The sequence below is a fragment of the Sciurus carolinensis genome, chromosome 15 (assembly GCF_902686445.1).
Source record: "Sciurus carolinensis chromosome 15, mSciCar1.2, whole genome shotgun sequence".
In the NCBI taxonomy this organism is placed as follows: Eukaryota; Metazoa; Chordata; class Mammalia; order Rodentia; family Sciuridae; genus Sciurus; species Sciurus carolinensis.
In genome coordinates this window covers 1,283,351-1,354,133 of record NC_062227.1, presented here as the reverse complement: position 1 = coordinate 1,354,133, position 70,783 = coordinate 1,283,351, and the positions used below count along the sequence as shown (strand labels likewise).

The 70,783-nt window shown below is 52.5% G+C and overlaps 1 protein-coding gene across 1 annotated transcript; it reads right to left on the bottom strand.

Moving 5' to 3' along the window:
• Positions 1-17,699: 17,699 nt before the first annotated feature.
• On the bottom strand, positions 17,700-48,569 carry Apcdd1 (APC down-regulated 1). Its single transcript, XM_047526771.1, has 5 exons — positions 48,223-48,569; positions 36,106-36,289; positions 32,312-32,843; positions 20,341-20,662; positions 17,700-18,764 (listed from the first exon to the last, which is right to left on the bottom strand). Exons 1-5 carry the CDS (start codon positions 48,278-48,280, stop codon positions 18,319-18,321), a joined length of 1,542 nt encoding a protein of 513 aa, XP_047382727.1. The 5' UTR covers positions 48,281-48,569; the 3' UTR covers positions 17,700-18,318.
• Positions 48,570-70,783: the final 22,214 nt, after the last annotated feature.

Genomic DNA, 70,783 nt, shown 5'->3' with positions numbered 1-70,783 from the left:
GGAAGAAATGAGGAGCCTCGCAGAGGCAGCCACACAGGTGGTACGAAACCCAGCATCACACTCTCCACTTGGGAGGTGTCTCTGCCCTGTGTGACTTAAATGTAGATATATAAGGCAGCATTATAAATCTATGTTGCTAGACACCCAGCGTTTAAAGATGTAAAACAACATAAAGCGGGAAGCACATGTAGAATAGAAGCAGAGTTTTGGACGTTGTGTTGATATTAATTAAAACTAGACTGTTATAAATCCAATATGCTCACTGTAAACCCCAGGATACCTATTAAGAAAACAACTGAAAAACAGATAAAAAGGGAATTTAAAAGGCTTACTAGAAAAAATACAAACAACAATGAAGAAATTGAGTAATAAAAAGATATGGCAACATTTATTGTTGCTTGTGTTTTCAAATCGAGCATTATTACCCTATGTGCATACATGACTACACAACCAGTGTGATTCTACATCATACAACCCGAAGAATGAGAAGTTGTACTCCATTTATATATGATGTGTCAGAGTGCATTCTACTGTCATGTATAACTAATTAGAACAAATTTTTAAAAAGATATGACATAGAAAATAAATGTTTAAATATCTGAAGAAAGGCCTTGTTAGTAATCACTTTAAATGCAAATGAATCAAACTCTCCAATTAAAAATCAGAGGTTGGCATAATGGATGAAGAAACATGCTAATTATCTTATTGTCTACAAAAGACTCCCTTTAGATAAAAAGACACAAATAGGTTCAAAGTAAAAGGAGGGAGAAAGGTGTTCCAAGGAAATTCTAACAAAAGGAAAGATGGGTGTTGGTCTAATACAAGAGAGGAGCAAAGAGGAACATTATACATTGACCAACTCAATCCACCAGAAGATGTTATCCTCTTTAACAGGTACTCATGAAACATCAGAGCTTCAAAATATCGTGCAAAAATTGAGAGAACTGAAGGGAGAAACAGACGGTTCTGCCACAACAAGTGGAAATCTCAATACCCTACTGTCAGTAATGGCAGAACAACCTCACAAAAGATCAGTGAGGAGAGAACTTGAGAAGCACTTTAACCCAGCTGGACCTACAAGGCAGGCACACGTGGAGACCCCACAAGAACAGCAGGATATACGTTCTTCTCAAGGGTACTGCCAGTCTTCAGGACCATCATGTTAGGACACCAACAAGTCTCAATACCTTTAAAAAGACTGAAATCAGCCCGTGCCAAGTCTTTTCTTTGACCACGATGAACAAGACTGGAATCAATAACAGAATGAAAACTGAAATTCACAAATACGTGGAAATCAGACAACATGTGCTTAAACAGTGTAGCAAAGAAGAAATTTCAAAGGGAAACAAGAAAATTCACTGAGACAAATGAACACAACACAACATGTGCAGCAAAAGCAGTGCTCAGAGGGAAATTCATAGCTGTTCATAGCTGCATTCAAAAAGGATGGTCTCCAATCAGCAGCCTTACCAGAAACATCTGGAAGCTAGAAAACAAAGGGTAAGCTACCTTCAAAGATAGTAGTAGGAACAGAAATAAATGAACAAAAAAGATAAGTAGAGGGATAGATGAACGAGAGAATAGGAGGACAAATACAGTGACCCAGAAGCACAGTTGGTTCTTCAAAAACCAATCAACAGAATTGAGAGAGAAGATCCAAATTGCTAATATCAGAAATGAAAGCTCCGACCTCAGAGAGATATAATGTATAAGACATTACTAACCAACAAATCAGATAAATAGGTAAAATGGGCAAATTCCTGAAAGTAAAAATAAAGAACCACCATGACTGATTCAAGAGTAAACAGAATCTCAACTGATCTACAGAAAGTAAAGAGGTTGTGTCATTAACCAAAACCAGCCGCATAAGCCCAGACCCTACCACTTCATCAGTAAGTTCTACCAACACTAGAGAGGAGTTCAGAGAGTTCAGACCTTCTCAAACTCTTTACAAACCACAAGAGGAGGGAATGCTTCACTTCTTCTACCCTGGAGCCAAAGTCAGACAATGATGTTACAGGAAAAGAAAACTGCATACCAGCATTCCTTAAAATACAGGTGCAACAACCCTCCAGAAAAAACGTACTAGCAGACGGACTCTTACAGCCTATGAAGGAGATTATACACCATGTCCACGTGGGAATTATAGGGTGGCCACTATAACACAATTCAACAACGAAAAGAAACAACCAAATGACCAACTAATAAGAAAACATTGAACAAAATTCAATACCCTTTCCTGATTAGAGAGGGGAAAAAATTCACTGAATCAGTTCCTCCAATGATAAACAGCAATTATGAAGAACCCTACAGTAATCTTCACACCCAAGAGTGAGGCATGGCAAGCTTTCTCCCTAACAAGATGAAGGTTTCCTATTCCTGAACTTCAAGAGGACTGACAACTGACTGGATGTTCCATTAGGGCATTTAACTGAGCAAACGAAGAAGAGGCATTCGGATTACACAGGAACAAATAAAACCTGTGTGTGTTCCCAGGTGGCAAGATCTCAGACATAGAAAACACTAACGAATCCTCATAAAAACTATTGGTTCACAAATGAACTCAGTGAGATGCAGGACCAGGGACACACAAATCAGTGTGCCCAGCAGTGCACAGCCTGTAAGGGAATTAAAGAAAACAGTTGCACTTACAATAGCTTTTGAAAGAACAAAGTAGCTTAGGATCAGCTTCATCAGGAAGGTGCAAGACTGGCACAGGAAAGCGATACCATATTGTTAAAGAAATTAAAGAAGATGTAAATAAATGAAAGGCATCTTGTACTCAGACTGAAAGACTTAATGCTGTTGAGATGGCAATGATCCCAAAGTCACCTACAGAGTCAGTGCAATCACTGTCAAAAGTTCCAATAGCCTTTTTTCTTTTTTTCCTTTTGGCAGAAATGGAAAAGCCAATCATGAAGCTCACATGAGTGGCAGGGAACCCAAATACCCATCATAGCACTTTAAGAAGACAAAGTTGGACAACTCAAAATGACAAATTCCAAAGCTTAACTAGAGGGCTGCAGTACTGACAGCAATGTGGCACTGAGGAAGTGCCACAGAGAAGGGTACAGGTGAGATCACGTTTGCGTAGAGCGTGGAATGTAATTAAGACTGTGGAAATAAATCACACATTATCATCAAGCCAAGATCATTCAGTGGGAAGAGAATGGTGTCTTCAACAAAGAGTCTGCCTATCAAAGAAGGATGTTGGGCCTCAGTCTCACACCATATTAAATATTAACTTAAAATACATCAAAGACATAAACAGAAGAGTGAAACCTAGAACAATGTTAGCTAGGATGATAGGGGTAAATCTTCATGAGCTTGGGTCTGGTGATGGTTCCTCACCCACATTAACAAAACTACCAGCAACCCAAGAAAATCTAACTTCCCCCAAATTAAAAACTTCTCTGCAGTAAAGGACACAGTCCAGTTAGGTGCGGAGGTGCACATCTGTGATCCCAGGTACACAGGAGGCTGAGGCATAAGGATCACATATTCAAGGCCAGCGTGGGCAACACAAAAGGGTTGGGGCATTGAAATCTGCACTTACTGTTGTAGAACTGCCTATTTCTCCCTTTAGTTCTCTCAATATTTGCATGATAGACATTTTGTTTCTTTTTCTTTTCTTTTTCTTTTCTTCTTCTTCTTCTTCTTTTTTTTTTTTGTACCAGGGATTGAACCCAGGGGCACTAAACCACTGAAACGCATCCCCACCCTTTTTTGTGTTTTATTTGGAGACAGGGTTTCCTGAGTTGCTTAGGGCTTCACTAAGTTGCTGAGACTGACTTTGAACTTGTGATCCTCCTGCCTCAGCCCCCTGAGCATGCATGACCACACCTGGCTGCATATCTTGAGACTGTTTTTGCACGAGCACATGTCAAAGGTGACGTCTTCTGCGCAGATGGAGCTTTGTCAGTATATAGTGTTCCTCTTTGTCTCTTGTTTTGTATTAGTATGGACGCCCGGGTCTTTTTTTGCTAACACCCTTCCAGGTGCCGCAACACTCCAGGACCAGGGTCTGCCTTGAGGGGGAACCCCATCAGAGCTTCTAGGAGCTTCAGCCAGTGCATTTCCTCAGGGAAAGGGGGAGCCCATTAATCCAGGCAGCCGGTGGGTGCCAGTGCATTGGGAAGGTTTCTGTCCATCTTGGTGCTGATTCTCATTCTGAGGGAGGACGCTGAGCGGAGCTGAGCTAAGGGCTTGCACGGAGGGGCCAGGTGGGCAGTGGACGGCAGGAGTTCTCACAAGCCTGTGCCCCCAAGCTCGCGCTCTTTCTCCAAGTGCAGAGAGCATCAAACTGGGCACCTAGGGAAAGGTGGAGGAAATGGCAACTCTGCCCAACCTGCTCAGAGGAAGGAGCAGGAGGAGAGGCAGCTGCTAGGGCAACCTGTGCCGCTTGGGCTTTCTCAGACAGCAGCAGGAGTTCGGCTGAAGGCTCTCCTCTTAAATCGCAGCATAGGGCTTCCAGACTTCCCATTTAGTTTCTCATCATTTTTGTCACTACCATGTTCTCTAACTACCTGGTGTTTTTCAAGTGAATTGAAACGGAAAAGCTAACTTATCAGCTCTCCGTAGTCTGGAAAAATGACCAGAGACAACATGGAAGTGAAACTATGCACAGCGCGGTGCCGCGGGGTCGCCAGCATTCCCATGAGGAGAGCCACTCTGGAAATGCAAGCCCTCACTGTGCTTTAGGGCTGAGCCTTGGACTTCATAGTCATCGCTGTATTATGCCGAAAAAATGTACGTGGCTTCTTTGGATCTTGCGCTCAATAATCACTTTGATGTTTTATTTATTGATGCAAAAAGTTCTTGCCTTTCAAGTTTGTTATCTCTCATTTCAATGGACTTTTTCAAAGTATTAAGGAACCGGCTCGGCAGTCCCGTCTACCCTGCCTGAAATTGGCAGGAGATGCTGACGTGTTACTGGGGCCCCTGGGGGTTTCCTGCCTGCTGATTTTGAGCTCAGAAGGAAGCAGAGCCAGCGAGCGGTGGCCCTGAATGTGCAGCGTGCTGGAGGCCTCATGGGGCCTCTGCGGAGCTGGCTAGGTCCCTCCCGGGACTTCGACTCCAGGCGGTAGGGGTGGTTTGTATTTGGAAATCAGTGCGATTTCTCATCTTTGACCAAACGTCTCATGAAGTCTAATCTCAAAATGGTCACACATTCCATCTGTGACATCACTGAGCGGTTTCCGTGGTAAATGACAGCCGTCAAGGCAGAGGCAACATGGAACACCGGGCTTCTGGGGAAGGCTTGCCCAGTGTTTAAAGCAGGGTCCCTACGGACCCCTCTGCAGGGCCGCCTCCCGTGCTGGCCTGTCGCGGCCTGTGGCTCCTCGATGTGCTGCTGTCCGTCAGTTTCCGTGGTTGTCGCCTGTGCTTCTGGGGTGACTTCCCTGACGTAGCTGCACAGACTCGTCAGGGAGCGTTCCGGTCCTCCTAGGAATCTCCGCTTCAGGCCTTACGTCTGGTCTCCCACCATCCCCAGCGCCCTTTGCGGGGGTGGAGGGCTGCACGTGGACAGTCACCGTTGGTGCGACTGTCCTTTCCCGGGTGTGTTGGGCGCCCTTCAGAAGACTGGTTCACTGCACGGGCCGGGGTCTATGCCTGGGTCCCCCCGCCCCACAGGTCTCTGTCTCAGCACCTGGCCGCGGTGGCTTTGTGACGTGTCTCAAAATCAGGCGGAGCGATGCCTCAGACTTGTTCTTGTTGGCTTTTCGGGCCTTTCGTGGTTTAATATTAGTTCTGGGTCTGTTTTCTCTATTCCTGTGAAGCTGGCCGTTGGGACTTTGGTTAGGTGTGTGTCATCCACACGCTTAGTCCGATTTATTCCCAGGTGGAAAGGAAACCCACCCAGGGGAGAGGTAGTCACCAACCACACCTGACAGAGGTCAATATGAAAGTGCATAGGAGGCTGCTGGCCTGGACTCTGCAGGTCTTTAGCCTGGGCGCCGCTGCCATGGCCGGAGGCTTTCTCTTGGGGCACCGCTGCCCCGACACCACTGCCCCGGTGCCGAGCACTTCTCTCCAGGTGCTGCTGCTGCTGTTGATGCTGTTGTCGTCACCGACCCCCAGGGTCTGCTGCCCTGGAGCTGCCTCAGAGGGCTGGCTGCCATCCACACTCTGCCACCAGGCTGCTACCACGGCCACCACTGCTGCCAAAGCCACTGCCGCTCCCTGGAGGTCTCCTGGAGATCCTCTGGAGGTCCCCTGGAGGTCCCTGGAGTTCCCCTGGAGGTCCCTGGAGGTCCCTGGAGGTCTCCTGGAGGTCCCTGGAGGTCCCCTGGAGGTCCCTGGAGGTCTCCTGGAGGTCCTCTGGAGGTCCCCTGGAGGTCCCTTGGAGGTCTCCTGGAGGTCCTATGGAGGTCCCCTGGAGGTCCCTGGAGGTCCCTGGAGGTTCCTGGAGGTCCCCTGAAGGTCCCCTGGAGGACCCCTGGAGGTCCTCTGGAGGTCCCCTGGAGTTCCCCTGGAGTTCCCCTGGAGGTCTCCTGGAGGTCCCTTGGAGGTCTCCTGGAGGTCCTATGGAGGTCCCCTGGAGGTCCCTGGAGGTCCCTGGAGGTCCCTGGAGGTCCCCTGAAAGTCCCCTGGAGGACCCCTGGAGGTCCTCTGGAGGTCCCCTGGAGTTCCCCTGGAGTTCCCCTGGAGGTCTCCTGGAGGTCCTCTGGAGGTCCCCTGGAGGTCCCCTGGAAGTCCCTGGAGGTCCCTGGAGGTCCCCTGGAGGTCCCTGGAGGTTCCTGGAGGTCCCCTGAAGGTCTCCTGGAGGTCCCCTGGAGGTCCTCTGGAGGTCCCCTGGAGTTCCCCTGGAGTTCCCCTGGAGGTCTCCTGGAGGTCTCCTGGAGGTCCTCTGGAGGTCCCCTGGAGGTCCCTGGAGGTCCCTGGAGGTCCCCTGGAGGTCCCTGGAGGTTCCTGGGGGTCCCTGGGGGTCTCCTCTCTGGGTGCTGGTGCAGCTTCAGCCACTGCTGCTGCCCCTGCTGCCACAGGCCCCCACCTGCTGCCGACCCCAGGGACGTCTATGCTGCTGCTGAGCCCCTCCTGCTCCACTGTCCCTGCCATTACTGCTTCCACCACTGCCCAGAGGGTCGCTGCCGGGGAGACTCCAGGTCTGGTTGTACGTGGCCACGTCCATTCTGAGAGTCGTTCAGAGCCTGGGGTTTGTTTGGGGTGCTGGTGGGTTTGCTGCCACTGCCATCTTGGGGCTCAGCCACCCCTGTCAGGGGACACTGGCCAGGACCTGGAGGTTCAGTGTTGGGTGCCTGTGGTTTTGGCTGCCCCTGGGGTCTTCCTGGGAGTGGGGTTGCCCCTCTAGTTACCGTCTCTCAGGGTTGCTCCTCCCTGGTGGGCTCTCTCCAAGTCCCAATGGCCTTGAGATCTCGGGATTGCAACGCGGCCAAACCCAGGGCATCTGAGGCCCAGATGGTGAGAGAGTGACAGGGTCTGCAGGGCCTCTCTGGCCACACACTCTTGTGGGAAGTCAGAGTCAGGGCGGAGGGGCTTCCAGACGCTGCCAGAGACAATTGCTCAATTTTCCCCCGAGATTTCTTTTGTTTTTATTTTTTCCTTCTCTGGCATCTCTCTCCACCATATTTGGAGCAGGGTGTTTCTGTGCATCGGTTTGTTGAATATGGTAAGATAGGCAAGGTGTTTTGCATTCTGCTGTATATTCTGCATATTCTTAAATTTTTAATTTTTTCCTTCTCTTTGTATGTATTCTTCCTCTCTCTTATCTGTCTTCCTGGATTCCCTTCCGACCTTTTACCCACCTACCAGTCAATCTCTGTTGATTGTTCTTCCACTCTTCCTGTGCATTTTTGCTCTGGCTTCTCCCTTTCTCCCTCATGAACACCATGTCCTTCACTGTTTCTGTTCTTTCTTTGACTACTATTTGAGATTGTAAATCCATTTAGCAAATTTTCTGTCTTTATAGTGGACAGTGATTGAACTCATCATTGCTGTTTATAGCAAGAGGACAGTGGGCACCTTGCTGGGAGCTATTAAATTTGAGGCTGTATATTGTTTGCACTGGGGACTGATGATGTTGATCTCCCTTCTTAAAGACAGGATAGTGAAAATCTTCACTGACGATATAGGTCTACAGGGTAGAATCCGTGTTGCCTCAGATCCGTATACTAGATGGGAAAACACACAGGCAACATGAAAAAAACAAGGGAACAAGATGCCACAAACAAACCAAGATGTCCCAATAAAAGAATCCACTGACAACACAGTAGAAGAAATATCCAAGAAGAAGTGTAGAATGTACATGGTTAATCTGATCTGTGAAGTAAAGGATGGTATAAAGAGTGAAATCAAAGAGAAAATGCAGGAAGTGAAAGATCACTTTGATAAACAGATTGTGAAAAAAATCAAGCAGAAATCCTCAAAATGAAGGAATCAATAAATCAAATTATAAACTCAATGGAAAGCATCACCAACAGACTAGACCATTTGGAAGACAGAACCTCAGACAATGAAGACAGAAGATTTAATATTGAAAATAAAGTTGACGATGCAGAGAAGATGATAAGAACCCAAGAACAGAACTTCCAAGAATTATGGGATAACATGAAAAGACTAAGAGTTATCTAGATCGACAAAGGAGCAGAAGTACAAACCAAGGGAATGCACAATCTTTTCAATGACATAATATCAGAAAATTTCCCAAACCTAAAGAATGAAATGGAAAATCAAATACAGGACACTTACAGGACCCCAAATGTACAAAACTACCCACACCAAGACACATAATGAAAATGACTGAAATACAGAATAAGGATAAAATCTTAAAGTCTGTGAGAGAAAAAAAAGCAAATTACATATAGGGGAAAACCAATGCAGAGCTCAACTGATTTCTCAACCCAGACCCTCAAAGCTAGGAGGTCATGGAACAACATATTTCAAGACCTCCCATGCTCCTGGATAGGCAGAATTAATATTCTCAAAATGGCAATACTACCAAAGGAGTTATACAGATTCAATGCAGTTCCTATTAAAATCACAATGACGTTCTTCATAGAACTAGAACTAGAAAAAGCAATCAAATTTATTTAGAAAAACAAGAGACCCAGAATAGCCAAGGCAGTCCTTAGCAAGAAAAGTGAAGCTGGAGGCATCACAATACCAGACCTCAAACTATACTACAGAGCTATAGTAATAAAAACAGCATGGTATTGGCACCAAAACAGAATGTAGACCAATGGTACAGAATAGAAGACACAGAGACAAACCCACATAAGTACAGGTATCTCATACTAGACAAAGGTGCCAAAAACATTCACTGGAGAAAAGATAGCTTATTCAACAAATGATGCTGACAAGAGTGGAAATTCACCTGTAACAAAATGAAATTAAACCCTTATCTCTCACCCTGCATGAAAATCAATTCATGTGGATCAAAGGTACTAGAACTGAGACCCTGTGACTTCTAGAAGAAAAAGTAGGCCCAAATCTTCACCATGTCGACCTAGGACCTGACTTCTGTAACAAGATCCCTAAAGCACAAGAAATTAAATCAAGAATCAATAAATTGGGATGGACTCAAATTAAAAAGCTTCTTTTCATCAAAAGAAACAATCAATAATGTGAAGAGAGAGCCCACAGATTGGGAGAAAATCTTTACCACATGCATCTCAGATAAAGCATTAATCTCTAGGATATATAAAGAACTCAAAAAACTTAACACACACACACACACAAAAAAAAAACAAAAACAAAACAAAAACCCGATCAATAAGTTAACAAATGGGCTAAGGAACTGAACAGACAACTTCACAGAAGAAGAAATACAATCAATCAACAAATACATGAAAAAATGTTCAACATCTCTAGCAATTAGAGAAATGTGAATCAAAACTAAGATTTCGTCTCACTCCAATGAGAATGGTAATTATTAAGAATACAAGCAGCAATAAATGTTGGTGAGGATGTGGGGGAAAGGCACACTCATACATTGGTGGGAATGCAAAATGGTGCGACCATTATGGAAAGCAGTATGGAGATTCCTCATAAAATTTGAAATGGAACCACCATTTGACCCAGCTATCCTACTCCTTGGTTTATACCCAAAGTACTTAAAAATCAACATACTACAGTGATACAGTCACATCAATATTTATAGCAGCTCAGTTCACAATAGCTAAACTATGGAACCAGCCTACATGCCCTCTGAAGATAAACAGATAAAGAAAATGTGGTATATATTCAATGGAATATTACTCAGCTTTAAAGAAGAATGCAATTCTGGCATTTGCTAGTAAATGGGAGTTAGAGAATATCATGCTAAGTGAAATAAGCCAAACCCAAAAAACTAAAGACCATATGTTTTCTCTGATACGCGGAAGCTAATTCACAATAAGGGGTAGGGGGGATAGGGAAGAATAGTTACTTTAGATTAGGTAGAGGGGAGGGAAGGGAAGGGAAGGGAAGGGGTATGGGGGAAGGAATGATAGTAGAGTGAAACAGACATTATTACCTCATGTATGTGTATGACTGCATGGCTGATATGATCCTGCTTGACATGTATAATCAGAAAAATGAGAAGTTACACTCCATTTCCGTATGATCTATCAAAATGTATAAATGCACTCTACTGTCATGTACGACTAATTAGAACAAATGAAATAAAAAAAAATTTTTTTAAATACATAAAGAACTCCAAGCCAGAAAAGAACATTACTCAATTAACGAAATGGGTAGACTGAATAGACAGTTTTCCAAAGAAGATGTGCAAAAATGACCAATAAGAACATGAAAAGACACTCCATCTCTGATACTGGGGTGTGCAAGGCAGAACCAGGGTGAGCTATCCCCTCACACTATGGAGCCGGTTGTCATCAAGGAGCCGAGCCGAGTGGGGCCCGTCCGGGAAGAACATAGGAGCTGGAACTCTGCATGGGGTGGAGTGTGATGGTGCAGCGCCCTGCACCGTGGTGTGCGTCCCAGGACGTCGAGGAGAGGAACCGCGTACGGTGGTGTGCGTACCCGGACGTCGAGGACGGGAACCGCGCACGGTGGTGTGCGTCCCCTGACGAGGAGGACGGGAACCGCGCACGGTGGTGTGTGTCCCCGGACATCGAGGAGAGGAACCGCACACGGTGGTGTGCGTCGCCTGACGACGAGGATGGGAACCGCGCACGGTGGTGTGCGTACCCGGATGTCGAGGATGGGAACCGCGCACAGTGGTGTGCGTCCCCTGACGAGGAGGACGGGAACCGCGCACGGTGGTGTGTGTCCCCGGACATCGAGGAGAGGAACCGCACACGGTGGTGTGCGTCCCCTGACGACGAGGAGGGGGACCGCGTACGGTGGTGTGCGTCCCCTGACGACGAGGATGGGAACCGCGCACAGTGGTGTGCGTACCCGGACGTCGAGGAGAGGAACCGCGCACAGTGGTGTGCGTCCCCTGACGACGAGGATGGGAACCGCGCACGGTGGTGTGCGTACCCGGACGTCGAGGATGGGAACCGCGCACAGTGGTTTGCGTCCCCTGACAAGGAGGACGGGAACTGCGCACGGTGGTGTGCATCCCCGGACGTCGAGGATGGGAACCGCGCACAGTGGTGTGCGTCCCCTGACGAGGAGGACGGGAACCGCGCACGGTGGTGTGTGTCCCCGGACATCGAGGAGAGGAACCGCACACGGTGGTGTGCGTACCCGGATGTCGAGGATGGGAACCGTGCACAGTGGTGTGCGTCCCCTGACGACGAGGAGGGGGACCGCGCACGGTGGTGTGTGTCCCTGGACAAGGAGGACGGAACTGTCACGGCCAGCACTCCCAGGCCTGGGATGGCCAGAGGGCTCCACCTTGCTGCACACAGCATTCCATACGATGGTCAGGACACAGAACCAACCTGGGCGTCCCTCCAGGAATGGAGGGTGAGGAAAAGGACATGCACACATGGCCTGGAATACCGCGTGGCAGCCCTGCAGCCTGGCAATAGGGACGGGCCTGCAGGGCTTGCTGCTCGTGAGCAGGCCAGTCCACAAGGGCAGTGTGGTATCACCCCAGCCACTGAGGTAACTAAAAGGCCAATGCTCCAGTGGAGTGTGATCGCCAGGCGTGCGGAGGGGAGATGCGGAGCTGCCCTCCCTGTGTGTAAAGCTCCACTTCAGCAGAGGGCTGAGTTTCTGAGAGCGGCACAGCATCCTGCCTGTGGTGAACAGCCCTGGACGGTACAAGTGGGGACTGCTGAGAGGGCGGGTAGCTCATGCCAGTGTTCTGATCGCAACCTGGTGTGGCCGGCATTTTAACACCTGCGTGTTGGCACTGGGGACTTTTCATGTTGCAGATAAGAGCAGCCCTTGATGGAAGGCCCTGTGGCTGGAAGTGGCCGGCGAGAAGAGAACATGGGGATATGTGGTCAGCACTGGATGGTCACCTCCTCTGGCGGACCGTGGTATTCTCGTGATCTGGAAACTGTTTTTCCCCCTCATGCCCACAGGGATCCTGGGCAGTTCTGCTCCCTGTTTGAGCTCTGCTGTCCTCCCCTGTCCACACCCCGTAGAGTTGGGGGAAGGTGTGAGGTATGTGCCAGAGGATGGTGTCAGCTGCAGGGGTTTCTGCTGCTTATAAAATGAAGAATGTCCTCAAATTTGGCACCCAGTTTGATCGGATGGCCTGGAGGCATGAAGGAGGCATCTGAAAGATGATTCTTGCTCCTCTATGTAATCAGATACCCAATAAGAAAATCAGACTCAAATGTGATCATCAAAATGGGGCTTTTTATGAAGATTACATGCAAAAGATGTTCCATCCAGAGCTCAGGAGGCTCCACCAGAGCTAGGCAGCATCCAGGACCGGGCGGTGGGAGGCCCGCTTCCCCAGGGGAGGCTACCGGGAAGGACTGAGGCCCGGGGCGTGTCTCCAACGCCAACCCACAGAGACCAGCCTCAGACCAGCAGACCAGCTGGTTCCCCAGCCCTACCCCTCCCACCCGCCCTAGATGGTCCAGCTGGAGCAGAGGAGGGCCCGGCCGCTGTCTTTGAGAGGAAGGGGGCCCTGCAGCCCCCTGGGAAGCCTCCCCAGGCCCATTCTCTTCTGCCCAGCAGGCCCTCCCCACCCGAAGACCCCATGCTCAAACTGTGGCAAAGCCTCTGCACCTGCAGTGCCCAGACTGTGGACGGCTCACACAGTCCCTCACTCATGGGCAATGCTGCACATCTGAGAGGTACACCCACCGGGAGAGGGCAGGGGACTGTGAGGGCCAGGAGTGAGGGCAGGTGTGGGCATCTCAGTGACCTGTGACATCCGGCCACCTGGAGATGGCGGGACCTGTGAGGGTCAGGAGTGAGGGCAGGTGTGGGCATCTCAGTGACCTGTGACAGCACGGCCACCTGGAGATGGTGGCGCCTGTGAGGCTAGGAGTGAGGGCAGGTGTGGGCATCTCAGTGACCGTGTGTAAGTGAGGCCTGATCAGAGGGCAGTAAGCCCTGAAGTGCAAGCAGAGGACCAGAGGATCCTCTACAGGACAGTCGGTCCACACGCCAGCAGAGGACCCCTCCACCCCGTGGGTTTCCATGGAGGATCTTTGACCTCGTTGACTCTCTCTCCTGTTTGACCTGAAGTCTCCAGACATTTTTCTCCTGAAAGGAAGCCCCGGAGCAGCAGGCCATCCCGGAGGAGCCTGCAGGCTCTGCCCTGCAGACCGGGGCCCATAAAGATCTGAAGGGTCCTTCTTGGGAAGGCTGAGAACCGGCAGGTCACTCAAGCCCCAGTGAGCGTAGGGGCTGAAATTACCCTCTTGTGGTACAGAGGGCACCCGTGGCTCTGCCTGGGCCATTGCCGAGGGCAGCAGGCCCGCCTGGCTTGCCAGAGTCCGGATGAGGGAGCGTGGGCCCGGGAATCCCACTCTCCAGTCTTCTGCCCCACCAGTTCCTCCTTCCTCCTCCCCTAGTTAGGGACCAGACCCGAGCTTCGTAAGCTTCCCCAGGTCTCCATGTTCTGCAGGGCTCAGCAATGAAGTCTTTAAAATAAAATGAAGAGGTCTGATTGGGCGAGCACACTGCAAACTAACGAGGTATTTTGGTCAGAAGTCCATGTTCGGCGGTTGTGGAGTAGACACAAAGCAGTCTGCACAAGAAACCGTGTGCGAAGTCATGCATGTGGTGTGTTTTCAGAAGTGGTTGTTCTTGCAATGGCTGAGAAAGCTGGGCTCAAATTCTGGAGCAAAGACAGGAAGAGGCGCTAATCAGTCTCTCTGGCCCAGGGAGCTTCGCTTGGAGAGGGCACTGGGAGATGCACATGGCCTCCAGCCAGCTCCAGGGCCGGCCCAAGTGGCCCGGGCATGCACAGCCTTCCTCCCTGGGCCTGTGTGGAGGGGAGCCATCTTGCTGCGGTTTGCACCGCCTGCTCCCGACAGCACGACACCACAAGCTCTGTCCTGCTCAGGAGCTCTAGGGTGGGCAGGCCCCTCCAGGACCGTTACGTAGAGTGCTCTAGGCGCTGTCGGCCAAGCCCCCGGGAGGTAGTCAGTACCTTCTTCCATATACACCCGACTGAGCCTGAGACATAACGTGGCCTTGCTTCCCAAGTGAGTGGAGGATAGAACTTCAGCATGCAGCGGACAGCTCCAGTTTTTGGTTGCTGCCCGTGGGTCCCAGGGCACGTGCGTTACCCCCTGCTCCTCTGTGGGAGCCGAGTGTGGATTCAGGAGGAGGAGGAGATCTGACAGGAGCCCTCTCTGGAGAGACTGTCCTTCACGTGTTTGCTGTTACCTTGATCTTGAAGGCTCTAGACCCAGTGTCCTAGCACGGAGTCTTAGCCACAGGATAAGACTCCGCCTCAGACCAGAGTCCTCAGAGAGCACATTCTCCTCCTAAAGGATCCTCTGCCACTGGCTTCACCTGAGAGGAAGAGACTTGATGAGACGTGAGAAGGCTAATGCCATTCCTTATTGATCACAGTGGCCAGCAGTGCCGACTGCCCTCCTGCAGCTCCCTGCCTCTGGAACTCCATGCCTCTGCAGTCCCGCACGCACCGTGGCTCAAGGTAAAGGGGCAGAACCGTCCCGAGGGGTTGCAGGGGTGGGGTTGAGCCATACATGACGGGGTTCACGGGAACCCCCACCCTGCCTTCCGGTGTGACTGCGCCTTGGAGGACAGGACACACCCCCCTTTGGGTGGCATACCACTTGGTCTCCCTGGGTCTCCGGGACTGGGTGGGACAGGATAAGTGTGTCACTTTGTTCACATCTCAGTCAACAGAGAAGCAGAGGCCATAACTTTTCTGTTTGTTTTGTGTTTAAAGCACGATAGTGTTGCATCTGTCAACTGAAACACCAGGGAAAGGGGAGAGGGGACTCAGACCCAATGGGGGCCTGAGTTTGCAATCGGTGACTGTTTGCCCTGCAAGCCAGGAGACCCTTGATCACCACAGACACATGATTGTATTACAGGTAAGAAAAGCAGGTTGCATTTCCCCACGTCGAGAACCCAGTGGAAAGCACTTGTCCAAACACCTTCGTTCACTCTTACACAAGTGCCTCCAAGTGGAGAGATCTGGGCACAGGGAGCTCAGCCGCCTCAGGACTCTGGTGACACTGTGTGGGTGGCAGGCCTCTGGGCTCCCTCTGTTCCACCCACCCTTCTCATTGCCACCCAGCTCTGGTGCATCTTCCTTGGGGACAGTGTCCTGCATAGCTAGCTGGTGTGCTGTGGTGTCTTGGGTGTTTTACAGGGTTGGGTGACCATCTTAATCCCGGGCACTGTGTGTGCTGGGTGAGTGAAGACGTAAGTGCTGAGGACTTATTTAAAGAGGCGTGGTGTAGAGAATGGCCCTTTGAGTCTTTTCCTTCACCAGAAACCAAGGTCTTACTCTCAAGTCCGTCCAAGGGGGTGTGAGGCCCTATCATGCATGTGCTGGACTGGCCCTGGTCCAGTGGGTCCTTGATATAGGGCACTGGACAAGGGGGATTGCTGCGGTGGCCACGTGGAGGTCACGGAGGCTGGGCAGGACTTGAGAAGCTGCTCTGGAAGGCCCGGGTGAACTTGCCGGAGAAGAGCAGCCCCAGGGTCTGTGCTGGTAACGGGAGTGGCACATGTCTCGTGAGCTGAGGGGCAGTTTGAATTTTAGAGGGTGAAGTCTTAGCTACCTCCAAACCTTACTGTTGCCGGAGAACAACTGTCTGAGCCCAGTCCTCATGGGCTGGGTTAGAGGGCCCTGGGCCGTGGGGTGAGCCCTCAGGCACAGAGTGACACCTTCCTCTTGGAAGGTGGGCATGGACGAGTTGGCATGGGAGTGGCTGTCTCAGGGCCAGCTATGCCTCGGGCCTGGCCTCTCCAACACACAGTGGCTTCCACCTCCCATCATGCACAGGGGCCCTTGCCAGAGAAGTCACCTAACTTTGGGCTTCTGGTCTCCAGAACTGAGTCAAAGCAAACCTTTCTTCTTTGTAAGTTCCTTGGGCTCAGGTGTTCTACTACAGCAATGGACTGAGACACCCTGTTGCAGCGGGCTGGTCAGGTCTGCCAGAGCCTCCCTTTCTTATCCTCACTTTCTCCAAACCTCATAAAGAGAATCCCCGGCCACTGAGCAGGAGAGACTTGTCAGCTCCTGTGCATGATATGTTTCTGGAGTGCCTTGGACTCCTTATAGATGTTCCAGGAGGAGACATCCTCGACCTCAGAGCCCATCTTGGTTTCCAGTCAGCACTGCTGACCCACATCTGAAAGGCCCTATGCCTTCAAGGTGATGGGCAGCCAGACGTGAAGCTCAGCGTGGGGTGTGCAGAGAGCGGAGTGTAAGAGATGCTCCTGGGTGTTGGTGTTCCAGGACCCAGGCAAGACGTCACACGCATGGGATACGTGAAGGCGTCAGCCTGTGGGTCAGCCTTCATGGCAAGTCATGTTCGTCCTTCTGCACTGATTCAGCCTGCTCAGAATGTGACGCGGCCTGGGAATTCCAGGTCATCCTAAGACTCACACGCTCACGTCCCTGGTGTACCTGCTTGTGCCCGTGCATCTGGTGTGGGTGTAGGTATGTGGCAGGCTTTTAAGAAGGACAGCCCGCTAAGGCGGGTGTCGGTGGTGGGTGAGTGGTATGAGTCTGTCACTGGTGGTAAGTGCTGGGTGTTCGGCAGCAGTGAACACGGTTTCACTGCACTTTCATTATATCCTGTAATAACAATATCAGAATTAATTAAAAAAAACCACCGGGTGCAGCAGCACACACCTGCAATCCCAGTGGCTCAGGAGGCCGTGGCAGGAGGATCATGAGTTCAAAGCCAGCCTCAGCAAAAGTGAGGCTCTAAGCAACTCAGTGAGACCCTGTCTCTAAATAAAAAACAGAATAGGGCTGGGGATGTGGCTCAGTGGTCGAGTACCCCTGAGTTCAATCCCTAGTACCAAAAAAAAAAAAGATCCACAGATAAAAAATGTATTTCTCTCTGTGTATCAAACTCGGCAGACGTTGAGTTAGCGTTTTGATTTTGATCAATCCCCTGGCTATGCAGCACGACCTAGAATATGACCTAAGCACCGAGCTCTTTGCCAGTCTGTGCCGTCACTCTCCCGCCAGGAGGAAACCCCACAGCGAACGGGGGCTATCTCTGGCTCGTGGGGTGTTCACCACACTGCACAGACCCTGTGGCGCTGCTTCTGCTCATACCCCGACTGCCCCGCCCACCACAAGGTGAACGAGGAAGCGGCTTGCAACCAGAACCCTAGCACCAGCCTGGAGCAAGTCTCTCCTCTCAGAGTGAAAACCGTGATGCACAAATGGTTTAAATTACGTCAGAACTTTAATACAGATTTTGCCCACTCCACAGCTCCACACACCGTGCTTCTCTTTTTGCACAAGCTCCGCATGAGCGGCGGTTTAGCTGACCCTGGCAGGCTGTCCTACGTGCACATCCACAACGCATCTCTTCTTTATGGACACGAGAAGATGCATCGCAGTCCAAACCAACTCGCCAGCACAGAAACACAGAGGAAATCTGTCCCCAAGGAGGGCGGGAACAGCCATGGCAAAAGGGCAGGAGACCCTGGAGCCCACCAGCTGCTTCCTCCACGCTCGACTCAGAAGAGTAAGGACGGGGAGCTGTCCCTCTGTCCTGCAACACACCAGCCCAGGCCGCGGCTGCCTGCAGACTTGAACTGCAGGCCCGCTGTGCGGCCGCTGAGGCCGGGACCAGGCTGGCCCGAGTTCAAAGCAGAAACATCAAACGAGCGGCTCAGGACTCTGGGCTGCAGGGAGGGCGGGCGGGGGCAACGGCCTCAGCTTTCAAGTGCATCCGAATCAATGTCCTTCCTTTGTTGCAAAGAAGATCTGTAAATGGTAAGAAATCCTGGTTTAGAAAAAATACAACCTTCTAAAGACTTCTATCTGAGGACGTTCCAATGCAGAGTCCAGAGGGCAGCGAGGGCGGCCAGCGGCGGCGGCCAGGCTGCAGTGCCCGGTGCCCGGCCGCGCGGGTGGCTGCGACTGTCTTCGGGCAAGTCCTCTGCTCTGGGTGAGGAGGAGGCACACTGGACCAGCGGCATCTGGTAGGAGGTGGCCCTCTTCTCCGGCCTGTCTGGGCTGGACCCGTCGCTGGGCCTCTGGCCGTTGAAGAGCAGGTAGCGCCCCCGGGCATCCTGCTCCATCTTGAAGATCTCGTACTCCGTGTGAGGTAGCTTGATGCCCAGGGCCACGCAGCCGTTGGTGTGTGTCACGTCCTGCTGGATGCCCACCTGCCAGGAGCCCTCGGCGCCACACTCGTTCCCGTTGAAGACGTTGAGGAGGGAGGCTGTGGCCGCATCCATGGGGGTCACCTTCATGTGATTCACTGCATGGGAGAGAGGAGAGTCCGTGACTCCAGGGGGCAGGCGGGGACACAGACACTCACCCGGCAAACGCTGGGGCGTGCCAGCCCAACAAGGCCACGGCCCTCCTGCCCGGCTGCTGGACAGCGGTCACAGGCTCTCTCAGGTAGGAAGAGTCGCCATGCTCATCTGAGTGGGAGTCACTGCAAATGCAGCCACTCAGCCCTGCGTGGCCCCGTCCTACACCACAGATGGAACCAGCTGCAGGTCAACAAGGCCAGGGGAGCTGGGTCCACACCGAACACCAGCAGACCTGTCCCTGTTCCCCAGACGACACCGTGCAGCCGGCACTCACATGGCAGGGCAAGATGCTGCGTCAGGCAGGACCAGCCTCCGGGGGTGCCGTGGACGTGCCCCAGGACCGCGCGGGTCACACCAAGCACTGCGCAGTTTTACAGGAGGGGCTCGAGCAACTCGGATTTGGGGATCCTTGGGGTCCTGCGGCTAATTCCCTGTGGACACTGAGGCTGGCTGCATGCGGGTGTGGCCAGAAAACACCGCCCTCGGGCGTGAATGCCAAGTCCAGTCTGCAGCTGAGCGTGCTCCTGAGCGCTGCGTCAAGCTGCTGGGGAAACTTCCGAGCTGTCTCTTCAGGAGTAAAAACATTCAATAAAAGCTGGAATTTAGTTTGTATGGAAAGTGTTAACATGTCTAAAGTCTTGCTGTCAAACATCTACATTAGCATAAGCGTTCTCATAAATTAACACAGGCCCACAGACCCAGCACCTACGGTAGGGTCGCTCACAAGTGAGAGAAGCACCAGTGATGAACTGAGCAGAACCCAGCCCCGGCGGAGGCTGCTGGGTCCTCCAGGGCAGCGTGTGCTGTTGGGACAGGTCTGGGGGACCCTGCAGAGGATGCTTTCTCAGCTGCTCTGCCACCTCCTGTCCTCGGGAGCAAACCTTCCTCTCCAGCCGGGCGCCGGGACGTTCAGTGCCGGCCTAGGGGGGCAGGAGTCACACACGGGTCTGGAAGGCCACCTGGAGTGGACCCAGGACGGAGCCACGCCTCTTAACTGGCATGACAGGGCTGATGCTGGCTTTTCAGAGGTTCAAACTTGAATCCTAGGGACAGGGGAGGCCTGCCTGCTTGCCCCTGGGTCAGGTGACAGTGCTTGATCTGACCCTTGTGATGACCTCTCACACGCAGGTCCAGCTCAGCTTGGCGGAGACCACTCCGAGCACCCGAGGGTGGCTATCGGTCACTCCTCACTGCCCACGGAAGAAGGCTGTCTAGGGTAGCCCAGGACGGCCCTGGGGTGTGTGGCAGCCTGAGGTCTTGCTGAGAGTGATGGCCTCGTGGGCCACACCTGACAGCTGCCTGCCTGAGGGCATGCTCAACCACCCTGGGGCCCGCAGGACAAGACTGAGCCCCGGCCCTGCCCAGGGCAGGAGGGACTTGGGGCTCTGAAGATGTCCCCGGAGAAATGACTCCCTGAGTCCCCCAGCACCCCGGGCAGGAGAGGCCCTTCCTCGAAGGCTCCGCCTCAGGGAGGTGCCCAGAGCTGCCCAGCCCCGGGCCGCACAGGCGGCTGCCTACCTTTGAACACGAACTCCGTGCCTCCCAGGACCCTGGAGGACAGGACGCCGCGGCTGTAGCGGCCGCGGGCGTAGATGGTGAAGGTGGGGTGCTTGCACACGGGGTCCGAGTAGTGGTAGTAGTGTCCCTCCCAGGTGTGGTTGTTGTCATGGAAGATGAAGTGGCGGGTGAGGAAGAGGACCTCGGGCCGCACCTCGCAGCGCTGGCTCACCCACTCCCCGTGCAGCCCGATGGTCAGCTCCGCCTTCGGGGGCAGGATGGGAGGGTGGTGCTCGTCCGACCGGTAGATGATCCGACAGGCCATGCAGGCGTGGTCGTGGTTCTGAGGGCAGGAGACAAGTGGTCTTTGAGATCATGAGTCCCCACAGCTGGGTCCCTGTCACTTACAACACGAACTCCCCAGAGGCACCTGGAGCCAGGCTGTGGTGCACAGAGGGAGAGGTGTGTGTGTGTGTGCGCGTGTGTGTGCATGTGTGCGCATGCATGTGTATGAGCATGCATGTGTGTGCGCGTGTGTATGTGCGCATGTGCGTGTGCATATGAGTGTGTGCAGACATGTAGGCGCACGTCATATTCACCTGAGTCAGTCCTGCCTAATACTCCAGCTGTGATAGGGACTCTGTAGAATCCTATGAGGTTTCCAGACCACAAAGGAAGGTGACGATCACAGACCCACGAGGGCTGGCAGGGTGCGGGGACACCTTGAAAGGCTGAGCTGTTCAGAACGGGGTAAGGTAGCACCTGAGGATAAAGCAGCTACCATCTGACCCAGGGACTCCCTTTCCAGGGACGTGGCCAAAAGAACCCAGAGCAGAGCCCTGGACGCCAACCCACATGCCTACGGTCACAGCACCATTTATAGGCACCAAGAGGTAGGAGCAATCAAGTCCCTGTCCAAAAGATGGACAGAAACCAAGTCAGGGTCTACATTCACAGCAGAATGTCATTGGCACCCGCCAGTCCAGGGGACTGAGGACCTCATGCCGAGTGAAGTGAGGTACCTGGAGTCTGGCAATCCAGGGGCAGGAGCAGGCGGTGGCAGGCTGGGGGTGTGGGGTCTCTGGGCAGTTTCCAGCTGGCATGATGGAGAGTGCAGAGGCTGCACGCTGTGGACGCGATGGACGCCACCGACCTGCACCTTCAAACTGGCCACGAGGGTGTGGAGGTCAGGAGCACGGGTCCTGACCAAGGCACAGGACTCCTCCAAGCCAGGGCCTGCCTCGCCCTGGACGTCTCTGCCATTCTGCTCATTCGGGGGTGGTCCCAGGCCCGCAGGGCTCACAGGACACCGGCCTTGGAGTCAGGCTGCCCTCTGATCAGGGCTGTGGCCGGGCCAGGGAGCAGGCAGCTCACGTTCTGGAGGATGCTTGGCTCCCTGCCCTGTGCTCCAACCCAGGCAGGTGACGGCTTGCGCTGTGGCATTTGGCTCCCCAGGTCTGAGACCTCAGTCAGCAGTGTCGCTCATGTGACATGGGGGGACTGCTCTTTGGTGAGACGCTGCCATTCTTGGAGGGGGTGGGCAAGGGCAGAAGCGGCCTCCCAGTGTCCCCTCCACCTTCCCCGCCAGGAGAACTCGGTGCTCAGGGACTCAGGCCTCCGCCCTCCTCAGGTGAGTTGCGCTGCAGGTGGGGAGTGTTTCCCTTCTAACGTGGCTGTGGCCTGTGAAATGTCCCTGCAGCACCCTGAGCCCGGGTGCTGCTCCAGGGTCTCCTAGAGGGCTCTCGGGGCACAGGGGAGGACTCGAGCTGCCCCAGGAAGCCACAGTGAGAAGCAGGGCCATCCCGGTACGCGGCCCATTAGAGCTGTGCAGGCCAGGGCCAGCCACGCGTCACAGCTGGGGGCCTCCGGAGAGCCCTTCGCTCCGTGTCAACCTCCTCCCTGTGCGTGGCGGCCACTTGCATAACCGCCAGAAGAGGGAATGGCGGAGGGTCCCACTCCGGGCACCTGCCTGGGGTGAAGCCCAGACAATGGCCTGCTCCCTCCTTTCTGGGCCACTCTCAGAGGCCCCCGGGGCGAGTAAGGACAACGGAGTTAAAAGAGCAGCTGGAGAGAGTGGCTCCGTGGTGCATTTCCCCAGTCAGTTTCTAATCCTCACCCCGAACAAGGGGTTCTGACGGCTCAAGTCCAGAATGGAAGGTCAACACAACGCCTGTAATGCCCAGCTGGGGTCCTGTACCCATCAGGGCTGGGACGCCACCGTGGTCTGCACCGTCCTCATCAAAACCACCTGCTGCCCCAGCTCCCAGTCCACACTGTCCAGAGAAACCCAGCCCCGAGCTTGCACTCAGCTCGCTGAGACGTCCGAGGACAGTGGGACTCCTGTCCCAGTGCTCTTCAGACAGGCTGTGCAAGGACCGGCGACTGGCCCAGCACCACCTGTGGGGGCCGCCCCACTGGAAAGAGGAGCCGCAGGAGCCAGTCAGTCAGGGCAGGAAAGGTGCAGCCACTGGCTGCGGAGTGTCCACGAGGACCGTGGGCCCTGCCCTCTGGAGCTGGCAGCTGGCAGGCACGCGTGCCAGCCTGTCCCTGAGGTCCTCGGGGGCTGCGAGGGCTTCCCCCACACCACCCCAGCCCACCTGCCTTCCAGCCATGCCCCACACTCGGTCTTCCACCTGGGATTCGGATGTTTAAAAGCATCTACCGTGACTACTTCATTTCTGGCCATTCTAGAAAGTGAGCTTCTCCATCCACAAAAAGATGTGCTTTTCCAACACCAGGATCAATTCAGGAAAAATCAGAAAGCCACCTGGACAGGAAGAAGGGACCTTAGCTCTGGGACCAGTGCTGCTGGGTTAGTCCTGAGGATCGAGTTCCTTTTGGTTCTCTCAGGAGAAGGTTCAGGAGAGTGGTGGTGGGCACAGCAATCATCCAGGCTGTTCCAGAAAAGCACCATGCTGCAGTGCTGGTGCTCGGTGCTTCAGAGGATCTCTCCTTTAAGAATAACAGGCAGGGGGCCTGAGGTTCAGATCAGGACCTGGCTGACCTGTGGTCATCTCACGACGATGCTGGTCATGGATGGGTACTTCTGTTGGTGGCAAAGAAAAGCAGCCAGGCCTGGCTTCTACTTGTTGGGTTTGGGGATTTAGGGTCGTGCACAGGGACCAGGAGAACCTGGCTGGTAGGTGTTGGTCTTACCAAATTCCTATAGTCGCTCCTTTTGTTTTGTTGTGGTAAAAAATGCATAATGCGGAACTGGCCATCCCAACCACTGTTAAGTACACAGTTCAGTGGCAACAAGGACACTCACGCCAAGGGGCAGGCCTGGCCACTCTCCTTCTCCAGAGCTTTGCACCCCCCAGCTGAAGCTCTGTGAAGTGGGCCCCACCCACTTTGTCTCTGAATCTGACTACTCCACGTGTCTCTTACGAATGCAATCACACATATTTTTTGGGGGGGTGGGGACCGGCTGATGTTCCACTGAGAGAGAGAGGGAGTGTGTGAGAGAGAGACGTCTCGTTCATCCACTTATCTGCTGAATGACAGACACTCAGCTGGCTCTGCCTTTGGCTACCGTGGATGAGCAGCCAGGAAGCTGGGCCACTGAACATCCGAGTCTCTGCCTTCTATCTTCTTGTGTTATCCCCCGGAAGAGGCACAGCTGGGTCACATGGTAAGACGACTGTGTTTTGCTAATAGCCACCGTGATGGGCAACCTGTGTCCCAGGCTGGTTCCAATTCCGCTTCCCTAGTGACCCAGAAAGCAGACCAGCTTCTCTTGTGCCTCCTGGTCATTTGTACATCTTCTTTCAAAAAGGTCAAGTAGGGGCTGGGGCTGGGGCTCAGTGGCAGAACGCTTGTCTAGCATGTGTGAGGCACTGGGTTCGATTCTCAGCACCACATAAAAATAAATGAATGAAATAAAGATCTATCAACATCTAAAAATTACTTTTTTAAAGGTCAAGTTGACCACTTGTTTTTAAGGTTTTTAGTTGTGGGGAGGGGTTGCTGACTAGTTAGTTTTTTAAATGACTCCTTGGGTACCATTAGGAGCCAAAGATGGCAGAGATGATGGGGGTCCCTTGGCCTGTTGTGGGTGCTGTGAGCCAGGCCCAGATGTACCCAATCTCTGGCTTGAATTAAAATTAAAGAGACCTGCAGGAACAGTTCCCGGGAAGCAGAAGCAAAGCCAACACCCGGTGTCCGAAGCTTCTCTTCCCGACATGCCTCTCTTGAACAGCAGTCTTTCACGACTAACAGAGACAGACTGCCTATGGAGCATTTAACACCAACACTTCTCCGCACTGTGGAAATATCATCTGCTCCGTGAAATGACTCTTTTGTTTTGATCCACATCATGATACATGATTCTCATTGGGAAGTGTCCTTTCTCGGGCTCACCGAGTTGGCATCGACACGAGTCCACTTCCCTGGGTGTAGGAAGGGCTATTTAAAGTCCGTTTCTACACACAGAATATTTGAAGGTTAAAAGCAGGGGGGCCAGAAGGTGTTCCTGGTGGCTATTCTTTCCACAGCAGGGGCCATGGGTGTGGCCCAGTGGTAGGGCACTTGCCTAGCAAGCTCAAGGCCCTGGGCTGCAACCCCAGTACTACAGAAAAGAAAAGGAAAAAAGGTTTAATTTGAAGGGGGAGGGAGAAGAAAAAAGACCCCCATACAAGAAACCTCTAAAAGGAAACATCAAGTTATTCTAGAAACTAGAACCAGACCTTGGGCCTTCTGAGTGAGCCCTGCTGTCAGGCAGCATGAAATCTGCCCCCTCTGCCTGATCCCTGCACACTCGCTGGTCACGAGTCCCATGACTGCGCCTTGCAGTAGGGACCCTCTCCTTAAGATCCCACCGAGAGAGACCAGGGGAACATCTTCCAGCCAAGGCGACTGAGGCACAGAGGAAATCATGGATCAGGTGAGACAAGAGACTGGGGCTGGCTGAGTCCCACCTCCTCCCCGTGCTGCCTCTCAGGCTGGGGTCCTTCAAAGAACAGATGTCCCCGGCAAGGACTCCGGCCTGGGGCAGCCTCCTGGGCTGAGCAGGGTGGGGACTCTCCAGGCTCTCTCCCGTTTCCGGCCAACGTTTATTTCTGGAGAGCTGCTCGGTCAACAACATCTGCTCCGGGTGTCCACTTGTGTCCATCATCTTCCCAGAATGGAAGAAGTTGCTTGAGAGGGTCCTGTTGTGAACAGACCAACCCCAGAAGGAGGCCGGACACAATGTAAGCCTCCCAGAGCTGTGTCGGAGGAGAAGCAGGAACAGATCCTGGAAACGACCACCCAGGGTTCCGCACACAGGACAAAAAACACATTCCCATTTCTCAGAGAGAAGCCCTGCTGGCCAGCGGCCCGTGTCGAAGCTTTCTTGCAGCTCACGGTGTGCGTCGGGTTGCGTTTCTGCAGTAGATAGCCCGGGGTGTGCATCCTTCGTGGGTCTTCTCCACTGCACTGGAGGTTCTTTGAGCCTGAGGCCAGAGTCCTCTCTGGTATCTCCTGGGACATGGGCAGAATGACGGCCACACAGGCCCTGGAGACATGGGGGCTCCTAGTTGACGGGGTGACCAAGAGAAAGCTGTCGGGCGACATTCAGAGTGAGCGGAGCACCAGCGTTCCTCACAGCAGAGGTGCGTCTGCGCCTTTCCAGACCGGATTCTGGGAGCCTAAGACCTGGGTTACGTGGCTTGCCTGGAGGGACCAGGATGATTCTGCTTCCTGAAGGAAGCAGAGGACGAGCGTGGCTAAGTCTCCCTGCGACTGCGACTTTGGGTTCAGACTGCTGGGGCCAGCTGTCCACCTGCCGAGTTGGAATAAAAGCTCCTGCCCTCGAAATCCAAGTCCTGACCCCCAGGGATGCCCTAGGAATCGGGCCTTGGGAGGGGTTAGGGCACCAGGTGAGGCCGCAGGCACGGGACGGGTGCCCTCATACAGAGCGGGCGAGGAGGCATCTGCACCCGACCACGCTGCCACCCTTCCCTCGGACTCCAGCCTCCCGAGTGTGAGGGGCACGCGCGTGGCCAGGAGCCACCAGCCTGGGGCCCTGCTCTCCGCACCCTGAGCTGGCTCGGACGCCCTGCTCCCGCAGGTGGGCAGCCATGCCACGTGAGCACGGCAGCGCACTGACGCAGCAAAGGAGCACCCAGCAGGAGGCGGGCGTGTGCGCTAGGCATGGGTGACGGGAGAGGGTGGAGGGACACTGCAAGCAGCCCACAGCCTCCTACCAGCATCTGCGAAGGGGTCTGGGCCAGGAGGATGAGGACAGAGGAAGAGGGGCTGACTGATGGCTTTGGACCCTGGTGTTAGATATGTCCCCCCCAAAGTCCACACACTCAAAACGTACCCCCAAACTCAGTTAATGATATTTCAAGGTGGGGCTTCTGGGAGGTAATTAGTGTTAGATGAGGTCATCAGGGGACCTAGGATGAAGACAGGCCCCAGCGGGCACACTTGCTCTGTCATGCCAGGCGATGCCTCTGCCACACCAGGTGCCAGCACCTCGCTCTTGGACTTTCCAGTCTCCAGAACCAGGAGCTAGCCAAACCACTATGTTTATAAGTCCCCCAGTCTCAGGTATTTTGTTACAGTGACAGAAAACAGCTTTAGACACTGTATCTATTTGCCTGCTGAATGCTGAGGGGAGCAAAAGTCGACAGAACACTCTTCTGTGTCCTAGAGTTCAGGAGGGACACTTAGGGGTCCTCAGGAACAACATGATACTTCTAGAAATGGGCCTCCTAAGATGCTTGCCAAGGCTCACTGAGAAGTGAGCTTGCAAGGCCTTTCCTATTTTAGGAAATATGGACAATCCTACAGAAGCTCATCTGGCCTCCACCTTGCTGCTCAGACCCGCTGGACTCAACAGTTAGCAGACAGGGACCCTAAGAAGCTGGATCTTCAGGAGAGCTGACTTTAAGATTGGTCGCAGAAGAAAATTCATGTTCATTTTTACTAGATTATTTCTTCTACTCCTAGGTATTTTAATTCATTTAAATAACTGAAGTCAATTAATATTAAGAGTTAAATGGGCTACAAATCCCGAGGACCCCTGGTGTGGCCCTCCCTCCCCCTCAGTGCCCACGCTGCTCAGCTCGCAGCCCCGGAGCCAGGAGCGGAGACGCGCTGTACAAGTGGCCGATTTCCTGCTTCTTGGGGTTTCGTCCTGTCCTTTCAATGTTCTTGCCTTTTAAGGGATGAAATGTTTACCACTTGCATGGTCCCTGACAACAAATCTTTCCTGGTCGGCTAACTCCTTAAATAAAGCGACCCTGCCTGCCTGCCTGTCTCCAAACACTCTGGAGGAGTCAAGGGATATAAGGATCTGTATCTGCAATACCAAAGCAGCTGGCAGCCCTGCGGGCAGCCGTCACATGACGCTGCACCCCCCGAGCAACCCTGCGGTCCAGGCCCTGCTGACCCAGCTGCCGCTCTCCTCTCACGCAGCAGGCCGCGAGCTGAGCACCGCGTCCAGGGAGCCCAGGGTCCTCCGGGACGCACCTGCACCAGGACCAGCTCCAAGACGATTTCAGGTGGTGGCCCCTTGGCCCTCTGGTGCCCCAGCACCTCCTGTGTCTCCCATCACCTCTGCAGACCCCTTTTTTCCCCACACAGCAGTGGGAGAGGGACCAAGGGTGCTTCCACAAGCACCTGGACACTCCCCTTCCCCACTGACACCCCACCAGGAGCTCAGCGGGCACACACCCAGAGACAGATCCCCTGCCCACTAGCTGGGCTGAAAAGCCACCTCGGCCAAAGTCCCTCTGAGGTTACCAAACCAGGAAGTCAAAGAGTTCACCTGTGTTTTTCATTTACAATCATCCCTCTGGATCTGTGGGTTTTGAATTTGAGGATTCCACTGTAGATCAAAATATCAGGGAAAAAGCTCCTTCTTCTGAACATGGAGACCTTATTCCCTAACCCATACAGTGCAAGAACCATTCGCCCAGCATTTACCCCGTGTGACGCGTCACACGTCATCTGGAGACGATTTAGTAGCGTCTACGCAAATGGGACTCCACTTTATACAGGGGCTGGAGAGCCCGCGGGTTTTGATGTGTGCAGGGTGGTGTCTGGAACGGACCCCAGTGGTCGCAGGATGACTGAACTCCACAACAGGACAGCGGCCTTGCAAACCCGTGCGGACCGCCAGCCACACCAGACAGTTCAGAGAGCACAGAGCCGCTGCTTCTCGGTGGGGCTGGGGATTCCTCCCCCGGCTGCTCGGCCCCACTGCTGCCAGTCTGCTGGGGACAACAGTCAAGATACCCGGATGGGAGAAGCTGTCTGGTTTTCAGACAGCCCCTTTGATTTACAACCCTGTCGTTAGATCAGAGCAGGATTTTGGAGAAAGACCATTTTCATTTGCTTACAAGTCTGATCCTGAGGCTCTGGCATTTCTGTGGCTCCTGGCAATCATTTGCTTTTAATTACTGTTGGATTCTACGGCTGCAGGAATGAACCTGTGCCCACCCGTCCACTGTGCGGCTCTGAAGGCCTGGGCAGGGACAGCGGCTGCCTGGTGCTGCGCTACGTTTAGGCACAGCGTCTCTGGGGTTATTTTAGGCCTTCTTCGTTTTTCTTAAGCAAGAGTGGCCAGTTGCCTCCTGAAAGAACCCTCTGCACACCTGAGTCTCTGCAAACATAATTTATTTGCCAGAGGACTCAGTCTCTCAGTAAAGCTGCATAAGGCTTAGAAAAACAAGCTGGTTTGAAGGTTCTATTTTTACCTGGTGTCCTGTTTCCACAGGGGCTGAGACTAGTGGTTTCAAACTCAATTTAGCATTTAAACTAATTTTCGGCCAGGTCTCTATGGACCAGAAATTAGGGGAGGCAGAAAGCTCAGAGGAGGAAGCTCTGGCCCCTCCTGGCAGGCTCGGGGCTTTGAAGACGCGCCCTGGCTCCTCTGTCCTGGGCCAGGTGGCCGCAGCCGCCCCACAACCTGCTGTAGCAGTGCCCCAGGGCACCTGGCCACTGGGGCTTCCAGCTTGGATAGACACCGACGGCCAAGTCCGTCTACTCCTCCTCAAGGCTGTCCTGGGGAGGATCAGAAAACTTCCTGAGGACTCCGCAGCACGCCGCAGGCCAAGAGGTACAGGGAGGGTCAACAGGAGAAGAAGGGCCCTTTCAGTTCCCGTAGCCAGGCTGACCGACCCCAGCCAGCCTGGCCAAGCGGCTGCACTGCTCCCAGGGCCCGGCCTTGCTGGCTTTGGAAGCCCAGGCCCTCCTCCCGCCAGGCCGCCGACCGCACCCCTGGCCTCCGTGTTCCTCAGAGTCCAAGCTGTGCTTTCTATTTTCTGTAATTTCAACTCTGTGTGGTGAAGGTGTTGGGTAATAAGAGGTCATGGCACAAACTGCAAAGGTGAAACAATAATGTCCCCTCCACTGGCCCCCTTCTCAGGGCTGGGCAGGGCTTCCTGGGCCTGATTCCTGTCCTGCTGCTCTCGTGGGTTCACACAAGTGGATCCATGGCTCATGCTGCTCCACGCCTTCCCTCACTTGCTGTTTTACTTAGCGCATCCTAGATAACATCTGAGTTCCTCAGTTCTTTCCACCCTTCATTTTTCTGGAATCAGGGAATCAGGCCTGGGGCTTCAGAGTCTATTTCTTAAGAATCCGGGTAAAGGTTCCCACAGGGGCCTCAGCAGAGTGAAAGGAGCAGATGGAAGGAAGCGCTTTCCTGCGGCGCCTGGCACCACACTCTGATGTCCCCGCCAACCGCCATCCCCACCCCACACCAGCCACGGGTGCACGCAGGGGAGACGGAGGCCAGACAGCGCCCCACATGCTGACCGCCCCCCCCAGATCTGGTATTCTTACCATCTTGTAGCAAAGAACAAGTCCTGGGAGGACCGAGACGAGGACTGGACTGCAGGACGGCTCTCAGCGCCCAAGTCCACGCTCTTGCCAATTCATCCAGACCATGGTTTAAAAAACCCAAACAAAACCAAAACAAACCAATTCTGGGCGGGGTGGGGGCGCAGCTCCATGGTAGGCGCTTTCCCAACACGCACTAGGGCCCCAGCATCGCAACAGCAAAACAAAGCAAAAACACTCTTCAACTTTGTTTATAAAAATCTACAAAGATCAGCATTCCAACTGCCACCCCAGCTCCAGGCCCCCAGGGCCAAGTGAGTCCTGGCACACTGGCTCCTCTTGGGGGGACACTGACCCCAGGGAAGGTCCTCCCAAGTTGGACCAGGGGAGGCCAGGAGGATCCACTGGAGCTTCTCGGCTCAGCCGTGGGCCAGACCCCCAGGACCTCCCTGAGGAGCCACCCACGCCTACAGCAAGTGGAGACCCCCGAGTTCAGCCAGAGAGGCGGGAGGGTCCCTCCTGCGCCCTTTCAGTTCTACAGAGAGCTCAGGAGACCAAAGAGCCCACGGGGGCACCTGCTGGAGAGGAATCCCACCTGGACCTGGCGAATGCAAGTAGCACCTGAGGTCGGCTACGGGGGACGCCTGCCTCTTGGGTAAGCCAGCCTCTACTCGCGCCGGGCCTCGCCTCTCCCCAAGTTCTGGCTGCCTGGCTGCTCGAGGGACTCTGCTGGAGAGGGCGCGGGCGTGGGGAGGGCTCTGCTTGCACAGTAGGTCTTCAACAGTCGTGGAGGAGGCGGTGGAGGCTGCTGCTGGCTGAGCTGGAGTTTCTGGGTGACCTGGGGGCCACTGTCATTCCTGACAGAGCTGGCTGCCCGGTACTCAGAGGAGCCAGCTGTGGGCACGCGAGTCCCCTTCCCTCGTACGCCACTCACCCAGAGGCCAGGAGAGGCACCGCGTGGCTAGATACTCAGCGGTGACTGGAGAAGGCCATCAGCCGCAAAGTCCGGAATGTCCCGGAAGTCATGAGCTGCGTGGTTTTCCCAAGCGGCCCACCCACACCTGGCCCAGAGCTGCCCTTGTCCAGGCCCGACCCTGGGGCGCAGGTCCTCCTCTCCAGACCCTGGCCGAAGAGTGCATGCTGGGGGGCAGAGCTCTGGGCTCCTCCCTCGGCACATGCCAAGGAACCCCTGGAAGCCCACCACCTGCCACGAGGGGCCCCTTTGTCGCCTGCACCTGTTCAGGGCCTTTGAAACTTACAGTCAGAACAAACAGGCCTGGCTCCTGTATCAGGATGAGCCCCAGGACACTGTGAGCCCTCCTGGTGGGCTGCCAAGCCAGTGGGCAGGGAGTGCTGGGTCTGAGGGCCAGCCCTCTGTGGGCCTCCCACACAGGACACGTCCCTGAGAAGCACCCAGAGGAAGCAGCCTCCACCATGCGGCCTCTGGGGCAGATTTCCACACCTGCAAGAAAGTCTGCTTTCCTTACAGGAGCTCGTGATAACAGACGGAAGAGAAGAGGCAACGGCGGGCACCTGGCTCCGAGGGAGCTCAGGACCTCTAAGGAAAGCAACGGACACAAGTGCACAAACCACCGAAAGTCAGCTGGTGCCCCGCAAGGGCAGCCACTGCTCCGGTGCACCAGCAAAGCCTCGGGACAGCCAGGCACGCCAGGGACGCTCTGCCTGCTCCTCCCATGAGCGGCAGGCACACGGGCAGCTGTTCGCTGACCACCCTCTGAGTCCGTGAATCCCACACGTACTGCAGAATCACTTGAGAAGAGAGCCACGGTCCTGGTTTCCTGCCCTCCCGCTCGGTCCTCCCTTCCGTCACACTGACTTCCCAGTTCACAGGGTGAGGTGGAAAGACCTAGAAGGAGGTTCAGAGTCCAGTTCCTGCCCCAAAACTCACCCCTGGGGATCAATGGGACCTAACTCTGGTCCTTAGCTGCCCCCTGTGCCCAAGAGGGTCCTGATGGCCTCCACCTCCTGAGGCCGCTGTGCACACCCAAAGCAGTACCAGGGACAGGCCTCTGAGACACCTAACACGCTGTGCCAGTCGCATGTCACCGTCCCCTCCTGCGGTCCCACCTTGGTCTGCCCCTCCCCTGAGAATGGAGCCTCCCTGTTTTGGTCCCTTTGCACCTGAGATGGGCCCTCACAAAGGGCCACCGGCCTGACTGAGTGGAGAGGAGGCGCGGGCTTGGCCGCCGGGCGTTACCTTGGCGTTCTGCAGGGGCGGCTGGTAACTGGACGGCCGGTAGAACACCCGCTGGGCAGCGTCGGTGTGGATGTCCCCGAGGAAGAGCTCCTGCACCAGGTGGTCCAGGTTCTGGTGTAGGTACTGCTTCTCCACGCGGATGAGCTGCAGCTCGTGCATGGCAAAGTTCACGGCCCTGGCGCACTCGCAGCCGCTCTCCTCCCGCCACAGGTCATAGGCCACGTCCTGCGCCCACGGGCTGCCGGCGGCCAGGAAGCCTGGGCACGTGCGGTTCACCAGCTGGCTGAGCTGCTCGGCCACTGCCTCCGTGTGGCAGATGACCTGGACGCTGTGCAGCTGGTAGTCGGCCTCGGTGCCTCCGCGGATGATCCAGGAGGCCTGGTGCAGGCGGATCTTGCCCCGGATGACGAGGGTGTAGGTGGGATTCGTGCACCGGTTGCTGCCATAGTAAAACTGGTAAGCCTTGAAGGTGTTGTTATGGTAGAACCTGTAGGACCTGGTGATGAACTCGGGCCCCGACCGTACTTCGCAGCTGGAGGGACAAGGGGAAGGAGAGACTTGGGTGAGCCCAGGGGCACGGAGAGATTCCCGAGAGCAGTGCACACAGAAGGCTTTCCACAGGACCTCTTACCGGTTCCGATCCTTTGGATCCTTACACCCGCCTAGGAGTTACATATGATTATCGATCACCCTCATTTTATCACTGGGGAAACAGAGACACCGGTGAGGGCACACACCGGCACAGTCACACAGTCTGCACCAGCCTGGGCAGCCAGCTCCAGAGACTGCTAACAGCACTGCAGCCTGCGACCACTGGGAACAGGCCGGGGCAGAGGCCAGGTTCCCCGGTCTCCACTGTGGGCCTCATTTACAGGGTCGCGTCCTTCTGGATAAGGAAGAGAAGCGTAGAGCTAGCCTATCAGAGGAATTCCCTTCTCTGGATCAGAAGTGGGTGACTTCACGAACACTATTTTAGGGACCATGTCTAGCACGGGCGGAGGCAAGACGTACACTGTCTTGAAATGGAACCTAGTCCCTAGTGGGAGACAAATTCACCCTCCCACCCACTCAAAAGGAATTTTCCCTCTAGCAGGGGAACAAAATGAGGCAATTCAGTGGAAGCCACGCCAATACAACACGGGGAACAAGGGTCCCTTTGGTTCGTGTAGGCGACAAGGAGGAAATGCCCTTTGCTGGGGGCGTTAGATAAAGGCTAGGGTCCTAACCAGGACACTCAGACTGGCCTCCAGAGCAAAGATGGCGGGCAGTTTCAGCTCTAGGGCCTTTTGAAGGGCTCTAGTTACCAATTCACACATAGGCCGCACGGCCCAGGGCAACAGAGGTGTTCAGAGCTTGGATGCGCGATGTCTTCCAAAGACTGGTGTTTTGAAGGCTGGTCCCTAATGCAGCAGTTGTTCTGGGCTTTTGGTGATTGGCTCAGGAGGGCTCTGACCCAATCAATGGATTAACCCATCTGATGGGTTAATGATTCGAGGGGACTCTCTTGGGAGGGGGTGGAAACTATAGGAGGGACCCGCTTGGAGGCAGTGGGTCACTGGGGTGTGCCCTGGAAGGGTACTTCTTGTCCCTGAGCCCTTTCTATCTTTGCTTCCAAGCTGCCATGAGTGCAGTGCTCTTCCACCATGCCCTTCCACCATGATGTTCTACCTCACTTGGGCCCAAAGCAATGGAGCCAGCTGACCATGAACTGAAACTTCTGAAATCATGAGCCAAAATAAACGTTTGCTCCTTAGAGCTATCTTCTCAAGTTTTGCCACAGTGATGAAAAGCTGACTAACAGAGGGGTTCCTTAAATGGCTGGCCACAGAGTCTGCCATAAGCTTCTATGAGATCCTGGGCTGCTGGTCAGGATTCTCAGCTCATCAGCTTCGGCCTTCTAACCCTGCTCCCACTGAAGACTTGAACAGAGGTTCTGGGCTGAGCTGACAGACCACGGCTACCTCAATTGACAGGACTGACATCCCAAACTAAAGTGCTCTCAAACTTGGTAACATGCTCCTTCTTCAGTTCAGACTGGTGAGAGAGAAAGCCAGGTAGGGGGTGCCTCTGGCCGGGTAAATCTGTCAACCGATGTCACATGACATCCTGTGGATGTAAGACACAGCAGTCCTTCAGGCAGCAGTCACTGGAGCCACAGGAGTGAGGGGACACTCCAGCTTTCTCCTCAAGGAGGGAGGACTCGGTGAGCAGGCCGAGCAGAGCCCCTTGACCTCTTGAAGGTTTGCCCTGTCGGCACTGACGTGATTCCACCTCTGCGTCCTGCACCCCAGGCCCAGCCATTTCCCCCTGCCCGTCACTCTGCTTCCCGAGCCGCCGCCCTCCCCACCCAGAAGTGAGCGAGCCTTTCAGTCACTTCTGCTCCTGTGCATTTGCACACAGCAGCCACAGTGCCCTTCAGTAAAGCCACAGCTGAAAACTTCCCGGTTCTCTTAGGTGACAAGACCCGCAAGCTGGGCACAGAGGGGGGCTCTTCTCACTGCAGCAGAGGGTCGGCTGGAGCCCGGAGGTTGGAAGCCAGCCTGGCCACGGAGTGAGACCCCATGTCACACAAACCAACACACGGAAAGGAGGCCTGGTGTGCACGGTGCCCTGGGAGCCAGCTCTGAGTGCCTCCCGGGTGCTGTCCGGGTCCACTCCACCTCGCTGGCCACAGGGCTGGGATGCTGGCTTCTCCTGCCCACCCAGGCTCTTGCCCACTCTGCTTCCAGTCTGGGCTTTGCCAGTTCCTCCAGATGGAAAGCTCCTCCCGCAGCCTTCGCAGGCAGCCTCGCCTCTCCACTAGACTTTCTGGCCCCCACCCTGAGCCTGAAGTCGGGGGCCCTGGTATTCTGCTTCCCCACCTGCTCTACTCTGGCCCCTTGCCCACAGTACTTCTTTGTGTAGAGATATATTTGGAAAATCCCTGAAGATAGGGGCCAAGTCTGTTTAGTTCACAACTTTCTACACAAAATATACAATAGTGCTTGGTACACCATAGGTACCTAATAAATGACCATTTTAAAGTTATGATCTTGTATGAAGAATTTTATGCAAATAATTTATAATGCCATTACTTTAAGAGACCCAATATTTAGAAAAAAAATCGGAGTCTTCATCATCTTATAACTTTCTTTTCCCACTTCTCCAATATGCATTTGATCCCTCCCCACGGTACCTGGAGGCTGCTTATCCGACTCCAGGAACAGGGCACAGGGGGAAGCGATCATATCCCAGGGTTTGTCTAGTTAATGCTCAACAATTTAGTGGCTAAAAAAAAAAATCACAGATCTGCCTCTCTACTGTTTTTAAAAGCTCTAAGGGAAGATAAGCTGGAGCTCAAACTGGGATAAACCTCGGCCTCGCCGCATGGAGGAGAATCTAAGAGCTGTGCCTGGCCAGGGAGGCAGCTCCTACCTTACTGAGAGCCCTGCAGCCGTGTATTAAGTTACCAGAATATGCTAGAGCAGGGAGGCCGCAGAAGCTTGCAAGTCATGTTTCAGGGTTGGTGAAACACAGACGCTTCATTTCACTTGCTAATGGTTTCTTTTTATATACGAGTGGTCCCGCAGAGTTCAGTAAACAAGGATCTATTCACTCAGGGCTGTGGTCAACAGCAGCACAATACAATCTCTGCTTCAGCATAGGATTTCTCCAGCTCTTAGCTGTTTCTCAGCCAACTCTCGTTTCACAGAGTGGGCTGGTTCTTCACCAGGACACGGGCAGCACTGCAGGTCCTGCAGAGTCCGTGCCTCAGGGAGATGGTCCCCAGTCCCCTGCAACCCGCAGGCTCTCACCCTGTGGAGACCCAGTGGCCCTCGACCGTGGGTGGCATCTGCACAGTGATCCGCGCCCCATTGTGGAGGTGTTTGAGCATGTGGTGGCACTGTGACTCCTTGAAGGCCCTCCAGGCACTTTTCTCTAAGGACCGAGGATGGGATCTGCTGTCCGGGTGAAGGAGGGCAGAACCCTCTCCCAGCCCTGAAAAAGAAAGGTGGAAGGTTAGGCGCAGGGACCTGGAGCCCACGTCATGGGGACAGCTCCTCTGCAGGGGCAGGGGCCGCGAGGGGCAGATGCAGGCTTCCTCTACCCACCTGCCCCCGCACTGGCTCACACAGGACTCACTCCAAAGCGTGTCCCTGGGAGCCACTTCCCAGGTGGCAAAACTGAGGTCCCCAGAGACCAGGCATGGCTTGCTTGAGGTCACCTGGCTAGGTACAGGCGAAACAGGAGTTCAAGTCCACGCATGTCTGAACAGAGACTGAGGCACCCGTGGGAGCACCTGTGAGGTGCGGGCAGGGGAGTGGACTCGGCTGTGAAGACAGCACCGATGCGTCCCAGGGCCACGAGAGGAGGAGACGGGGTTGAAGGGAGAGGCGAGGAAGGGTTCACTGGGAAGGGCGGACATGTGCCAGGCCACCGTGGGTAAAGAGGGGAGAGAGCGAGGATACCAGCCTGGAAGAGGGAGGGACAAGGGCCCAGGCACAGCTCCCAGCTCCCAGCTGGGATCTGTTCCCAGGTGTGGCTCCCAGTCGCTCACACCGGCCGATGCATTTTCTGGCCTGCCCCTCCTCTGGATGGATGTCCCTGATATGGTCTGGGTGTGGTGTGTCCCCAAGGGCTCACGAGTCGGAACCGTGGCCTCCAGCGTGGCGATGCTGAGAGGTGGCGGGAGCTTTAGGAGACGGCCCAGGAGAGGCACTTAGGCCCTGGGTGCTGCCCTGGGAGGAGCCGACTGCAGTGCCGGGGGACCCTGGCTGTGTTCAAGAGGGAGGGCTGTTGTAAAGGAACAAGCCTGGTCACTGCTAGCCTCCCTCACTCCTGGCTTGCCTCTCACCAACGCTCCTGCCAGCACAGCATCTGCCATGATGTGACACAGGGGACCCTAAGGAGAGCCAGTACCGTGCTAACTGGGCTATTAGCCTCCAAAACTGAGTTTTCCAAAAAATCTAGTCTCGGGTATTTTGTCACAGTAACAGAAAATGGACTGATACAGCCCCCTACAGGGGAAGCGTGCACCATACCCTCCCACCATGGCAAAGCAGCTCGACTTCCCCCCTAATCAACTTCCAAAGCCAGGCCCTCACCTCATGAAACCAGAGAAAAACTAAACATTCAGAAAGGCTTTATCATTGAGAATAATTATGAGAAGATTGTATTTATTTACTTCCCAGGAGTAAAGCACTACTAGAATAAGTTCATCTTCAGTAGAAGCATTTTAGGTTGACCACCATTTACCCAGGCAAAACCGCCACCAGCCTAGTGTTCAGAGGAAAGCGATGAAAACAGACGAGCTATCACTCAAAGCCCAGCCTCCTTCGAGAGTCACTCCTGAAGGGATCCACAACTGGCAGGCCTACGTGGAGGACCTGTATGTATGTGGCATTGTGTTAACAAAGAGAGACATGAGTTAGACACACGTAGATGTGCACAAAATAAAATGCACCCATGAGAACACTACTCCCGAGGAGGTAGTTATGTATATTTCAACCAGCACCTAAATAACTTCGTAGAGAACCAGGGCTCATGAGAGACCATCTGAAATCACAAGTGAGACCCAGAGTAAGTGGCTATGGGTGACATGAAGAAACCATCAGGATGCACTCAGACCGGCAGGCAGGTAACATTCCGATATCTCTGCCATCGTGTAGCCGAGGGATCCAGAGAGTGAACCACTCCTGTTTGATGGCCAGTCCCGGCTGCGAGGAGTCCGCCTCCCACGTGGGAACTCGGGGACCTGCAAGTGAATGCTGGTCTAGGGAAGGAGCCCTCTGCAACCGCTCTGGCACACCTCCTGAGCCGGCGGCAAGGAGGCAACGGTACTCCTGGCGCCTCTCAACCACAGGAAAACCCTGATCGCAGATGGCTATGCTGCACTCAGGTTAAAGGCAACCACTGAGGCCCCCTCAGCCAAGTCCACTGCCTCTGGCAGTGGGCAAAAGAGGAACAAAGCCTAATACAGCCTGCTGTCTGGAGGGTCAACGTTGTGATTGATTACATGTGAGGAGCTTAAAATGGACTTTAATTTAACTAAAGTCACCAGGCACTGGGAGTTGGAGAGAGTCTACTTGAAATGTGACCCCAGGCATTCAATGAAGATGCCATAGTCTTACCCTGGGCCGAGCAGTGTTCTAAAACTTGGATTGTAAGCTCTGCACGCAGTAAATGTTTTCCATGAAGCCAGGAGCAGTGGATGTTGTGAAAGCCCCAGAGCTGGGCAGCTCGGGTGGAGACTGGACCTGGCACTTGAAGGGTGTCATGGAACCCGGACTTCCATGATTTAAGATGCATCATTATTTCATCACCAGAGACAAAAACACTTGCATTTAAACGATGACACGAGGCTTTACCGGTAGTCCTGGGATGCCCACGAGTCACTCACAGCAGCCTCGGGGGTCTCTGCCATTTCTCTGATCTATACAGGGAGACGTGGCGATGTCTCATGCAAGTCCAAGCAATCGCTTGCCTGAGCGTCTCTCGGTAGTGGAGCGTCGCCCGGCCTGGTTTCCTAGGCACCCTCCTTGCTATGCCCCTGGACACACTGCATGGGAACGCTGGGCCTTGCGGCTACCCAGCCGTGCGGGTACTGGCTTCTCCCCTGCTCCGCTGCAGGGCCCGGTTATCGGCCAGGAGCGCATTTCCTCAGTGAGGTGGGAAACCCGGCACGCGGATCCACGGCGTGCACCCGCCTTTCAGAACCCATCTGCCATCAGACTGGAGACTGGAGTGCAGGAGTGCACTGAAGGAAGAAGTGACCAGGGCAGAGGAGGGCCGCCCTCCGGCCGCTGCAACTTCACCACCAAAGGCCCGAGTCAGGAAAGTGGGTGTGCTGCGGCCCCGCCCCGGTCAGCGCTGCGGCCTCCAATGCCCGACGCTCCAGGCATCGGCCTCAGCCTCGCGCATGAGCAGTGGACGTCGCGAGCCTCGGGGGGCCTCGGGTTGGCGCAGTGGTTTCTTTCCAGCGTCAGGGACAAGGCTCTTAGGCCCACCCGAAAAGTCCCCCCTCACTACAGCACAGTTAGAATGGTGGTGGAAGTCGTCCAGGTGCGCCTGACTCTGAGCTCGGACGAAGACGGGGCTCGCAGGCCTCCCCACTCACCGGCTCCTGCGGAAGAGGGCGGGACCGGAGCCCGGCCCGGAGCCCCACGTCCATCAACGGTACTTTGTCTATTTCAGGGACTAGAGGCACAAAATGAATACAGGTGAGTTTTTGACCTTGAGATTCTCAAAGTCCCCTTGGCATAGATGAAAGAAAAGGGTAGAGATGATGAAGGAGGGGTCTCGGAAGGAAACCCGGGAGCCTGCTGGCGGAGGAGTGGCGGCGAGCGTGTGTACCCGTCCTTCTTGAGGCGAGAGTCCCCGGGGAAGGGACACAGTGACAGGCTCACACCAGGGCGACATTCACCTACTGGGGGGGGGGGCATGGGGCTGGTGTTTGTTTTCTATTGCTCTAACAAAATACCCGAGGCTTGGTCGTTTGTTTTTAAAAATGAGGTTCATTTAGCTCAGCTTTGGAGGTGCAAGTGGGTAGCAACAGCTTCTGCTCAGCTCTGGTGAGGCCCACTAGCTGGGTCACATCGTGCCTGATGGTGTCATGGCAAAAGACTGTACACAAAGAAATCATGTGGGAAGACAGGAAGCCTGTGGAAGGAGAGATGACAGGACAGGAAGAGTGGAGTGTAGAAGAATAAGGCATCATGAAACAGGAAGCGTATAAGAAAAGATCACAAGACAGGAAGTGTGTAAGAGGCTATCACAAGACAGGAAGGGTGTGTAAGGAGCCATAGTGAGATGGGAAGTGTGTAAGGAGATCACAGGACAGGAAGACAGCGTGTGAGCTGAGAGAAGCCAAGCAGCACAGTAGCGACCTCGAACCCCAGGCTTCCTCCCAGAGAGCGGCCCTGGGGCACCCTCCAGGGCCCAGCCTGGGCTTCTGGTCCCCCAGGGGCACCTCCAGGGCCCAGCCTGGGCTTCTGGTCCCCCAGGGGCACCTCCAGGGCCCAGCCTGAACTTCTGGTCTACCAGGCGCCTGTGTTCCCACGTCTCCTGGAGGCTAAGCCAGGCCACACACTCCAGCAATCAGAAGGCCCCAAGGGTCAGATTCTGTCCCCAGCACAGCAGCTATGAATGTCAGGGCCCAGGCGTCTGGGCTGGGTGAGAAGCCAGGCCCCAAAGACGCTTGTGCAGGAAGCAGGTCGGCATCTTCCTCCGCTTATGGAGGGCACCTCTGCCTTGATGAAGGCATGGAAGTCCAGCAGCACACACCACCTCCACCAGCGCACTGCCGTTCCTGCAGGGAGAACCAGGCCCCGGGAGGGGAGACGTCCGTGGCCTGGGCGGGGGCAGAGCGGAGGCGGGCCGTGGTGCAGAGCACTGACGTAGGTGCCCCGGGGGGCTGCCCGGGAAGCTGAGGAGGACCCAGCGGGTTTCAGCAGTGAAACGGCAGGGCAAGGACACCATTTTGGCAAGACTACAGTTTGGGTTTTTTTTGAGGGACTGACCGGGGACAAGCAGATCAGTAGCAGGAAGACCACGAGGAGCTGGTATCATTTTTGCCCAAATAATGAGAACTGTAACGGCTGTCAGCACGTGGCTCTCATCCCTTTATGTGGTCTTGAAGAGGCACTGGCCATTTTCGCAAACTGGGTGAAGGAAGAGAGTGAGGGGCAACAGGAAGGAAAGAGGAAGGCAGGCGGGCCAATCAGCACCACATTGAAAAGTGCTTCTGTGTCCTACTTTAACACATCTTAAGTCGCATAAATCAATCATCCTGGTGCTTCACATCGCAGAACGCAAGGACCGCAGCTAACAATAATAACAGTTCCCGCCTGGGACACCTATCATTTATCGTAATAAACGTGCTTATTATCTATAATAATTTTAAAAACCCTCCACTTAATTGGATTATTTGTGTACTGAAAGTGCCGTCAATCACGATATCGGGCTGTTGAAACTTGTACCTTTGTGTGTTGAATGCAGTTGCCGCTGGGTCTTCTGATGATTGGCTTCTTCGGTGCCTGTGGACACTGGGGTGGAACAGTGCCTTACACAGAGCAGGTGGCAGCCCTGTTTGGGACACAGAGGGCCTCCACATCACTCCCGACACAGGAAAGTATGCGTGTGAGGCCACAGGAGGACCGTCCACACCTTGGCTAATGGAGGACTCCAGATGTTTGGGCAGCTGGGCAGACTCAGCACTGCGTGCCCATCGCTCAGATTTTGCTATGAGTCCAGGGAAACAGCACCTGGAAGGATCAGGCTGTCAGTAAGAAAGCGGCTGAGATTCCATTCTTCATGTGGCCCAGATGGGACATCGGCCACGGGCCTTCCTCTCTTCTGTATGAACTAAAACTTGCAATAATGAGGGTGATAACCCATGTTCAAGAGGCTGTGATGGCTCTCTTCATGTGACATGTAGGACGGGACAGCACTGCTGGGCAGGCAGGCAGGCCCTCTGGTGTGAACGTCTCACAGTCCACGGCAGCAGCTCACGGGCAGCCCCCGGGCTCCGTGCCCAGCGGGGCTTTCTGTCTCAAGCAGGGGGAGCTGCAGGCTGGGCCCAGGTGCAATTATGGTGGGGGCTTTCTCTCGAGGGACTATGGACAGGAAAGTGGAGTTTGGAAGGAAACCGCTCGCCTGCTGAAAACAAACGAAGTCTTCGGGCGCCAGGGCACACTTCCAGAACAGGCCAGGCGGTCCAGGGGGCCCGGGGACCCGTGCGCACTCGGGATCCATCCGCAGGGGCGGGTCGCCTCTCGCAGGCTTCTTCCTTTCTGGCCTGCCATGCATACCTGGGCCGTCAGGTTCAAGCGTGTTCTCAAGTAGAACTAGCGAGTGAGACTGGGCGCAGGTGACGGCTTGGCCGCGAGGCTGCTGGGCCACTTAAGCAACACCATCGCCGGTGCTTCCAGGTGGGTCCTGGCAGTGGACCCAGGCTGCTTTCTGGATCGCAAGCTGCTGTGGCGCGGACAGCACTGCCCGACCACGCCTCGGGGCGGCCGTGGTTCTGACCGAGTTCTTATATTTATTTCCATTTTTTTCTACGATAAACAGAAGCTAAGAGAACTGCTTCTACCAATCGGCAAATCTTGATACTAAAAGAATTTCCCTTTCAGAAGAAATAGTAAGGTCAAAAGTTCAAGCGCTGGCTCCGTTTTAACTCAAGTGGGTAAGTTACTTTTCTATGTCCTCTTTCCCCAGTGCCTAAGTCCCTGGGCTGGGCACTGGGGTTGAACCAGAGACTGCAAAGTTATGTGTGTGTGAAGGGGGTGGATGGGAGTGTGTGTGTGTGTGTGTGTGTGTGTTTGTGGTGTATGTGTGTGCATGATATATGGGTGTGTGTAGGGTATGTGTATGAGTGTGTGGTATCTGGTGTGTGTGGTATAGGGTGTTTGTGTGTGTGTGTGGTGGTTTATGGTTGTAGTATATGGTGTGTGTGATGTATGGGTGTGGTTTATGGTATGTATGGTATATGATATGTGTTTGGCATATGGTATGTGTATTGTACAGGGTGTGTGTGTGGCATATAGTGTGGGTGTTCATGTACCATATGGTATATATGTAGTGTAGGGTGTGTGTATGGTGTGTGTATGGTGTATGGTATATGGGTGTGTGGTGTATGGTGTGTGTGTGGTGGAGTGTGTGTTGGTGTGTGTGTAGCGTATGATATTTGGGTGGTGTATGTGTGTGTGGTGTGTGTATGTGGTGTGGTGTGTGTATGGTGTGTGTGTGGTGTATGGTGTGTTGTGTGTGTGGCGTATAGTGTGTGTGGTGTATGGTGTGTGTGGTATGTGGAATGTTGGTGTATGTGTTATGTATGGTGTGTGTGTGGGTGTATGGTGTGTGTGTGGTGTGTGGTATGTTGGTGTGTGTGTGTGTGGGTGTGTGGTATGTTGGTGTGTGTGTGTGATGTATGGTGTGTGTGTGGTGTGTGGTATGTTGGTGTGTGTGTGATGTTTGGTGTGTGTGTGGTGTGTTTGGCATATGGTATGTGTGTATGTGTATGTGGTATAGGGTGTGTGTGTGGTGTATGGTGTGTCTGTGGCATATGGGGTATGTGTGTGGCATATGGTGTGTGTGTGGTGTATGGTGTATGTGTGGTGTATGGTGTATGTGTGGTGTATGGTGTATGTGTGGTGTATGGTGTGTGTGTGGTGTATGGTGTATGTGTGGTGTATGGTGTGTGTGTGGTGTATGGTGTGTGTGTGGTGTATGGTGTATGTGTGGTGTATGGTGTATGTGTGGTGCATGGTGTGTGTGTGGTGTATGGTGTGTGTGTGGTGCATGGTGTGTGTGTGGTGTATGGTGTATGTGTGGTGTATGGTGTGTGTGTGGTGTATGGTGTATGTGTGGTGTATGGTGTATGTGTGGTGTATGGTGTGTGTGTGGTGTATGGTGTATGTGTGGTGTATGGTGTATGTGTGGTGCATGGTGTGTGTGTGGTGTATGGTGTATGTGTGGTGTATGGTGTGTGTGTGGTGTATGGTGTATGTGTGGTGTATGGTGTATGTGTGGTGTATGGGGTGTGTGTGGTGTATGGTGTATGTGTGGTGTATGGTGTGTGTGTGGTGTATGGTGTATGTGTTGTGTATGGTGTGTGTGTGGTGTATGGTGTGTGGCATATGGTGTGTGTGTGTGTATGTGTGGTGTAGGGTGTGTGTGTGTGGTATATGGTGTGTGTGTGGTGTAGGATGTGTGTGTGTGCGTGTGGTGTAGGGTGTGTGTGACATATGGTGTGTGTGTGGTGTGTGGCATATGGTGTGTGTGTATGTGTGGTATATGGTGTGTGTGTGGTGTAGGATGTGTGTGTGTGTGGTGTAGGGTGTGTGTGTGTGGTATATGGTGTGTGTGTGGTGTAGGATGTGTGTGTGTGCGTGTGGTGTAGGGTGTGTGTGACATATGGTGTGTGTGTGGTGTGTGGCATATGATGTGTGTGTGTGTGTGTGTGGTGCTAGTGTGCTGGTGTGCATGTGTGGCCTGTGGGGTGTGTGGGATCCCCGGCAGTGGAATAGTACAGGAACCCCAGGGTGCTGTCCTCCGGGCTCTGGGGCCCCGCAGTCTGTTCCTTCCCAGCCCCTGTGTGTCCTCAGGAGTCCTTGGGTGGGGACACCCCTCCCAGTTCCCACCCTTGCAGCAGGGACTGGACTTGGCCCCAGCAGGTCTTCACAAGCCAATGAGGAACGAGGGCCCACGCGTGATCAAAACACCCTGGGTAGCACTAGTGTGGCACTGCGTGTCCCCTCTGACCTAGAGCCCGTCACTCCCTTTCCACAATGATTCTCTCTGGAATTGGGCAAAGCTGCCCAGTGAGCAGCCCACAGAAATCCTGACTCTGTAGGGACTCACGCCTGCCCACGGCGACAGGCCGTCCCGCGGCTCCCTGTAATGGCTCAACGCCAGGCGTGGAGCCTGCTGAGACCCGCCTGCTGCGGGCACCCTGGGCCACGGGCCTTTGCTAGCAGGCCGCTGGCGATTTCCAGTCTGAAGTGCTTCACGGTTCACCTTGATGGACTGCATCAGGTGTGCCCCTCAGCAGCAGGTTCCAGGCCCCCTGCCCGCCTGTGTCGAGCTCTTCTCTTACTGAGGGGGAGGAGCAGGCAAGCGGCCGTGAGCTCCCAAACCACGTCGGAAGCAGTCCAGGCCCAAGGCCTTCACCGCCCGCGCACCAAGGAGTCAGGTTCCTTTCCAAGATTTCCTTTTCTTCTGTGGAAAAGAGGGGAAAAGGTGTGGGGAAGACATGCTTTCTTGGCTACAAAAACTATCTTCAAGAAAACAGTGTTTCAGAAAATGCTAGTTTGCCCCATTTAGAAGTTTCTTCTCGTTTCGATGGTGGTCTGCTCAGTCTTTACATCCGGACAGAGAGGCCTGAGTGAAGGGAAGAGCGGAAGACCTCTCCACCCCAAAGGTCAGTGTCACCTCCAGAGTGCACACTGCAGGAAAGGCCATGTGGCCCTGCGTCAGGACCCCCAAACCGAGAGGTCGCGCCTGGCTGTGCGTCCGAACACCACTTACACACGTACTCCGGACACCTCCTGCTAATCTGCCTTTCTGGGGCTGACTGATTTTTACAATTCATCTGAACATCCGCAGCTTTTCATCCAAGCAAAGAAAACAGTGATAATGGATATCTTCCAGCTGCATGCTTTCATGACACTCGATAGGTTTTATTTGGATTAAGAAATGCAATTGTTTCCAGAGTGAAGAAGAGGAGAGCAACGGCGACGTGTATACTTTCATGCCAACACATTCTGAACTTGGGTCTTGCCCGACATATGCAGTGTTTTAAAAAAGCAAAAATAAACACCAGGCTCAAATCCTGCCAGAGCTTAACTTACTCACCAACAGGACTTAGGGGTGATTTATGACTCGCAATGAATTGAAATAGACGTGGTCAGGAATTCCAACAAAGACTTGATGCCACACATGACGGTATCACCCGTGTCCTCACCTGGCTTTGTGAGCTTTTTAATCTCACTGACCGGACCTGTCACTGTAACAATCCGTAAATGTGCATGTCTGAAGAGAGATTTATTAAAGTTTGTCAAAAGTACAATCAGAAACATTGGACACTTGATTTCATCTACAAAGTTAGTATAAATAAATAGACAAATGGTATCACAGGGTTCCAGAAATCAAGTGCCTACTTATCAGGAAAAGTCATTAAGCTACTTTAAGGAGGTTACAGAACTTTCCCCAGAGAGACATGTGTCCATTGACACAAATGGTTGAGCTTCATCTGCTTCTACAGAAGTCTTAGTGCCTGCGAACCCCTCTGTTGAGCAGACGTGCTCCCCGAAACCATTCCCAGGGTTAGGTAAGTTGAGAACTTTTTCTGTTCAAACTACTTCAATCAAGTAAAAATCGGGAGGCAGAGATATCCATTTCTTTTTCTAGTGCTCAACAGTATCTAGCAAATTAAGGCAAACCTTTCTGAGATCCTGAGGATTCATAAACTGAACAACTATTCCCTCTTGCTAACCTCTTACATTGAACTCCAAAGCTCCTGGGCCTAAGTAGATCTTGGGCACTTTCATTATAAGAATTTTGTCATTGCAAATTTATTTTCAAATTGTGGCTGCTTTTGGTAGGTTAACTCATGTCAAGTTTAACCCAATTAAACTTGCAAACCTCCCTTTCTATCTTTAATTCCCCATCCCCATACACACAGTCTGGCTCCATGCTGCTCCCATCCATAGCTCAGACTTCGTCTTCCAGTCACCCCTGCTCCAGCATGACCACCATGACCCCTCCCAGTACCACCAGGCAGGCTGTCCCCAGACTCCAAGGAGCTACCAGACTCTAGACTCAAAGTTGAGAGATTTTTGGTTGTACCAGACTGGAGGACACGTGAGGCTATGCTCAGGCTCTTGATGGCTGCCAGCTATCGATCGCATCCCAGTTTGGACTGGTAGGGAGGAGTTTAACAACAACCCCCACCTCTCCAAGGAGGGAGGAAACCTTCAGAGGAAGCCAGGCTGCACGGAGATCACTCTGCAGTTGGACAGGCAGTGCTCGTCTGCAAAGAGTTCTGTTTATGCCAAATTTCTAAGGAATTTCTCTTCTTTGAATTGAATTTTCATTTATATGATCTTCTTCTCCATGGATACTACAATTCTTTTAAAGGGGCCAGTTTCGCCTGCTTCATCTCTGTTTTTTCTTGTGTGTGTGGCAGCTGCTGTTTGATCTGCTCATTGGCTCTGATTTGTTTCATGTTTCAGCCAAAGATTAAAACTGCTCTGTAATTCTAAGCAGATGGGCCTAGGAGCCCAACCCTATAATTACACCTTCTCTCCTCTGCTCTGAACTGCCAGCTTCCACCCGACTCTTAGAGTGATGGGATGGCTGGGGCTCAGAGCACACCTTGGCAATCAGCAGGTCTGGCCCAACCAGACATGTTCACAGGGCCTGGGAGCTACAGGAGCCTCCCACTGCCGGCACAACTACAAAGACATGTCCCAGCAGCTTGTGGGTTAAACTCTCTTCCCTTTCCTTGATCCTCTGGGGGGGTCCACAGCCTGCTTTTCAGTTCTGACTCTACAGCATTCTGAAGTCAGAGCCGGCTGCAAACTTTTGAGATGGCTGTGGTGGGTGCAGAGGAAGGAGATTACTGGTCACTCTTGAGATGTCAGTTGCTCAGGACACCTTGTCTGGCACATTGTGTGCTGCAATGGCCGTGGCAAATATCAACACTGACCTGCACAAAATCTACGGTCTTCCTCCCAATGCATTTGTATTCTATTGCTCAGTGCAATTTCTGGAACTCTATTCAAGGGCTAACGCTCCCCAGAAAGTGTGGCATGCATGGGAAGCACACACACACACACACACACACACACACACACAAAACCCCATCCAGCGAGGGAAACAGGGCGCCAGGACGCGGAACCTTAGGAAACTGGTTTTCAGGTCCTGGCTACCACAAGTTCCCTTGAGGACCCAGCGGAGGCCACCGCACATCACCTTCCAAAAGAGAGCCAAAGTGCACACAGACGACAAATACTAGTCCTCCGACAGCAGGGCACCGCGATATGTCCTCCCCTTAAGCGGTGTCCTCCCCTTAACCATCATGGTTTCTCTTTTCAGTCTTATAAAGGCTCGGACGCATCAAGAGCCCTTGCGCGCTGACACTTTGGACACAGGATCGCAAAGCCTACGATTTCGTGACAGTCTACAGTCTGAAAAGTCGACCGGGAGGATAAAAGTTTTCCTTCGGACGCGACGTAACAGATTCTGGAGACACAGGCGTCGGTGCGGGCGACGTTTGCGCCCTTCCAGAAAGAACACTTGGGCAACAGAACAGCTCCGGGAGCCCGGGCACCCGGCAGGGACCCCTGGGGCCGCAGCGCGCAGGGCAGTCCCCGGCCCGCGAGGGGCAGTGCAGACCGCGCGGCGGAGCCGGCTCCCGCGGTACTCACCGTGCAGCAGGAGGGCCGGGAACAGGTAGCTGAGCAGCAGGCGGCGCGGACAGGACATCTCCAGCGCTACGCGGCCTCAGTCCGCGACGCGTCCCGCGAGCCCGCGGCGCTCTGCGCTCCCTCCGCGGGGCAGGCGGGCGCGGGGCGCGTGCAGGGCCAGTTGCCGGGCGGCCAGGCCGGCCTCCGGCCTCAGGCGAGGGCAGAGCGCCCCATGCCCCGCGGGCCCCGGTGGGCGCCCGGCCCGCGTCCGCGCCGCGGCCTCCCCGCGTCCCGCCCCGGCCTCCGCGCGCCCGGGCCCGCGTCCCGCCCCGGCCGCCGCGCGCGCCGCCCCGAGCTGCAGTGGCCGCCGCCGCCGCCGCGCCTCTTCATATTTCCCCAGCGCCGCCGGCGGGGCGGCCGCGGCCGGGGCGGGGCCGGGGGCGGGGCCTCGGAGGCCGGGCCGGGGCGGGGCGAGGAAGGGCGCTGGCCACGCCCATCGCCCTCCGCTTGGTGTGGCTCCTGCAGCCAGCCTTCCTCCTCCCACTCCTCTCCCCACTTCTTCCCCTCCTCCTTTCCTCCCACAAGGGCCCTTCAGGACCTTCTGGCCGAACGCGCTCCTATCTTTCCTCCTTTTCCTCCTCCTCCTCCTCTCTGTTCGCCTCCTGCTCCTCCTTTCCCTCGTCCTGCCCTTCCCTTCCTCGTCGCCCATCTTTACCTTCCCCCTCTCCCTCTACCTCCTCTTCCCCAGATCCTTCCCCTCCTGCTCCGCTGCCCACTGCATTCGCGCTTCCTCCCCACCCATCCCCATGAGGTGCTCACAGTCTTTGGGACTCCCAAAGACTGCATTTTCTTACTGTGTCTGCAAGTAAGAAAATGTGCCCTTCACCCTCCGGGCCTCACCGCCTGGGCATGGACTCACAGTTGAAAAGTGCCTCCAAATGGGTGACAAGGGCCCGCCCCGCCAGGCTGCAGGTTTGAAGTGGGAGCTAGGCTAAGTGGGCCGGCTAAAGTTGGGCGGTGGGTGTGCTCCTGCACACACACGTGCCAGAAAGAGAGAGATTAGAGCAGAGTAGAGATCTGCAAAACTGCTGGGCAGCGCTGTGCAGCCCCTGCAGCCGAGAGTGCTCTGGGGAGCCCTGCCACAGGCCCCGACCTGTGAGGAGCAAGATGTAGGCAGCAGGAGCCCTTTCTCTTTTTCCACCCGCTTGCAGGAGGAGGAGGACTTGTTGAAACACGGAGGAAATCTCAGAGAAACTCTCCCTTAGTCCCCTTCCCTGAGTCCTCCGGCACACATCTAATAACCACAACCAGGATGATTTTATTTATGTCCTGTGGTCTGGGAGAGGGGTGTTTTTACTTTGGCCTTTTAGACTTTGAGGGAGAAACATCTTCCTCCCTAGTCCTGAATTCCCTGGAGGGCTAGTTCAAAGCCACCGGGTTTACCTGGGAGATCCTTCTGTAGAGGAGACTTCACTTCTCCCAGGCCAGGTTAATGGGCTCCTAAGCTAATGTCAGGCCACCTCTTCTCCTGGGATAAAGAGCAGGCATCAGAAGGGTGTAGAGAACATTGCTTGACTCAGCCCTGCTAGGGTTTTTCCTAAATAAAACACTTTACACGAATGCCTGACTCCCCAAGAGGGTTTTCTGCCCCTTTGAACAAAGCAGTAATTCAACTGCTTAGTCATTAGACTTTCAAAACTAGTTGGATCTTGACTTCATTATGATAGTGAAATAGAAGAGAATGCATTTGACAGTTTCCACTTTTCCAGTGCCCCGACCCCAAAAGTCACGGGTGTTTTGGTGTGATGGTGCTGAAGCAGTTTGATGGGTTTTCATTTTCATTACCATCATTAGCATCTTTCCATCATTGATATGGGGAATCAGAGCACATACCAACTGCTAGCTCACAAGGGCATCCTGAGAGTCAACTGTGCCTCTGTTTGCAGTTGTGAAGATCAGAGTCCCTGTGTGGGCAACAGAAGATCCTGGAAATGATGCCTTTGATCCCATGAGTATTTCTGGGCAGTCTTGCTCTGCTTCCTCTTTCTGAACCTTTCTTTCTGAGCATTGCTTATCCCGGTTGCCTGGCTTGGGTATCCCACAGTGATTTGTAGGACTTGAATGTCTCCCAAGAGGCAATCAGATTTTCATTTCAAATGAAGAATTTGATTTCTTTGCAAACGTTGGGCAGTTGGAAATGATATAAGCACTAATTACCTGCTTAGGCAAAACATGGGCCTTGTCACCAAGAACACACACCAGCCTGTACCAAAAAAAGCACACACAGAGGACACTAGGCCACGTTGAGGTTTTGCAGCTCTTTCTCTTGATGCCTTTCAGTCCCAGGGAATATTTGAAACACGCAAACAACAGAGGAGGTTGAGTGGCAGGTGTTTTCCTATAAGCAGCTTTGTTGGTAGTAATTGAAAAATATCAAGGCCATTCATTACACATTAGCAGAACAATTAGTTAATACATTCACTTCAGTAATTATTTGATTTTGTTATATAAATAAGAAAGACTAAAGCCAGGGGCCAGCTGTAATTTGGCATCTTCTTGATGTTCAAGTTGTTTCAATGTCTTGTTTTTCCAACTGGTTTTACTGGTGTGGTGTAAACAGCCAGAATGAGGCTGGCAGTGTGGGATTCATTTGCTGGTATATTTCCCCATCAGGGCATCATAGGTTTAGATACTGGACTCTGAACAAGGCCAGTCCAGAAATGTCCCAGTTGGACTCCTGCCTGCTGAGAATGGCTAGAATTGTCTTCCTGGTAGGGCTCACTTTCTGCATGACTTCTGTCTGTTTTCTTTTCAGATGGGATCTAAGTTGCCCAGGCTGGCCTTGAACTCCTGGGTTCAAGAGATCCTCCTGCCTCAGCCTCCTCAGGAACTGGGACTATAGGCTGCAGAACTGTGCCTGGCTACTGAGTGTACTTAGTGTATGAATGTACCCACTTTAGAAGAAGAAGAATGAAAAAATATAGATTTGTTTGAGAGTGGTTATCTGTGAATATGTGTTCAGAGTGATAGGATTAGGAAGAGGCCATGACTGGGAAGTGATAAAGCTGTTTTTAAATCAGCTCAGAATGTGGAGCCACGAGCACAAGGAATTTCCCAGATGAGGTGTGAGCACGCCAGCCTGGAGCAGGAGCCTGGGTGCACCGTCCAGGTGATAATGGGAGAACCCCTGATGGGCGTCCCCAGGTGTGATAGAATATTCGGAGGGCCCGTATGCAACTGGTTGGAAGTAGAAAAAGCATAAAGGAAGAACTCTTGTGCTTTGCTCGGCCCGCAGCATGATTACTAATGGTCTTCTCCTTGGGGCTCCACTGATCTGCTCCTGACCCACGGTTCCCCATAGGAACTGTGACCAGAAGCCAATGTCATCGGTTGTGTTTTGCAGGGAATGGTGCTGGGTTGATCAGTTCAGCTTGGTCTTCACAGCAGGGTGTCGCAATTTTTAGGGAGCATGGAGCAGTGGAGCAGTTGTGAGCTCACTGTCATCGTAGGCCTGGGAGGTGCAGGGGCCAAAGCCCCACAAACCTGTGCCACGGCTTGATTTTCTAACACAGGCCTTGCAAAAGTTGACATCATGCAAACCATCTGGAATTTCAGAGATGCGAGGCTTTTCTTTTCTTGAAGAAAAGGATATGTTTCAGAAGGGTCAGAGCATTTCAAACATGAATACCCAAATGTGTTCCTATTGAATGTGTGAAAGCATTCTGCAGCTTGTGCGTCCTCAGGCTGGGAAGCCTCAGCAGGAATAGAACGCTTCTCAAAACACGCTGGACGTGGGTGCCGGGCCTGTGACATAGGTTAAGTCCCTGCAGACTGGACGTCCCGAAGCCCGGGACCTGTTCCCTTGTGCTCCACTCCACCGCACACCTGAGCCAGGCCTTCAGCTTTGCCTAGCAGGCTGCGGTCAATGGTAAAGACGTAAACATTGTGAACAATCCTGTGCAGCTCTCAGAAGCAGAGGTAATGAAACCACCCTGAGGAAGCCTTCGGGAGGCTCACACCTGAGAGTTGTACTTTTTTACAAACACATTAACTACAACAGACTCCATACTGAAAATTAAGCAGGTGCATCAGGGCCTAAGAGATGAAATGCCACATGTCCCACTCCTCTCCAGTTTCCTGGTGGGGGAGAGCACCAGCGAGGTGCTGCCGAGCCTGCCATTCTTCTTCCATCCCTGGTCATCCCACGGGGACCGAGCAGCTGCTGAATGCCAGGCACACCCTGCAGCCATGCAAAAGTGCAGACAGGTGCATGGGAATGACAGCTTGCCACCAGCGCCTCCACCGTGGTTGGGAAGATGACGAGGAGACTCAGGCTGAGGACTCAGCACCAGAGAGGAGACGTGCCCAGCACTTGCTGAGACTCCTAGAGTGCTCTTGCTGGGAGGCTGGTCTCTAGTGGCTTGATCTGTTCCACTGGAGTTTTTGACTCTTCGAGGACAGAAGGAAGCTGGATGTTGTTCCTCTCTCCTCCCCAAGATCCTTCTCCCATCAAGGGCGCTTCTCCGGCAGGATAAGATCAGACCATCAAGGAGGAGTCTTTCTGAGCCAGCGCCACCTGAGCCTCGGTGGCACAGGGCTCCAGTAGGAAGACACGGGAACTCTGGCATCGGAGGCCAGCCTGCCAGAGGTTGGCATGGCACCAGGCGCAATGCTCAGACCTGGTTGGGGCTGGGGATGCGGCTCGGTGGTAGAGTGTTCACCCAGCACAGGCCCTGGATTCCTCCGCAGCACCTCGAGAAGCAACAGGTATCTGACACAAAGTCGGTACCACGTGATTGCTCAGGAGCCAGATTGCTGTGCACAAGCCTCTTGGCTGTGTGACCTAGGGCAGGTTACTTACGCTGGCTGGACCCCAGTCTTTCCCATTTTATCAGATGCGTGAGTATAGTTCAGCACTCACAAGTTTGCCCTAAAAAAGGAACTCGCTGACAAGAAGGAGCTTAGGTTAGACCATGCGTTCTCAACTGTGGCAAAACGGCTCCCCCAGGGTTGGGAATTTTTCCCATCCTGGGGCGTGTGTGAAAAACTTAGGTGTGACCGTGATTTGTGACCCTCCAAAGAAACACAGTACTGAACCAGATGTAAAATGAATCCGCAGTACCTACATCCCAACGGGAGGAAGGTAATGAGGAAAAAAGTGTTCTCAAAGGCTCTTTGGGGAGTAATAATGAAAAAACTTTGAGAAACCCTATGTCATATGAGTAAGTAATAGATTGGTCCTGAAATAATGAGTCACATGTCAGATGACCCAAGAACTTCATTACTTTAATTCACTGAATGTTGTGACAAAATGAAACTAAGGTTCCACCTCAAATGACCATCTAGAGTGACAACCTGCCATCTGAATATGTCGTCGTAAGCCACAGTAATATTGATCTCGCTTGCTTGCTTTCTATAGTCTTTGAAGATGATTTTATTGGCTACCGTGGGTAAACTAACAATTCGGTATGCATTTGACATAACCTAGTATCCATTATTCTGTCTTTGCATTATTTAAATTTTATCAACCTGTGTTTAGCCTGAGGAGGATGCAATTGTACTCCAATGGCGATGCAGGTGAAGTATTCTCTTTGTACTTCTTTTTTTATTGTTTATTTATTTTATTGGTTCTTTTTAGTTTTATATAACATTAGGACTCATTCTGACAGAAACATAGAAGCATGGAATAGAATTTCTTCTACTTCTGTCCCCAGTACTTCCCTCCCCTCCTTCCTCCTCCGTTCCCCTCCCTCTTCTCCACTGACCTTTCTGCTCTTTACTTATGTAGTTTTTAAAATGAGTGTCCTATGGATGAACATGGTGCTGAGACTCTCTGGGGTCTGTTCACACGTACAGAGGGCCAGGTCAGAGCCATGCACTGGCTTCCCTTACCTGCCCTCCTCCTTCCCCGTAACCCTCTTCCTCTGCTCCACCCAGCTCTCTTCTATTCTGATGGAATTTCTCAGCCCCTTTCCTTTCCTTTCTTTCTTTCCCCCTGTATTTTGGGCTAGCTTCTGCATGTCAGAGGAAGCATCCGACCTTTGACTGTGTGTCTGACTTCCTGTTTCTATTGGTTGTCGATCTTATTCATAGTTATACTTTCCAAGCTATGCACCTTATATACAGTTAAAAGCGTCTTATCTTTTTTGAGCTCCTGGTCTGTAATCATAATATAAATTTTTAATACGGCACCGGAGACTTGGCATATGCAACTGTAGTTTCATATCACTTTCAACATACACCAAACACGTGAGGAGAGATTTATTTTAAACTAAACTTAGAGACTGATGTGTGTCGGGATGGTGATGCTCATGTGGCATGACTAGGGCAATGCCGCAGCCTGTTCCTGGCACAGACTTACGCAGATTCTCCATATGAGACACTGTTACTGACCACACCGCATCAACTTCAGAGGAGAGCATATGCCGTCTTCCATTGTTTTGACCATCCGAAGGCCAAAGTCAAAGCCAGAGGACTCTGATGGAAATAGCAAGGCCGGGATCCTAAGGGGAGGCATTCTCAGTATCTTACGCAACAATCTCCCAATTTCCTGTCTTGTTGCGTGCTCAGTCCTGTCTGAATTGTTTATCTTTGATTTAGATCGTACCACTAGTACTAGTCTCTCTTTGTAAGTGGGAAACGAAGACCAAAGAGATTGAGTGGTTTGCTCCAAATACACAACTTCATAGAAGTGGAATTTCTATTTCATAGAAGTGGTTTTCCGACTTTCAGTGATGTACTCCTTTCAGTTCTAAGTCTGTAGCAGAAAGCAAAACAGTCTTCTACTTCTCAGTGGCAGAATATTGATCTAGATGTGTCTGGAGACATCTGAGTCAACGGGAGGATACATGAAGGCCCTTTGGACACGTGGGGATCTTGATGCTGGGTCCTAAGGTGGGTGTTCTGTGAGTAAAGCATGCAAACGTTGTAGTTTTAGGACAGATGATCACAATCTGTAGAGCAGGCAGGTGAGGCAGCCACCGAAACACCGCTGCTCTGGATCTGGTTTCAGTGTTGGACTCGATTCGTCCCCACGGAGTGATGGTGTTTCCGGTTGTGTGCATGGAGCAGGCCAGCCACTCGGGAATGACAGTGTGCAGTCACGTTGCACCTCTCTGAAGCCTAGGTCTCTGAGGCAAAGATGGGCGCCGAGTTCCACGCCACGGGGACACTTCGTCTCCATATTAACATGACAGGTACAATCCCCTAGAGATCCAAATATGTGATGTCTTGATCTTCTTGCAGTGTGGAGAAGGCCAGAAAAGAGCAGGGCTGTTCCAAGGTAGAGAGGGAGCCCTAAGAGAGGCTGGCAAGGGTGCGCTGGGGTGCGCCACACTCCACAGAGCCAATCGGGGCCCGGCTTGGGTCTGTTGCTTCCCCACAGAACGTGGTGACTTTGCTGCTCTGTGCTTGCATGGAGAGCACGAGGGGAACTTCTCTAAACAGACCTGTAGTGAAATGGTGCCAGTGTCCTGGACCCCTGAGGATGGAAATGAGCCGGCCCTGCAGGCCCAGGTGAGCCTTCCGTGACTGGCAGTTTACTTCCCCGCAGTTGCCGCTGCGTCTTCCACAGGCGGAGTAGCCTGGTCTCCATCAGTAGCTGCTGACAGACCCCGAGTGGAGGAGATGGGGCCAACGTTTTACTGCGACAGACCCATCGAGTCAGATGAAAGGCAGCAAAAGACTGGAAAATAGGGAGAGTGGAATAGGGTCAGGGACTGCAGCCATGCTGAGGGACAGCACGTCCAGCTGGCCTCACTTCAGTGGCGATGGCCACTCAGCTGTGAGGACCACATGTCCCACCAGTGAGGACGGCTGCCTGAGCCTGGTCTCAGGGGACGGAGTGTCTGCGGATGCCCAAGACACGGCAGGGCTCACCTGGCAGAGCCATGCTGCCTGTTCTTCCCTCTTGGAATTCCAGAAGGGTCGAGCAGCTCCGAGACAGGGAACACGAAGAGACACTCTTCAACTCCCGGAGGTGGCATCTCCTTGCGGCGGGTGGCAGGAGCTGGGGTCCTGCCAGAGGGGTCAGAGAACTCCATCAGAGCCCCCAGGCCACCCCGAGGGGCGGCCAGGACTCCAGGTCTCCCATCTCGTCCAGGGGCACTTCCACCTCCACCTGTGTTTCTCTGTTTTCCCTTCGTGCTGATTGAAACTTGGAAACTCGGAGGTCGGGGACCTTGTGAAACCCTGCTTATTAAGTTAATTGCATTCCGATCTCCTCTTAGGTATGTCTGGTTGACCTGCGGCCGCCGGCTCTGCATCCTCAGCTTCAACCAATCACTAGTTGAAAACACTGGGGAGCAATTGCGTCTGCACTGAACACAGGAAGACACTTTTCCTTGTCCTTGTTCCACGATGTGACACTGTGACAACCGTCTGCACAGTGATCTCACTGCGTTTGGTTTCATCAGCCGTCTAGAGGTGACTTAGGTCCACAGGAGGATTGCATGGGTTCCGTGCAGGTACTGTGCTATCATTCACATGGGACGTGAGAACTCTGGCATCCGTGGGGTCCCTGGTTACTGAGGGCGGTGGTACCCCATGTCCCTGCTTCTTTCCTTTACTGCATCAGTTCTGCCTTTGGTGCTTCTGGACATGTGTGAGTCCTGTCCTGATGTCCAGTATTCTCTACTTCACCATGAGCTCCTGATCTGTAATCATAATACAACAGTGGGTCTAAGGGACCCAACCTTATCTATGGCACTGGCAATTTGGGGCCTCGCTGTTGGTGTTCCCCTGGTGCTGCTGCCCTTGGGAGTCATTGTGCTTCTGGGAGGGCAAGCCCTGCAGAAAGCAGCTCTGCAGCATCCATTCAGGCTGCAGAGTGCCCCCGGATGCTGTGGGGCAAGATGACCCCTCCACACACATTCTACCGTGCTCCCAAAGGCCTCACCCTCCACGCAGAGGGCCATGCAGAGGGATTCCCTTGCCACCACACAGCTGGATGTGTTGAGTGTCCAAGATTTGGTGGCTCTCCAAGGACACGGGTGGGCGATGGGCAGGACAGGTAGGTTGGGGAGTGGGCAACCATTGCTTTTGAGTGGTGGAAGGGAGGCTAGGCATTTCTAGCCCAGGCTGAACTTCCCACATTGTCACCCATTCCACAGGAGCTCATGACCTCAGATACCTTCAGAGGTGGGACTTTTGGAGAGGGCTGACCCAGTGCATCATGCCGAACCCAATAGCCACAGTGAAGCCCTTGGCCCAACCACCTGCCAAAACTTTGCATAGAAGACCCTTCTTCTCCCCTTCTGGACACTCACGTGCCACTCTGCCATGGAGAAGAGCCCTGGTGTGGACCCCGGCATTGGTGCAGGTCTGAGCCCAAGAACATAGAAGATGCTGGAGCGGAAAAGCCATAAAGCACCATCCAGACAGAACTGGTTACATCGCAGGCAGGGTGCAGGTCAACATGTCCACCCACATATCTGTCCAGTCCTGACACTTCCGCAGTGGCCCCTTGGATGTGAAGGGCCAGCAGGCACGTGCTCCCCTCCAGCCAGCACCAGCTGGTGTAGCGCAAGGAGGTCAGTCAGCACTGCAGGACTGTGGCCCGAGACTCTGCATGAGGAGTGAGTGAAATCATGGCCCTGCAACACTCTCTGAACACAGACACTGGCTCTCTCCAGCCCTCTGAAGAACGGACGATCAGATAGAAAAGGGCATGGGAAAGAGCCATCATGGAGTGCTCCAAACTAAAGCCGGCAGATAGAGAGCGCAGCCGCAAAGACGGGAGCGGGGCTCAGATCACCTTGCTTCATTCAACAAATATTTATTGAAAAGCGAGTCTTACTTCTCTCACATACATTTTTGAAAATTAGACTCTATGATGACAAAGCTAGTCAAATGTGTGTGGGACTCACTATGGACGGATGCAGCCCTCACTTGAAGACGATGGTTTTCTAGAATTTTCCAGGAGGATCTAGTCACTCTGTCTACAACCTTTCTAAATAAAGATGACAGAGAGGAGTCATCGGGTGCACGTGAGGATGTGCTTTAACTTTTCAACAGGGAAATCAGCCTGCCTGGGATTGGGATTGCAGCCTTGGGGACTAAAATTCCAGACTCTTCCATTTACCGTGGGAGAACCTGTGTGCAACTTAAAGGTCCTAATGAGATGAGAGGAGTTGGTGGGAGATCAGGGACTCGGATTTGTCAAGCACTGAGCACAGCGAGGGGCCCCAAGAAGGCAAGGCTCTGGGAACCAGCCTGCAGGGGTGGCCTCGGGGCTGATTCCTCCTCTCTGTTTTCGGTTCCCCCAGATTCTGTCCCTCCTGTTTTGATCATTGCTTAGAACAAAACTAGAACCTTCTGCGGCTCGCTCAGTGAGTACACAGCATCTACCGCGTTGCAGGAGCGGTGTGCACACACATGCCATTACTCTCTCCAGGAAAACCCAGAAGAGCGTCAGGGCTCCGGGACAGATCCTCGGTGACAGAGCTTCCCTGCCTTCTCTCTGGGGCTCTGCTGACCTGGGTTGGTTCCTCTCCCATGCTCAACTCATCTCTTTGGTGCTTCCTTTCTTTGTCTGATCCTCCCAAAAGATTCCAGTGTTCTCATGGTCTTTGCCTTTCTTCCTTAACAAACAAAATTTGAGTTCAGAAACTCAGTCATGCCAAAATGTAAATAATCTGGACGTCCTAATGGGTTGGCCGGTATCTGAGTTCTTCCTCTGAAACCCTAGGTGACCCCTTAGCCAGAGTGGAACTGGACAGTGGAATCCACAGTACCTACACCGTTTGGAGTAGCCTGGCACCCCAGGCATCTGCTCCAGGGGACTCTGCTGAACCTCAGAGCCGTGCCCGCCCCCATGGTCCTGCGAGTGGGAGAGAGTGGTGGAGACTTGGCTCTGCTGGGGTTTATTTTGAGCCTGGGGAAAGCCAGATTTTTCTTTCCTTTACCTTATAGCTCTGGTCCCTTTGTTTATTGTTTTAGCTGGGGGAGGAGAATGTGGCAATGCCACCAGGTGTTGTCTTTGGTGCTGTTCTGACTTGCGAACTTTATCTGGTTCTCTTCTATTCCATCTTGTGCAACATGGATCCTGTATCTCAGTGATCTGAGCCTTTAACTGGGTTGCAAAACCCTTCTCTTTCCCATGTGAAAGCCAAGAGGGAGGGAGATGGTCTTCAGATTAACCAGCATACAACTGTAGGTGGGCTTCAGGGCCCTTGGTGTCTGTCTCACCCCGCCCTCTCCCTCCTCAGGGGGCGATTCTGTCCTCCGTAGGCTGTCACTGGGGAAGACTTCAGACACACGGCATACTCAGAGACTAGCTGCTTTGCTTCTGCACATCTCCCTGGCTACAGTACAGCATCTCCTTCTCTTCCACTCCCTGTTGGTGACTTCAACGTCGGCAAGCTGAGGATCTGAGATTCCTAGTCCTACGGGCCGGTGGCCTCGGTCCTGAGGTCTACACCAAAAGGGCGGTGACACATCTGAGAACTGCCAGTGTCCCGTCACGGATCATGCTAGAGGGGCTGTGCGTTCCACGGGAGCACCACCGTGGGAAGATGCAGAGGGGCCCTGGGAGTGGCCCTGTGTGTCATGATGGGCATTGCAGGCTCTGGATGAATCTCAAGACGGGTCAAGGTTGCCAAATGTGTCGATGGTGGTGTGGACTGGGTGGTGTGAGGTGTGACTGGCCCAAGACCCAAGGGATTGACTGGTGTCTCAGAATTAACCAGGAAAAAGGTAGTCTATCTTTTTTTTTTTTTTTTTTTTTGTGTGGTACTGGGGATCGAACTCAGGGCCTTGTGCTTACAAGGCAAGCACTCTACCAGCTGAGCTATCTCCCTAGCCCAAGGTAGTCTATCTTTACACTTGGAACTTCCGTCTCATAACTGTCACTGTAACAAACTTCTTTATAGTTGCTTATAAGAGTGAGTGTACCTGGCTTATTTAAATAACATTTAAATAAAAGGACAACTGACGGAGAGCTGAGGACCGCCCCTTGTACTCCAGAGCGAGGTTTCCCACCAGCAGATGAAAGATGTTTCCTTACCAGACTTCCCAAGCAATTTTTCCCACTTTGTATTCCACTTGGACACAACTCTTTGAAGTTAAAATAAATAGAAACAAAAAGACAGAAAACAAAGAGGCAACTTAAAAACGTTTCTCCGGACTGAAGTAACCTCCTGACTCTAAGAGAGGAAACTCAAAGAAAAGTGTCTTTTGGTCCTACTGAGAGGTACACTTTCCATGTTTATTTAAAAATACTTCTTTGTTTATTTTCCTCCTCCCGACTAGAACAATTTCTTCTAGAAATATGAAGATGTGGCATTTTTGACTTATTAAGTTAATTTCATTTCAAGTGGAGGCAGAAGTCGTTACAAAAATGGACTGATTTAGCTTTAGCTTTCATTCATTTGCTGTTTGGAGTGCAATTTAACTCACAGTTCATAAAATATGCAGAATGGCTAAAATGTAGCCTGAATTCACAAACATGGACAAAGAAAAGTAATAGTAGTGGTAGGTGACATTGTATCTTCTCACACAAAGGAAGCCTAATACAGACCAGTTGCTCTACAACTGGAGGTCTGTGCACATGTGATGCCTTCTTCGTACATTTATGGAATACGCATGGTAATATGAACAAACTGGAATAAAAACAAAGCAGAACTGGTCATAGTTAATGCTGCCAGCTGCTTTACAATCCTCTCTGAGCATTTTAACACGAGCATTCATACGAAGACAAAAATATTAGAACCATAGAGTCTTGCACCAATTCCTTTCATGTATGGGGCGGAGATGGTGTCCCTAGATGAGACAACGTGGCTTTGTAAGACTAAAGCAAACCATCTGTTCCAAAGGCTGAGCTCCTGTCTGCACGGACTGGGCCTTCTGAGGCCTCATTTTCTTTGGTCCCAGCACCACGATGGCTTGGCCCAACTCCTACCCAGAGGTCAGGGTTGAATCACATAGACTGACGTGGTGAGCACCCACGGCCTGCAGCACCGAGGCCGTGAGCCGGATGCTTGGGAAAGATTCTGAGCGTTTTCGTGGTGAGTGTCGGGTGACGTGGACCACTAGCCTGCTTCAGGAGTGAGGGGGAATCGGCTCTGGGCAGTCTGCTGCTCGGGGCTCCCAGGGGACACATGGGGGAACAGCTTGTGGCTCTCTCCGTAAGGCCAGGAGTTCCCCATGTTTTAGGCCTTCAAAAATTTTTTTTTATTTTTCTAGTTACACTAAAGGTCACAGCCATATCTGACTGACTTGAACTGGTCATTGATAGTCACTTCTCAGCCCTGCACTGTTGGCAGCAAGGATCTGAAGGTCTAGGCTGAAAAGCGTTCCCCACTTAAACTCTATTCATGCTGGATCCAGCGGGGAGACGCAGTCAGGGCCAACAGTGAGCTGCTGATGAGCTTGGTATTAACTGCCTGCCTGGCCCCATGTTGGGGGAACAGATGGTGGGACCGTGTGTCAGTGGTAAGAGCGCACAAAGACTTCGGTGACCTAGTGGCCTCGTTTCTAAACCAGACTGTATCTCTGTGACTTTGCTGCACCTCTCAATCTCTGGAAAACCTCCTTTTATCTTTGGTGAAATGGTGGCAGCGTGGTGCTGGCCTGGGTGTCCTGGAGACCAGACGAGGGTCACAGAAGCTCTTCCTGGTGGCTGGTGCATGGCACATTGGCCGAGGAGCGCTGCCTGGTGGCAGCTGAGCGGCCTCCATGAAGCCAACCGATGGGCTCCTAAGGGCGCCGGCAGTCAGTCCACGTCGACCTGGACGCCACCACGAGACCATTCGGGCTGGGAGGGTTCCGGGCAGTAAGCTGCAGAGACCTCCACATTGAAGCCCAGAGCACAACTCCTCTTGGGAAATGTGCGGCTGAGGTGGGCCGGGCCCAGACCTTCTAAGGGTTGAGTGAACACACCCACCGCAGACCTGGGACGCGCCACCGTGGTGGCTGCACCAACTCCGCGACCCGCTGCCTTGCCGACCCACATCCGTCACTTCACACCTCTCACCAGAACTGGGACTGGGTGGGTGGGTCTGGTCATATCCAGGTCACAGGCCCAACCCTTCTCCTGCGGGGGGCGAGTTCCACCCCTGGACAGGCACGTGGGGTTCGTATGCTTGGAAACAAGATGGCAGCATCCAGACTAGGCCCAGCCGTGTCCTTGGGCTCCCTGCACTTGATTCACACCGGCTCACCAGTCCTGATCCAAAATCCCCAAATCTGAAAGTTTTGAGTGCTGGCAAGATGCCCCAAGTAGAAAATTCCACACATGAAACGTTGTTACATGCTCAGAATTATCAAAAAAGATTTATGAAAGAACTTCAGGCTGTATATATGGTGTATGTGAAATATAAACGAGTTTTGAGTGTAGATATCCCCAAGATATCTTGTTATATATGTACAAATATTTTTTTTTAAAATCCCGAATCCAAAGTCTGTCTGGTCCCAAGCTTTACAGAGAAGGGGTACTTGACTTATAATAATGAGCTGATTTCCGCAGGCCAGTGACAGATTGCAAAACGTTCTGGGGTAATAAACAAGACAGGACATTTTCTCTCATACCCTGGATTATGTTAACTGGGTTCACGTCCAGTAGGAATCACTTTCTCATGGCCTCAAAGGTGGGCGCTGGGTTCACTTGGTCGGGGGTCCTCTACACCTCTGAGGTTCAGAGCCACCCTGGGTGATGGAGAGGGGATGCCAGAGCCGGCAGAGCTGGGCAGCCTCGGTTGCTTATTAATTCTGTGATTTAGAATTAGCTGCAGCTTGTCCCCGAAGTCAGTTTCTTAACTGGAAAAGAGAGCGTCATCCTCGGGAACTGCAATGAGGAAAGCAAGCTGTGCCCACGACCGTCCCAGTGCAGGGCACTCGGTGGTACTCCTGGTGCTCTGTTCCGGGCCCCTCCGTCTCCCCGAGAGGGTGTGGTGCTAGCCAAGCCTGTGTGGCAGCAGACCCTCCAGGGTCCTCTCCCCACACCTCATCCTGTACTCTGAGCACCCCTGGGGAGTAAATCCTTAGTAGGAGCCCGAGTCTGAGTCGAGGCTTCCTGTCAAACACGAATCCAGGTGTTTGGTTGTGAGACGGGACTCTGGGGAGAGGTCGGGACAGAAGGAAAAGAGGTGAAGGGTGGGAGAGCCAAGCACACAACCGTGAGCTCAGGCACCACCTTGCCCGCCCTTCTACTCTGCTGCGCGGCACCCACGGGAAGCCCTTGGTGTTCCCTGCAGTGTGCCGGGAACGCCTGGAGAGCCTCAGGCTGTCTGCAGCCCACCTGTAGGCTGCCCCCACCTCCTCAGCCCTCAGTTCAGCAGCCCTCCAGCTGGGCATCCAGAAGCTGTAACTCCCGACTGGCTGGGCCTGGCTCCACACAGCCCTGGGTTCCTTAGGTTCACCTGAAATTGCTCCATCTTCCCTGAAGCACAGCAGGGGACACTGGGCACTCCTGGGGGGGGCTGTGGGGGGAGAAAGGGGGCACAGCAAGTTGGGAGAGTGGGAAGCCACTGTGGCCGGTGGACAGTCACGGAGCCATCGTGGGTGTTGAGCGATTAGAGGGGACCGGGCCAGGTCAGCACCGCTGGGGACAGGGCCTGGAGAGGGCACTGGGGGCAAGGTCAGTGCTGCACGCCCGGGCTCTGGCCTGCCTGTCAGGAAGGTCCGAGGCAGGCCTCCTCCCCACGGTTCTGGACTTCCTCGCCCAGCGGTGGTGGTCTGTTGCTCGGTCACAACTGAGAGCTTCCCAGGGAGGGACTTGGGTTTCTCCTGAAGACATGCTGGACCGTGCGGAGCTTGTGCTGTCTAGGGCAAGGTTCTGCTGCCTGACACACAAACAGGCAAATAAAAACTCATTCCCAAAGGCAATGCCTCTCATGAGCAGGAGGAGGTGGATGGGGGAGGTTGATGGGCTAAAATCACACTTAGGAGCAAAGGTTCTTAGCTTTTCTGAATCGGTGCATTATAAGTAGACACGACAGTGGGGTTCCCCGTGCCCCGTGTCAAGGTGCACGCAACAGTTCCATCAATCTCCTTCCCTGCACCTGCCCTTTCCGGCCTCTGATCAATGGGAGCAAGAAGCTCTGATGCAATCTGATGTGCGATTGCACAGTAGGGCAGCTACAGAGACGTGTCCGGAAAAGTTACTTGACAGGAATTTGAAGGTTTTCACCATAAAGAGAGGATGAATGTTTGAGGAGGTAGCTATATCTGACATGATTTAAGCATTATTCAATGTAGACATTTTAGAGAACATGGTACTCCATAAATATGTATAATTTTAACATTTTTATGTATCAGTTAAAATATATTTAGTAAAACACTAGTCTTAAGAAAAAGGAGACATGTTTCAGAAATTGCAGTCTCGCCTATCACAATCATTTTGGGTGAGTGGAAAGTAACTTAGCAGGGTTCTTCTTTTGGGTAGGAGTGCTGCAAAATTAAGTAATAGAAGTTATTTTATTGTATTACTCCCAAGGCAAAGGTGACTTTAAAAGAAAAATAATATGTAGAGAGGAAACTCACAAAGAAACTCTTGCTATGGAAAAAAAAATTGAAAATAGAATTATTTCAATCATTATATGATTTTGTTATTAAAATAATATGAAAACCTTTATATCACTTTTCTTAAAATACTTGGGAAAAGCTTTTCTAAAATATTCAATTTAGCATCCAAACATTAAAGCATGAAACCTTCTGATTAGTTGGCAAAGAAACAGAACAGTACAAACTTTTGGTTGACATAAGAAACGAAAAATGGGAAAAAATGTAGGCAAATTTCTATGGAAAATTTGACAAATTTGGTGGGTGGGACTAAAAATAAGAGTTGCTAGTTAGCATGCCCAGTCAGTAGAGCCCTTGATGAAATTTCACGTGGTGTCTTCTTCAACCACCAAGAATCAAGACAAATTGAACTCAGAATCAGATATTTAAATCTCTCTGTCACTAACTGCAAGGTTTTGCAAAACTCTTTCAAAGATGTATAATAAATTATAAGGTAGGAAAGGTTTTTATAGTATTAAAAATGTTTATTATAGTTAGTTTATATCAACTTTCAAAAAATTGTATCTTTATATGTTTTAGTAAGTTCTTAGAATGATGCTCTCAGATAATTTTACTTTTTGCTTAACCAGTAGAGTTAAGTGAAGAAAAATGTTAAGAAACCTCAGCTCTAGAACTTTTATAAAATTTGCTGGGCGTGATGGTGCACACCTGTAATTTCAGCAACTCAGGAGGCTGAGGCAGGAGGATCAGCCTCAGCAACTTATTGAGATGCCATGTCTAAATAAAAAGGACTAGGGATGTTGCTCAGTGGTTAAGCACCCCTGGGTTCAACCCCCAGTACAAGAAGAAGAAGAAGGAGAAGGAAGAGAAGGAGAAGGATAAGGAGAAGAACTTCCATAAAATTTGGAGAAATTGAATCCCTTCCTGCAGGTGAGGCAAATGAATGGAAGGTGCTCTTTGCATTTGAATAGAGGTGCACTGAGGGAGCCATATTTGGCTAAATTAAAGACCCCAAGGGATTCCTGAGATTTTTTTTTTTTTTTCCCCCCTCACTTTGTGATTCAAGTAAACAGGTAAGGACAAAAAACATTAACTTGAGAAAGAGTGTGTAATTTTCCATGTTGAATCATTCATAAATGCATTGACAATTAGATTTTCATGCAATGGTTTGGTTTTTTCCTCTTTTTGCAGGGCTTTGCACATGCTAGTCAAGCGCTCTACCACTGAGCCACACCCCAGCTTGACTATCTTAATAAACAAGGGTCAAAAATAGCTGGTAGCAGATGAAAGAATATAATACAAACTTCACTGACCAATTGAATGCAGTAAAAAAGAACTCTGGCCCATGTAATTTAATCTGTTGGTCTTCAAAGACTTACTTTCATTCTCTAGTTTGACACATCTTAAATAATTGGTTTATGAAATAATATCATAATTTTTTACTTTTTAAAAAGGATTTTTATAAATTTTATGCTCTACAGTGGAAACTTGGGGAATGTTTTATGCCACATTAACTTTATCATGAAGATTTGCATATTATAAATGTTCAGGGAAATCTAGTTATTTTTATTTAGCTTTTTATGATTGATTTAAATTTTTTTAATTTTAGGGTCCCATGTAGACAGTAGTACAGAAGCATTTGGGTTTTGGTCTATTTACTGCCTTCTTTTTGATCACTGATACATTGTCGCTTCCCACAAGTCTCTCATCAGTCACCATCCTAACATTAAATATCCTTTCACTTTATATTTCTGTGAAATAGCGAAACTAGATAACCCTGAAATATTTGATCTGTTCAACTCCAGGTACAAATAAAAAGGCAACATGATACAATATAAGATCTGTCAGGAATTTACCAGTTACCGAATAGTAATTAAAACTTTCCATATATTGAGCATCTACAATGGACCAACCATTGTTTTAGAAGCTAACTAATAAATAAATGAATAAGTGAAAATGCTCCATAGAGCCATCTTAAGTATAGAACATTTTCTGGAGTTACTATGTTGCTGTTAATTATATAATTGCACATGAGTTTATTTTTGTGCCTACTCAGCAAACAGGATAGCTAAGCAATTTCAACAAATGGGACTGATGAATGAATTCCGGCAAAAAGATAAACTTTGCCATTAATGACTCTCAGATAACTTTTTAGATGAATTTTCCAACTTATTGCATTAAACGCCATTTTCTTCATTTCGACCTAAAATTTTCTGAGTCCTTCAGAAATCCAAGGCCCTGGCACAGGCTTGCTTCCCACTGCATATTAGGGACATCTGCCCCTAATTGCTTCCAGGTGTCTTTTCCGGACCCTTTCCAGCTCTTCCAGAGCAGATGCCTTTGGGGGAGGGCATAATCCCGTTGAATCACAATCCGTTTTTTAAATATTCAGTGCATGAAATCGGACTGTTAAAAGTTGTACATCTGATGTGGTCAGCATCACATCTCTTCCTCTTACATATTTGATGAACATTCATTTGTCATTTTAGGTTTTCTACTAATGACGGACTTTAAAGAATCTTCCCAACTCTACGCTTTCTTACACCAGTGCCATCTAAAACACGCGTCTGAAACGTCACATGTGGCTTGCTGAAAACAATTATGCTTCTTCACTGCAAGGGCTTTTTTTCCTTTCTTTTTTTCCCTTTAGTTTCACTGACTTTTAAAATGTCAAGTAAAAATGCTAGAAAAAAAAAAAAGAAACAGCTAAATTATATTCAGTTGAACAATAACAAGTTGCTTCAGAAAGCAGAAATTTTTTTTGACCATGACACATAAATATCAATATAAATGCACGCACATATGTGTATATATTTATACATATGCGTGTGTTTAGATCTGTATCTTCAGACACCAAATGGCAATCATAAGCTTTGAAGATTGAGACTATTTTAAAAAACAAAAAGAAAAAAAAAAAACTATAAAGGAGAAGAAAGCTTTGAAACACGTCTGTAAGCCATGTGAAATGCATTTAGGTTTTTCAAAGTGAATCGAAGGCTTTCAATTTCAACAGAAGTAAATTGCTGTCATTATTAATAGCAGACATGTGGCAGTGTTTTTAATTGAGACCAAAAGTGTGGGTCCTTCCTGGTATAAGGACGGTACAAATTAAGGGTGGTCCATGTTCAGAACTGATTTTCAATCCCTTGGAGGTTTTTCTCCTTCTTTTTCTTCTTAAAGACTAAAAACTCAGTGTCTGGTCTTGGTGTTCAAGGGAAAAGCTGGTTTGAAAAGTGGGTCCACTCTTAGAGCAGGAAGAGTCCATCACTCTGCTGAAGGCAGATGCAATTTGTGCCTTTTAATGAGAATGAGGGCAAAATTCAGCCACAGAGATGCTTCAAAGCAGCCTCCGGGCACCTGCTCCTTTTCATTCTCTGACATTCTTTCTCCTAGAATCACACATTTCTCTCCAACATGATTTGACTCAGGAAACTAAATATAACTTAATAAGCCTGTTCCCTTAATAAAAGAGCTAATAAAACTGCCACAGACCTGTAAACACACGACTGATAGGACCTGGAAAGCAGCAGAAAGTGGCCAGGCTGCCTTCACAGAACTTGCAGTGGATGGTGCGGATGGACGTGTCGCAAGGACCGGAACCAGGCAGGGCCTTCCTCATGGTCAGGATGACCTGGAGCCGCCGTCTGCCGGGGGAGGGGCCCTTGCTCAGGGCAGGTCCCTGAAGCAGTGGCTCTCACACTTGAGCAGGCCACAGAACCTGCTGGAAGCCTCTTAAAACACAGAGCTGAGCCCCACCCCAGTGCGAGTCTGTAAGTGTGAGTGAGGCTCACAGATGTGCATTTCTAGAACATTCCCAGAGGAAGCTGATGAGTCGGCTCTTCCAGGACCACTGTCCTGGAGGAGGATATGCTTGGCTGGGTTTTGTGGCAGGAACAGTAAGAGATGGCTATTCTAGGCTACAAAATGCCAAGGGGGCGGGCCAGCGTGGAGCCTGTGGGGACCATAAATAACCCCAGGAGCGCACAGAAGGGCCCGGAGGCAGATCTGTGGCTCTGGTCTGTGGGGGACTGAGAGGTTTAGTCCAGGACATAGAACTCAACCAGCACTGCCCTGGGCACCCTGGAACACGGGGTCTCCTGGACATAGCAGGAGGAGGGAGCCGGACAGGTGGCATGAGTCCCACACTGATTGTCCCCGGGTCAAGGCAAGGCTGTGACCAATGGGAAAGCCATGAGAACCATGAAAGGACCTCAGGAAGGTCACTTTGAAAGTGACCCTTATGCAGGATGAGTTAGCAGAGGCCTGGGACTCAGGCGGGGACGAAGCTCCCCGGGAGACCACGCTGGGCTGCTGGATGGAGGCGGTGTTCTTCTGGGGCATGGGAAGACCCTGGGAGCCAGGTTCACCGGGCGGTGACCCTCTGAGGAGTCTCAGCATCCGAGGATGTGGGAGTCTGAGGCTCCCCGTCTGAGGCTGAGGACACAGCTCTGACCACCAGGGTGTCAACCTACAGGTGAGGAGGCTGAGGCCAGAGCAGGAGCTGAGTGCCACACACTCAGCCTCTTCCCTTCGCTGAACAATGTCCCTCGGTGTCCTCCGCACTCCGCTGTCAGGCAGGCCCGGCACTGCGGAGCGGTCTGTGCAGAAGCTGCTCTGTGCTCGGGGACAGCCTGGTCCTCCTCAGCTTCCTGTAAGGGAGGCACCCGCCTCTTGGCCACAGGACACCTCCCTCTCCTCACACGTGTGGCCCTCTATTCCAGGGACCTCCTGCTTGCCCGTTTTCCTAGCCTCCGTCCCACAGCCGCATCAGCAAAGCAGGATGTATTCTTGGCCTTCGTCAGTCTGGGCCTACACTACAGTGACTCACGTTGCTTTTTAAATCAATTTCTGTGGCTCAAGCTTAATCCTGCCTCTGCTTTCGGCCCGCTGTGTGAGGGTGCTGCCAAACACAATCTCCCTGAACCCTGTTGACACAGGGAGTGTTCAGAGGCTGTCCGAGGAGCCCTTCTACGAAACACCTTCACCAGCTGAGTGAAATCCCCGGTTTCAGTGTGAGTCAGCGGGCTTGGGAGCAGCTCAGGGCAGATTCCACGCTGCCGCCAACAGACCAGGCAGGGCCCTCTGCCTTTGGCAAGGGTCAGCCTGTGCGCACTGGGGACCCGGTGAGGGGCTTGGGAAGGGCTGATTGCAGGGCAGCTGGTATGGGTGCAGCCCCACCCTGTCCAAGGAGACCAGCTCCCTGCCCGGATTGTGCTGTTCGCCTTAGCTCTCAGGCACCTTGGCCACCGGACGAGGGGAGTGCCCTTGTTTCCACTGGAGCGAGACTAGCTGGCTGAGGGGAGAGGGGAAGATGTGAAGGTGGCTCACCCATCACCCCTCTCTGCACCCTGCTTTGCAGCCTATGCCTGGCCCCCTAGGGGTCTGGGGCTATTCACTGGACCTGTTCATGTCGGCCCATCTCAGAACGCATTTACTCTTTTAGACTTACGACCGCACTTCTTAGGTCCCAAAATCAGCCCTTGAATGAGGACCCTCCCAAAGGAGCATCTCTTACCAAGGGAAATCTTCATTGATGAGGCCACTACACCCTCGCTCTTCCAGGACAAGGGGCCTTCCCTCTGCGCCACGTTCCATCCCTGGGGTGTGCTGTTCCTTGGCCCCCCCGTTCGTTGCTTCTACCCTTTATTTTTGCTTCCCTCTGTCCCCGGCTTCCTGTGTTCCAGGTGGCCGACCCTCTGCTGCCCGGAATAATTCCTTTCCTGGCTCAGTCAGGCTGCCAGTCCCCATCTGCCCTCACCCTTCAGTCACCAGCCAGTTGGGAGAGGAGCCAATGAACGAATCCGCCTTGATGACTGTAACGGCGGTTGGAAGGAGCGACCTTCTGGGATGCACGGATAGCTTCTTGTGTCCTGCAAGCACCCAGCTGGGAAGGGGCTTCTCTGCCACCTCAGATGCTCTGTGTCCCTGAGGCCCTTTCCAACCAGCCTGGCTGTATGGCCCTCCCCTCCCCACCCAGGAACTGTTCACCCTCCAGGGCCAAATTCTATCCCTTTAAAAATACCTACTTTATTCTTTTTGCAAAAATGAGCCATAATTGTTATAAAACTTCAGTGGTGCAGAAAAAATACAAAGAAGAAAGAAAAAAAAAAAATCACCCAAAATC

Bases quoted from the DNA above. Each gene is read 5' to 3' on its own strand.
- Apcdd1 (XM_047526771.1), bottom strand. From the start codon at position 48,280: ATGTCCTGTCCGCGCCGCCTGCTGCTCAGCTACCTGTTCCCGGCCCTC. The intron at 20,663-32,311 runs GTAACGCCCGGC...TCCTGCCCTCAG, and splicing joins CGCCCCTGCAGAACGCCAAG to AACCACGACCACGCCTGCAT. The intron at 18,765-20,340 runs GTAGGCAGCCGC...TCTCCCATGCAG, and splicing joins CACGGAGTTCGTGTTCAAAG to TGAATCACATGAAGGTGACC.